This window comes from Schistocerca americana, chromosome 1 (genome assembly GCF_021461395.2).
Source record: "Schistocerca americana isolate TAMUIC-IGC-003095 chromosome 1, iqSchAmer2.1, whole genome shotgun sequence".
In the NCBI taxonomy this organism is placed as follows: domain Eukaryota; kingdom Metazoa; phylum Arthropoda; class Insecta; order Orthoptera; family Acrididae; genus Schistocerca; species Schistocerca americana.
The window spans coordinates 1,188,866,626-1,188,938,714 of NC_060119.1; positions in this window are offsets into that span (position 1 = coordinate 1,188,866,626).

Here is a 72,089-nt window from a genome sequence, read left to right on the forward strand (position 1 = left end):
AAATTTACGGTAAAATCCTGTGAGGCCTAGAAAACTTTTTAACTGTTTCCTAGACTTGGGTGGAGGACAATTCCTTATTGCCTCTAGTTTCTCTGGGTCGTTCGTAATACCAGCAGTGGTAATTACATGCCCTAAAAATTTCAGTTCCTGCTTCACAAATTCGCATTTCTTTAGCTTTAGAGTCATTCCGCCACGGCGCAATGCTCTAAAAACTTCATCTAACGGGTCACAATGGTCATGCCAAGTGGCATTGGCCAACAATAGGTCGTCAACATATACAGTTAATCTTGAACTCAAAGCCGGTCTTAGCACTTTATCTAGGGCCCTGATGAATACGGACACAGATATATTAAGTCCAAACGGCAGTACTCTATACTGATAACACCTGCCCGCAAACAAGAAGGCGGTGTATGGCCTAGATTCTTCTTCGAGTTCTATTTGCCAGTAACTAGCTGTCAGATTGAGGCTAGTCATGAACTTAACGTCATGAAAACGTTGCAAAATCTCCTCCATACTCTCTGGTCTGTCTGTTTCACGTTGAACGACCCTATTCAACGTGCGTGCGTCAATCACAATACGCACACTACCATCCCGTTTTGCTACAATGACCAAACCGTTATTGTATGAACTTGTACTTCTTTCAATCACTCCCCATTCGATCATCTTATCTATCTCCCGTTGCACTGCTTCCTTTTTGGACAGCGGTATAGCATACGGTCTCACGAAGAATGGTTCGTGCGGAATTACATGCAACTTGCATTTATATCCTTCCACAAGACCCGGTTTGTCTGAAAACACACTCTTATTCCTCATTATTACTTCATACAGGCCTCGTCTTTGTTCGTGTGTTACGTTTGACACACCGTCTACAATACTTTCCAATTCACTTTCTACACTATTGTCAATGCCGAGATTCCTCACATTACAGTAGTTCAAATTCATACCTACGTCAATACCATTCGGCCAGTTAACAATGTGTATAGGCTGGTATTGCCTATGCACACCGTCTCCTGCCTCGTCAAAACTAACTACTATTGTTTTATCTTGGGACGTACATGTCAAAGTTTTGCTTTCGCAGTTAATCACTGCACGGTACTTTAATAGCCAATCTAACCCGATAATTACTTCCGTAGTTAAGTCTGGCACGACGACAAACTCTTGTTCAAATCGTGCCCCACATATCTCGAAGTTGACAAAAATCTGTTTTGTGACCGGTTTACTGGCCTTCCCAGTAGCACCGATAATTTTCACTCCTGTTACTGGCATAACTACGATGCCAGGTCTGTCTTTCAGTAACTCAAATATTTTCCCAGATACAGCACTCAATTCTGCACCGCTGTCAATCAACACGTTTAGTTGTAGGTCGTGCATATTAACAGACACTACTATCTGTCTACACTTGTCCTCGACTGTTTCTTTATTTTCCCACAGTAAATCCTCGTCTATATCCAGGTCATTCCAGAAAAAACCATCCGGCTTTGATCCTAAATCCGGTTTATCTGGCGGCTTTTTCAGCCTCTGTTCACATACAGTTTTAATTTCAACACGTTTGTCCTGAGGCTTAGTCTGTAGCGTCGCCTCCAATACCGAAACCTTTTCGTGTAACTCGTCAACTAGTGAGTGTTGCTTTGCTATCAATTCACTAATTGTCACCTTCGTTGATTCCTCTTTAATCAGATTGATCTCATCTGCCAACCTGCCTGGAGACATGTGCCCAGTAGTATCTGCAATTACTTCCTCTAGATCTGCGCAACCCACACTGTTATCTTCTGACCGTATAATGTCAGCTCTAACCTCATACACGCTGTAATCTACGTGCTTTTCTACCAATCGTGTTCGGCTATCACTAAAATTTTCGTAATCTTTCTCCTTAATACTCTCGCAATGTTTAAACTGGATGTTCGCGTCGGATGGGTCGGCTACTTCAACCATTACAACTTTCGGTAAAGTCTGCCGGTTAGGGCCAGAACTTTCCGTTACTACTTCAACATTCAACTCCTGCGGGACGAAACACGATGCATCTTGCTCGTGCTCCCCATTAACATCAACTATTTCTAGTAAAGTCTGCCGGTTAGGGCCAGAACTTTCTATCACTTCACAATCACTATCTTCCTGCGGGACGAGACGCGGCAAATCCTGCCCGCGCTCCCCATAAACACTTCTCCCGTACAGGCCCCTATAATCTCTTAGTTCGTCGTATAAGCGACCGAACTGCCTTAACCAGACCTCATCCCTCTCTGCATCTCCTCGCTCGATGACGGACGTTTTATCCGACATCTGATCTTCTTTCAACACTTGCGAATCATTCTTAAACTCAATCTCCAGTTCCGCTGTGGGTATTACAGCTGCCACTTTATAATCGATTTCCGGAACACTACTTAAATTGTTCTCACTGACAGTGAATGTACTTCCTACTGCCGTGTCTACAGCTGATCTACTACTTGTGGGCGCACTCCTTTCTCCTAACACTGGCACACTCTCCCGCCGTTGATTATTCCATACGGAGTTTTCATAACGACGACACCTGGGTTTTCTCCTGTTATTGGGCCGCCAAAATTTCTCCACGCCCGGTCGGCCCCTCACCGGCGCGGCTAATGGTTTCCCTGTCTCGTCCCAGCAGATACGCTCCCCGGATGCTGCTGAGGCGGCTGATCACACCCTCTGGCGTTATTACTATTCTGTGAAGCCTGTATCACGTTAGTGTGATACTGGTTTCCGTCATTCCTGTTATTATTTGCATTGTACCGATTGTTATTACGGTCCGAACCATTATTGTTATTGCCGCCATGGTTGCGGTATGCATTATTCCCATGGTTATCGTTGTTGTGGTTGCTGTGGTACCCGTTGTTGTTACCACGGCCTCTACCACTGTCGCGATTATTGCGCCAATTGTCCTCGTTCTCCACTCTTTCCAGGAAATCATTTATTGTCCTGTAATTGCTTCCTACGTAGCGTTTTGTATCATCTGGAAGCTTTTTGTAGAGTTCCCAGACTATTTCGGATTCCGTGCGGCGATCACGCAAATATTCCAACTTGCGGATCCAGCCCTCACAAAACTCCTTCATCGAGCCGCGCGAATTCGCATCGAAAGGCCTCGATACGACAAATTCGCGCCAGACACTTTGCTGTTTTTGCTCTGACCAGTATTCAGCCAGAAACAAATTTTTAAACTCGTCAAAAGTCAGGTTCGTAATGTTGAGGTTTAGGCCCCAACGCTTGGCATCACCAGCCAACACATCAATAACCGCATTAATTTTTCTCTCATTAGTCCATGATCTGGGTAAAACTCTTTCACAATTTTTAATGAAATCCGTCGGGTGTATACCGCCTTTTTTCAAGGGGTCGAACCGCTCCTCTTTCGTCAACAACTCCGAACTATGTGCACAGATTGGCACATAGCTCTGTTTTTCGTCAAGTTTCCTTTCTAATTCCGACACCCTCGTAATCACTTGGCAAGTGGTTGTCGCAAGCGTTTCCACTTCCCTCTTTTTCTCTTCGCAGGTGTTAGCCTGCTTCGTCACTTTGGTATCTACTTCGGATACTAAAGCCTTTAAAGTTTCCACCTTCTGTTGATCCTCTTTTCTCACTAATTGAATTTGTTCCGTCACCTTATTCTCGATGATCGGAGCAACTGCGTCTCCTACACTTTTCTCGAGTCTGCTAATTTCGGAATCAAAACGAGTATTTATGCTCGCAATTTCCGCCTGAACGCCTATCATTTCCTGTTTAAGGTTACCGATTTCGATATTAATCACGACAATATCGTCTTTCATTTTATCAACTTTTGTGTTAACAACTTCAACATTGTTGTTAACAACATTAATAGCTATGTTCTGATTGGCTAGCATTCGTTCAATTTTTTCAGACTGAGCTACTTGCTTGGCAGCCTGAGCTGCTTGCTCGGCAGCCTGAGCTTCTTGCTTGGCAGCCTGATCTTTTAATTTCTGCCGATTGACTCTTGATTTCGTTAATCAAAACATTCAATAAATCAGTTAAATTCCCGGAAACCACCGGTTTTACTTCCGTAGCGGCTTCCTCTTTCATTGTCCCCCCGTATTCGTCATCAAGGGATTCAGATTTGATTTTCACTTCCGATTCCGAAACATTTTCTAAAGTCTGGGATTCCATTTCTGCTCTTTGTTGCGTTTCGGCGGTCGCATCTTTCATGCTAGCCGCCTGCCCCGGAACAATGGGTACCGCTGTGCGCGTTTCCCACTGTTCGACCGATTGTTCCGTATCCAAGTCTACCAGATTTTGGTAATTGTTGCCTTCACTCATTTTAATAATTTTCAATATAAATGCAAAATCTCAACTCTAATTAGGATTCCTCACACGAATATTCTCGCTGACGTATCGACCATTTCGTAACCAGTACTTTGTTACGAGATTTGCACAATGCAAAATTCGTGTCCAGAACAACCTCAAATTTGAAGATTGTCCTGTCACCAGGTCGCCACGTGTAACCTCCCCCCTCACTTATCGACCTTAATGACAGTGAAAAATTAAACCGCGTGTACCTAATGGAAATTTGGGAAAAGCAATCGTCACCGAAGTTAATCTATCGGTAAAGAGGGAGGAAAAGGTTACATCTAAATGAAAGGAAAAATGCAAATGAAACTGGTGGAAATTAATTTTGAAAAGGGGTAAAGTTAATAAAGAAAGTAAATGTGCGGCCGTTACGTTAACAATTAACTAGCGGTAATTAGATATTTGAGATTTGGGGGAAATCACGGTCGCCAGTCCTAAGGACAATTACTATAGTAACTGAAAAAGAAAGGTTATTACACATATAATTAACACTAGAAGCGTGGCAACTGAAGGTTGACACGTGTAGTGTGAAAACTGAAAGTTTGTCAGAAGTAATAAATTTCGCTACACTCTGACTTAATTTAGCAAAAGAATTAATAAAACCGGAAAATCGAAAGTTAATTTAGTGACTGAAGTTAATAGTGAGCTTTCTTTCTGAAGCACATCGAAATCCAGTAAAATACGGTTAGTCTTGGACTACCTCAACAATCATTTCAAAAGCAACTTGACTCTACGCAATTTAGAAACAAGAGATTTAACTTTGAACTTGAATTAAATGATTCTGAACTATTAACAATAGTAAAATTTAGTACGCACCAAGCTGAGCTGCAGTCACAGGTAAGCTAAAATATGCTAACAAAACTCGCACTCTAAATTTGTACTCGTGTAACCTAAATATTGTAGCCAGCTACTGAACTTTGAAATTAAAGCAGTGAAATCTAATTATATTATTTTAATGCTGGCGTTTGAATTTCAACGACACTCGGGTTCATTTCGGAAAAGGAAGGGACCCTGCTTGGCAATGCAATTGGGACAATGAGCAACAAAGGTTCATGCTAAGTTGCTGTAATTTTGCGAGGCAAATGGAACAATTTGAAAAGCTGAGGTCTGCCATACAGTTCTGAAACTTTACATGCTTTTAGTCTTCCTTGTTGGTTGATTGAAGGTTTGAAGCCGTCGATCGAGGAGGTGGCGACAGTCACTCATTGTCGGCCGTCGCTGTTGCAGAAGCTAGATGTTGGCGCGCCTTCTTCTCGACACGGTCACCAGGCGAAACGGGCTCTTGATGTGCGCCAGCTAATGCTTCCCGTCCGCGACACCATGTCAGAAACTATCATCGCGAGTCGAGCGCAATTACATGCTGCCAGACCCCGAAAGCGCGGCAACTCGCGGGAGCGTCACACAACACCTGCTCCACTCGCTACTCCCGCCAGACTCTCCCTGCCCGCGCCCCACGCGGCAGAGTTAACACTCCCAAAGATCCTACACACTTTGATTCTTCACACGACCCATCGATGTAATCGTTCGATAGCAGTTTTCCCTAGGCAAGACCCAGCGTAAAAATACAAATAATATTTACGAAACAAACCAATTATACATCGACATAAGTGCATAAATATATATATACAAACAGTAAAACAATTACAATATATAAAGAAACAGAAATGTCATATCTTGAGGTAACAAAACAAGGAAAAAACTAATAGTACAATAGATGAAAATAGGAGGATATGCATTTCCGGCGTTACATGTTGACGCTTCTTTCCTTGAAATCACAAAACATGTACAATCTTCAAACAGGACTAAATCTGTCTCTTAATTCGAAGAAAATGTAAAATCGTTAACATAAAACAGGAATGGAGATAATTCACATAATTAAATGCGTTCCATAAGCCACAAAAGACCCTAACTGGTGATACTTAACGAGGATGAATCATAAATCCTATTACCGAAATAAAGTATATAGAGGTAATTACAAATTTAGTACATGCTATCGTTCGTACTTTACATTATTTTTCCACACAGTACCCACAGCGGCTCAGATTTCTGTCTTATCGCAGCACTAAACTTGGGTGCCACTGTGGTAGAATCCTTCCCGCTGACTGAAGATCCACCATCAGATTGCCGTCTTGGCTTTATCGTTGCACCTTGGATTGCATTTTCCTGTGCATTTCCATACGCGTTCGTCTCTTACTCCATAGAAAACGAATCACACTTCGTTGCTCGTTCGCAGTAGACTTGTGAAGCCATCTTCACCAACGGACAGCAGCGCAGTGCCTCGGAGCTACCGGCACATAAGGCTGGGAAGACCCAAGAAGGGTCACTGCTGGGAGTGGATATGTTGACTTCGCTTTTGCGGCCATAATTTAGCTAAAACAATAGGGGTAAAGACTTATAATTCTCCATCGTGTTATTTAAGGACTTTATTACGCGCTCTGTAAATGTGTAAATAATTGCCACCATAGTGTGATAAGCTAAGTACCCCATCACTACAGAGGTGTTTGGTAACTCTGGGGTACCTTCTCAAAAATTTTAGAAAATGATTTAAGGGTTTGCAGTTGACAATACGGTATTTTACGGACTATGAGACGCACTTTTTTCTTCGAAAAATTGCCTCCAAAATTCAGGTGCGTCTTATACTCGAAATTAATATAAAAATTTAGTGTTTGATTTAAAACTCCGCCAGTCTTGCAAATGGCCATACATGCGATGCCACGGGAAACCTACCCCAGGGACTGATGACCTCGCAGTTTGGTCCCTTCTCCCGCCTTTAAACCAACCAAACAATCAAACCTACCTCTATCCGGCCACAATGGACTCAACTGGCAGCAGTAGTACACCGAACATGAGTTACGAGAATTCACAAGCTTTCTAACACGGTCTCCCTCCCGTCCTGCGATCAAAAACCAAGAACATTATCTAGCCTACGATGCGTCATTTCAGTCTACGGTGCCAGTGAACTAGAACTGAAACTGACTTGTGTTAGGTATCGCTAATAATAAAATATTTTTGTTAGTGGCTAGTTTCGTAATGGAAAAAATAAAAAAATACTAATATGACGTGGGCTATAAAATGAAAGTAGTCGCATATGCAGAACATGGAAACAGAGTTGTTGAGCCGCATTTCGTCCCTCAACCAACAGAAAAAACCATTCGTGATAGGCGTGCTAGTAAAGAAGAACTGAAAAACTGAGGAAGACTGTATGTGCAGAAAGGGGACTGAATGCAAAATGGCCGAAACTAGAAGATGACATATTGAGATGACTTCAAGGACACTAACAAGATAGCTGTGGAATGAAGACAAAAGTTATTTATATGTACGCTACAGGGGAGCAGACCTCAAGGCTGGAGTGGGTTTGTGCTGAACGTTTACGAAGCGTAATGGACCTAGCATGCGACTCAAAATCAAATTATCTCAGTAAATTCCGCAAGAGTGTGAAGAGAAAGTATTATCTATCCATCGCTTTATCATTCAACATCGAAAGAAAACCAGTGCAGAACTAAGGCAAGTAGCGAATATGGACGAAACTCCTCTGACATTTGACATGCCAAGTAACATAACTGTTACCATGAAAGGTGCTAAAACTGTAACTGTAAATTCAAGTGGACATGAAAAAACGCACTGCACTATTGTCCTCCATGATCTGCTGACGGTACTAAATTTAATAATGCCATAAGCTTCTAAAATACGCTATGTGTCGTTGTTCATGTACATGACAAGGGTTGGATGGAGGAGCCTTGTACGAAATTATGGATTAATCGATGTTGGGAGGGAAGGAAAGGTGCTTTATTGAAGAAGAGTTCTCTCCTTGTGCTATATCAGTTTAGCACTCTTTTGAGAAATTCTGTGAAAGAGAAATTGAGACAGGGGAAATATAGAGCTTGCTGTTATTCCAGGAGGACTTAACTTCACAGTTTCAAACCTCTTGATGTCTCGATAAACAAACGATTTAAAGTGTATATGACAGAGGAATGGGACAAATGGATGATGGGTGAAGCCCAAAATGAATTCACGCCGAAGGGAGCTTTAAAACGAGCTACAATCAAACAAATGTGTCAGTTGATAATACAGTCGTGGTCTAGATCGAAAGAAGACGTTATTGTTAAATCTTTCAAGGAGGACAGCACAGGCAATGCTCTCGATGACAGTGAAGACCATCTTATATACGAAGAGGACAACGATGATGACGAAGAGGAGGAAGAAGAAGAAGAAAAAGAAGAAGAAAGTTGAGATGACGATTTTCAGGGATTGTAAAGGTCATTTCGGTTTTATGAACTAAGAATTTTTTTATTCTGGCTTTGGAATGTTATTTTTAAAAAAATTGCTTAAAATTGGAAGCGCATCCTATAATCCGCAACGTCTTATAGTCGGTAAAATTCGGTAGTTATTGATATCTGTGGAATCACCCTTACTATAGAGTGGCCTAACACTGAAATATTTTAATCTGTTTGAGAAAACATCGTGGACTAATTATGCATTTCATAAGAGACTTGGGGCAGTACATACTGCAGTGCCACATTTTTGTGTTCTATTGGAGATTTTATCCACCCCACTGAGTTACGACGATACTCTTTATTGCAGACGGGGATGTGAAATTATATGATATTGTGATGGTATACGAAGACTAAGGCGGCGAATGAAAATTTCTACGAAGGCCAGGATCCGAACCTTGGTCTCCTGCTGATTAGGCAGGTGTGCTAAGCACTGCGCCACCCTGGCACAGTGACTGGACCGAGCGAGGTGGCGCAGTGGTTAGCACACTGGAGTCGCATTCGGAAGGACGACGGTTCAAACAAACGTCCCGCCATCCTGATTTAGGTTTCCTGTCCAATGTGCTAACAACTGCACCACCTGTCTCGGTCAGGCACAGTGGCTGGCACAACCTCACGCACTACCCACACATGCCTCTTTCCACATTCCAAATTCCCGTTAACACCTCAGCCCACTTGGTATTCCCTGACACTCTAACAGCATTGCAAAAGCTCTCCAATTGTTTTGGAATAGTACCTCAGCATCGAACAAAAAGGGGGAATCTCGCCGTAAACGCAGGCATAGGCACTGTAATCAAATTAAACTTCATGATTCCAGAGACATTTTCAAGCCTTATACATCTGTGATGTATACATGACGACTGAAGCGACGAATGAAAATCTGAACGAAGGGTAGGGTTCAAATTCATATATCCTGCTCACTACGTAGATGTGCCAACATAGGAAACTCCCCATCGCACCCCCTCGGATTTAGTGGTTCAGATGGCTCTGAGCACTATGGGACTTAACATCTATGGTCATTAGTCCCCTAGAACTTAGAACTACTTAAACCTAACTAACCTAAGGACATCACACAACACCCAGCCATCACGAGGCAGAGAAAATCCCTAACCCCGCCGGGATTCGAACCCGGGAACCCGGGCGTGGGAAGCGAGAACGCTACCGCACGACCACGAGCTGCGGGCAATCGGATTTAGTGGTGAGATGGGCCATTGAATAGCACATCAAAAACTAAATATAGATCAAGCACGAAAACGGGAAGATGGTGTACTGAATTGTGCAAAAAAAAGCAAAATAGAATCAGTGAACGGTCCAAGTACAAAAATTACAATAAAGAGCAGCATGTAACAGCAACGGCGTCGCCGATAAGTAGTCATGGTGTTGGACAGCCTACTGGGCGAACCGTATTCAAAGCTACCTAGTCAATTTCCTTTTCACAGCATTATGAACTTTCCGTCTGGTCCCTGAAATGTTTGTTCTGTAGTCTTGGCAGTTGTCATATTATACGTTGGTTATAGAATATGAGTCATGTGGTAAGAATACTCTACCGTCGCAGGCAATTGTGTTGAATAGTGAGAGCAGCCGAGATACCACATAGAAGTCTCACAGAAATGAAAACAGCAGCCGGTCGTGGTGGTCTAGCGGTTCTAGGCGCTCAGTCCGGAACCGCGGGACTGCTACGGTCGCAGGTTCGAATCCTGCCTTGGGCATGGATGTGTTTGATGTCCTTAGGTTGGTTACGTTTAAGTGGTTCTAAGTTCTAGGGGACTGATGACCACAGATGTTAAGTCCCATAGTGCTCAGAGCCATTTTTTGAAAACAGCAAAGGAATTCAAGAGTCAAGACTTCCAAAACGGAACGCAACTTCAGAACATTAAAAATATAGGTTTTGACAGAGCACAGAGACATTGTGTGATTGTGAAACTGTTGCGTTCATTTATTGCAGCTTGCGTGACAAACTATTATGTTTTCATCATTTCCTCGGGAATGATCACATTCACATTCATACGAACACCTATTTTGGGGGCCGGCCGCGGTGGTCTAGCGGTTCTGGCGCTGCAGTCCGGAACCGCGGGACTGCTACGGTCGCAGGTTCGAATCCTGCCTCGGGCATGGGTGTGTGTGATGTCCTTAGGTTAGTTAGGTTTAAGTAGTTCTAAGTTCTAGGGGGCTTATGACCTAAGATGTTGAGTCCCATAGTGCTCAGAGCCATTTTGAACCTATATTGGGCAAGGAAGCGTATCTCACGCACCTACTAGTAGTATAAATTACGTTCATCGATTAGAGATTCCTATTATATGACACATGTACTGTCCCTAATGCCGTGTGACACACCAGACGTGTTTTACGGTAGAGCATACGGTTGACTTGTCGTCTTGTCATCAAACGTTTGAAGTTCCCATTCGAAAGCTACTTCCTTTCGGCTGCTACTAGTGTAGTTGTGCAGAGTCAACTGTCATTATTGGTCCCTCCTTTACATCTCGCTGCTGCAAACGGACGTTACACCACGACACAGACTGAAATTTTAATAAAGCGAACAGCGGAAAAGAAAAGAAAATTAATAGAGAAAGATTTGATCACGGCTCGTCCGCGTGGCATTCCAGCACCGCATCCGCTTAACCAAGACGCCATTTCTATACTGAAGAGCCAAAGAAATTGGTACGCCTGTCTAATATTGTGTAGGGCCCCCGAAAGTGCGCAGAGCTGTCACAACAAAACTTGGCATGGACTCGACTAATGTCTGAAGTACTGCTGGAGGGAACTGACACCATGAATCCTGCAGGACTGTCCATAGATCCGTAAGAGTACGACGGGGCGAAAATGTTTAAACACAGAAGACTGTTCCTGAAGCCACTCTGTAGCAATTCTGAGACATTTTAGGTGTCACATTGTCCTGCTGGAATTGCCCATATTCGTCGGAATGCACAATGGATATGAATGGATGCAGGTAATCAGACAGGATGCTTTCGACGCGTCACCTGTCAGAGTCGTATCTAGACGTATCAGGGATCCCATATCACTCCAACTGCACACGCCTCAAACCATTACAGAGCCTTCTCCAGATTGAACAGTCACCTGCTGACATGCAGGGTACATGGATTCATGAGATTGTCTCCACTCCATATCCGTACACGTCCATCGGCTCGATACTGCTTGAAAGGAGAATCATCCCACGAGGCAACATTCTTCCAGTGATCAACAGTCCAATTTCGGTGTTGACGGACCCAGGGCGAAGCGCAAAGCATTGTGTCGGTCAGACATCAAGGGCACACGAGTGGGCCTTCGGCTCCGAAAGTCTATATCGATGATGTTTCGTTAAATGGCTTGCACGTTGACATTTGTTGATGGCACAGCACGGAAATCTGCAGCGGTTTGTGGGAGGGTTGCACTTTTGTCACGTTGAATGATTCTCTTTAAATGCCTTAGGTCCCGTTCTCGGAGGATCTTTTTCCGGCCGCAGCGATGTCGGAGGTGTGATGTTTTACCGGATTGCTGATATTCACGGTATACTCGTGAAATGGCGGTACGGCAAAATCCCCACTTCATCGCTAAGTAGGAGACGCTGTGTCCCATCGCTCGTGCGCCGACTAAAACACAACGTTCAAACTCACTTAAATCTAGATAACCTGCCAAATGGTTCAAATGGCTCTGAGCACTATGGGACTTAACATCTATGGTCATCAGTCTCCTAGAACTTAGAACTACTTAAACCTAACTAACCTAAGGACAGCACACGACACCCAGTCATCACGAGGCAGAGAAAATCCCTGACTCCGCTGGGAATCGAAACCGGGAACCCGGGCGCGGGAAGCGAGAACGCTACCGCACGACCACGAGCTGCGGACGATAACCTGCCATTGTAGCAGTAGTAACCGATCTAACAAATGCGCCAGGCATTTGTTGTCTTGTATAGTCGTTGCCTACGGCAGCGACGTATTCTGCCGGTTTACATGTCTGTATTTGAATACGCATGCCTATACCAGTTTCTTTGCCTCTTCATTGTATTTCCGGCTGCTCTTCATTGCACTTCTTGTTCTTGGACCATTCACTGTTTCTATTTTGCTTTTTTCTCACAGTCCACTACTTCTTCTCCCGTTTTCAAGCTTGATTTGTAATTAGTTTTTGATGGTCCCCCTTACCACTAAGTCTGAGGGGGATGCGATGGGGAGTTTCCCTTGTAAGCACTACAAGAACCTGGCACAGTACCTTGCACAACTGCACGCACTACCCTAGCATGGCTCCTTCTTCAATTGAAATTCCCAGTTATCCATCAGCTCACTTGGTATTCCCACTAAACTCGAACGTCGAGTGAAGTTGGCTGAGACGTGACTGGGAATTTGTACGTAGGCGTGCTAGGGTGGTCCGTGCAGGTTTGCAAGCAACTTTGCCAAGGTTGAGTAGTGGTTAGCACATCTGCCTAACGAGCAGGATATCCGAGTTCTAATTCTGTCTTTGGTACGAATTTTCATTCTTCTCTAAGTGGTGCATGAACATCGTAGATGTACAGGACCTGAAAAGTGTTCCAGCATCATAGACATTCATTTTATTAATGTTCATTTCACTAGAAGCCCTCTGTATCGCTTCTTCTATTTAGTGGTGTTCTCAGTTTTCATCTAGCCTTTCATTAGTAGGAGAGTCTGGTATTCTTACCAGAAACACCAATTTTTCCCTCCGCTTTTGAACTCTTTTGGATTATTCGGTCAGGTGACCTTACGGTCCAGGGTACTGGCCCTATTCGACCTCTCCGTCTTGGCCCTTATTCTTTCGGTGCGTGACGCCTTACACTAGCAGCGAAATGTGTCTGTGACTCATAATGCGTACCCCACATCTGGGGACATTCTCAACTAGTCGTAGAAGACCCGCCGTAGAAAGTTTTTCTTTCAAAAAGAGTGGTGCAATCAGTGAGAAACGGTGCTGATGTGGTGAATGGTGAAGTAAATGTGGGTCAGTGTGAAATTTAAGCCCATTTAGGTGGATACTTGCATTTCAAATACAATTGTACTAACTAGAAAAACGTTTCAGACAGAAGTCATTAGCAGCTCGTAACTAAATAACTAAATGTCCACAATCTCGCAGACTATACGTTTGCAGACTCATGTTTACTAGAACATCTTCGCTTCTACCATCGAATACTTTCATCAGTGTCAGTTTTTGCTACACCATGTATACGCTTTCTAAAAAAAAAGCTTCACCGAATAAAAATTAACACAATATGATCTCAGTAAGTGTAAGTTATTTCAGAGGTCCATATTTCAAGCGCTAACTCAAAGCCTGTAATATTATTCTGTGAAGGCGTTATTACTAAGGTCCCAGAATAAGATCCAATTTTCTGCTAGCTGTAGGTAAGTTATTATGTTCGGTACTTCCGAATTAACTTTGTGAAGACGACCAAGTTTCTTTTTTTTATGAATAAAGCTTTCATTAAAGTTACTGTTCGATACTTCATTGATTTTCGACGAGCTTCGGCGACCTACTTCTTGGGAAACATCGTTCGGTCGGGAAAGCGCAGGCTGTGAGGCGAGCGAAGAAGAAGTGCAGACAGAGCAATAGATCACTCAAGCAGTGCGCGCGGCCTGACGTTCGCGCTGGAAACGGGTTTCAGGTGATAGAGATTAATGGTCCTCCAATTGATTTACTGGAGGAAGCAGAACTTCTTAAAGTCCAATGTTTCACGTATGTTTCCCAGCTAATTTCCGAGAGCACGGAGGAGTTCAGCCGGTCATCATTTATATTGGACAGACACTGGCTGGAATATTTTGAAGGAAATCGACCTGAAGACGCCGACAAGTCATGAATATCTGAAAGGTATCTACCAAAAGTATGCTCTTTTCCCTAAAAACAAAAAAAAAATTATTTCCAGGAGCAGTAAAATGCAGACGATTATGTCTGATAACTTGCAAGGAAACGTAACCAACTTGACCTCACATTTTAAGAAGAAGAAAGAACTCTTGCGATATATCAGCCACAGCAGTCGATTCCACGCAAAAATTTGGCCATAATTCGCATAGCATGCAGTTATGACCTGCTGAAAGCACAGCTTTCTAACTTCCGCGCGCACCGTTCGTTTGTCAGTCGCTTTGGTTCACAACAGCCACCTAATGCCGGAGCACGAGGTACTGGTACATAAGTAAAAGGTTCGTGAAATACCATTTTGACACTGATAACATACATTGCCCATTGTATTCAAGTGCTTGGTTTCTAACCTGTAGGTGGTACAGGAGAGCCGGCCGAAGTGGCCGTGCGGTTAAAGGCGCTGCAGTCTGGAACCGCAATACCGCTACGGTCGCAGGTTCGAATCCTGCCTCGGGCATGGATGTTTGTGATGTCCTTAGGTTAGTTAGGTTTAACTAGTTCTAAGTTTTAGGGGACTAATGACCTCAGCAATTGAGTCCCATAGTGCTCAGAGCCATTTGAACCATTTTTGGTACAGGAGATTTATTTTCTTTGAACATTTTTACGTTCCGATTCACAAACGCAGCGTAAATGAATGAAATGAATGTGTGGCATTGAAGAAGTAGTGTGGCCCTATTTAATCGTTATCATTGTTGTTGCGCTCAGCTTACTTCAGATTTTGAAGCCGGGACTGTCTCAGTGAAGTACGAGGTTTGGAACTTAAATAGTGGCAACTATCTATTCACAACCGATACAAAAGGGTTACATGTTTGCACCTGTTACTGTCCTTCAGAGTAGTCACCAGCGTTGTGTAGAACCCGTTGCCAGCGATGTGGAAGGCGTAGTATACCGTTAGCAGAGCCAGTTCTGTTGATGGTGCGAATGCATATATATAAATCCGGGGAGTATGGTGGATGGTACAGTACGTCCCAGTCCCATCGACCGAACAGAGCAGCCACAGCTTGCGCTGTATGCGCCCGCGCATTGTCGTGCAAAATGATGGGTGGGTTGCGCAGAAAGTGTCGCCGCTTCTTTCGCAAAGCTAGTCGCAGAATACTGTGCAATGACGGTCTGCCGTGGAGGAACGTAATGCGTTAGGACAACACCATTACAGTCGTACACGAGAATCACCAATTCACCATACTGGTGCTCTTAACGCACTTTCGACTTTCGCGGCGACCCATAATGACACCATTCGTTGGAATGGCGTTTCAGTTTGGCTTCGTGGCATTCGCTTCAGAACTGTTCCAGATATTCGACGGGCAGTAGACCGCTCTATTCAGTGCCTCTGCTTACCCGACTGTCGACTTAACTGATGCGTTTATAACTGTATTCTGGCCACTAAAGGGGCTTCTCTTCAGGTGCTGCCAAGAAAAAAGCATTCGGGATGGAATCAAGAATATAATTTCATGCATATGTGTTGAAAAGCTGCAATAGTATAGTTATCGTCAAAATGCATCACGCTTCTGTCGAAAGCGTTACATTCATTGAATACTTTCTTACTTGAGAGCTATCATGCAAAACAAGATGATTGTATCCCCTATTTTTTAGACGAGTCACAGATCTTGGCTTTGCTTCCCGCTCGCTATTGACCTTCAACATGACCATTCTTGGCTTATTGTTTTTTAACTTAGTCCATGAGTGACGCTTTTCCTATAATAGCCCACATTATATTCTGTGTATCTTCTTCATGTAATCAATAAAGTAGTGCAGATATTCCTTTTTTCTGGTAGTCAGTATCCCAGTGGCCAGCACGAATTCCTCTCCTGAGCCAAACTATTGATTTCAGACTGACACTTACACACAACGTCGTCAATTATTTATCGACTGTATTCCTGTCTCTCTCATACTTCAAAGTATGCCCTCTTGAGCTGTTTCTAATATCGTAGACTGTATTCTCTGATGCCCTAAAACATTTCCTAGCAAGTATTCAGAATTAGATGCACCAGTTGTCCAAACATGTGATTTATTTGATTTACAAACATAAAATATTTAGTGAAGGCATAATCACATCATCAAGTACTTGAAAGTATTCGTATTACACCATTAGGACAGACAAAATAAGCAAGCAGAAAACATTCATTGCGAGACTTAGAAGAGACATTATACATTTCGTAGTATGAGGTTCGCAATTACTGGTGGCCTTTAAGACTGTCACAGAGCTCTGTGACATAGTGACACTGTTGTACTATCGCTTCACAACAGATAACGTGCCTTAGCATCCTGTCCCTTCACATAATTAATGCTTTTCATATGTTTCATTCCATATACAGGGTGTTACAAAAAGGTACGGCCAAACTTTCAGGAAACATTCCTTACACACAAAGAAAGAAAATATGGTATGTGGACATGTGTCCGGAAACGCTTACTTTCCATGTTAGAGCTCATTTTATCACTTCTCTTCAAATCACATTAATCATGGAATGGAAACACACAGCAACAGAACGTACCAGCATGACTTGAAACACTTTGTTACAGGAAATGTTCAAAATGTCCTCCGTTAGCGAGGGTACAAGCATCCACCCTCCGTCGCATGGAATCCCTGATGCGCTGATGCAGCCCTGGAGAATGGCGTATTGTATCACAGCCGTCCACAATACGAGTACGAAGAGTCTCTACATTTGGTATCGGGGTTGCGTAGACAAGAGCTTTCAAATGCCCCCATAAATGAAAGTCAAGATGGTTGAGGTCAGGAGAGCGTGGAGGCCATGGAATTCGTCCGCCTCTACCAATCCATCGGTCACCGAATCTGTTGTTGACAAGCGTACGAACACTTCGACTGAAATGTGCAGGAGCTCCATTGTGCATGAACCACATGTTGTGTCGTACTTGTAAAGGCACATGTTCTAGCAGCACAGGTAGAGTATCCCGTACGAAATCATGATGACGTGCTCCATTGAGCGTAGGTGGAAGAACATGGGGCCCAATCAAGACACACCAACAATGCCTGCCAAAACGTTCACAGAAAATCTGTGTTGATGACGTAATTGCACAATTGCGTGCGGATTCTCGTCAGCCCACACATGTTGATTGTGAAAATTTACAATTTGATCACGTTGGAATGAAGCCTCATCCGTAAAGAGAACATTTGCGCTGAAATGAGGATTGACACATTGTTGGATGAACCATTCGCAGAAGTGTACTCGTGGAGGCCAATCGGCTGCTGATAGTGCCGGCACACGCTGTACATGGTACCGAAACAACTGGTTCTCCCGTAGCAATCTCCATACAGTGACGTGGTCAACGTTACCTTGTACAGCAGCAACTTCTCTGACGCTGACATTAGGGTTATCGTCAACTGCACGAAGAATTGCCTCGTCCATTGCAGGTGTCCTCGTCGTTCTAGGTCTTCCCCAGTCGCGAGTCATAGGCTGGAATGTTCCGTACTCCCTAAGACGCCGATCAATTGCTTCGAACGTCTTCCTGTCGGGACACCTTCGTTCTGGAAATCTGTCTCGATACAAATGTACCGCGCCACGGCTATTGCCCCGTGCTAATCCATACATCAAATGGGCATCTGCCAACACCGCATTTGTAAACATTGCACTGACTGCGAAACCACGCTCGTGATGAACACTAACCTGTTGATGCTACGTACTGATGTGCTAGATGCTAGTACTGTAGAGCAATGAGTCGCATGTCAACACAAGCACCGAAGTCAACATTACCTTCCTTCAATTGGGCCAATTGGCGGTGAATCGAGGAAGTACAGTACATACTGACGAAACTAAAATGAGCTCTAACATGGAAATTAAGCGTTTCCGGACACATGCCCACATAACATCTTTTCTTTATTTGTGTGTGAGGAATGTTTCCTGAAAGTTTGGCAGTACCTTTTTGTAACACCCTGTAGATTCTGTGGTGAACGTCCTCATTCCTTTTATTTACCATATTCTGAAGAATTTTTGCATGAAATTCAGTGTCAAATAGAGAAAGCATATGTGAAAGAGAGCACAAATCAGTTACAATTTACAGTCTGACATCTCTATCTTTTGACAACGGTAACATACTTTTGTGGCAATATGCCTTCTTTTCCTGTTGCTATGAATCAAAAGTGAGAGACCACATTAAAAAATTCGTGTTTTTCACTTGAATAGTTCTGAATGTGAGACGCAAAATCAGCCTTCAAAGGACGTTTAAACCAACAGTCTTGAGTGCCCAAGTGGAAATCCCGCGGGCTATTTGCGTGTGCAGGTCACGCAAGTCATCGCCGCAATCCATCTCTGCATCCTGCTGGGACAATTAAGTCGTTGGGCGCCTCTGCTTCGCAGCTGCAGCTCCAACGAATGAATGGCTGGCTGACGAGGTGTGCGGCGAGGGATCGGTGGAGGAAAAGCGTGGCGAGTTGCCATCGATCTCTGCAGAACGTCGCAGACAAAAGGCCAATTATTAACGGCGGCGTTGGCCAGAGGGAAGCGGCCCACGTCAGCAGCCGTACAATAGGCGGGGCACACCTGCTGCAGTGCGGCCGTGATGGATGACGGCGCCGCGGCGGCGATCCCCCACTGGCCGTGGAGAACCCAGGCTTTCTTGAGGCCGTTGTTTATCCCTAGTCTGACGGTAGCTCGACTTCAAACTGTATACTCACTTCACAGAATGAATTAAAACCCATGTGGAAGATGATAAATGGATATCCTGAGGTCTTCGTTCTGTAAACCAACCTAATGGATATACTCAGACACTCGTCGTGCATTTATAACTGCTTCATTATTGGTGGCTGTATGGGAACACGCTCTCTGGTTAGTTGTAAAACTACCGTAGGCTATCATAAGTACGCGTACAGTACAGTGGTTTTCTCAGTAGATTTGGTCAGTTACGATCGTAACCTGCATGTTAGGTGTGTTGTATACCTATCAGGCGCTAACTAATTTCCATCGCTTTGTTTGCATACGCCATCAGTTTCTTACCATATTCCCCTAAAAACTGGATGCTATTGACCGTCTAGAACAGGGCCGCACAAGGTGCATGCACCGGTGCATCGCACAGTGCAGAGTGCAGAAGACGACTGCGCTGTGTTGACGACGGTGCAGACCCCCCACTCCTCGGCTTTGCGCAAGAGCACTGCCTCTCACTTCCTTAGCTTGTGCCGCTCGCGCCGCCTGTCTCGACCTGTTTCAAAGCTTTTACCCTGTTGCCTTCGTCATTGCCAAATACTAATGTACACTAGGTGGAGAGCTTAGTTTGGTGTACCGGTACAAAAGAAATTTATATAATAACTGTAATGGTATCAATTTTAAATTTGGTTTCAACACAAATGTACCTTCCTATGTGCTCTTTAATTTATTTGCAATTATGCTACTAAGATCTGGAGCAAGAGATTGGCTGAAAGCAATTCTGAGAGAATTTTTTAAATTACAATTAGAAATACTCGCACGCAGTCTAGTTTTTGTACAAGACAAAACAGAAAAAAACCTTTCACATACACAAGTGGAACCAAACATAGAAATAATCTTCGCTGCTTCTCTGTGTAACTTGGGAAATTCTTCCTTCGGCAAATTCTGGTAGAACAGGAGCAAACCTTTTGTACTGTAAAACACATCGTTTCGGTGAACGTCGCTTTGCAAATCAATTAGTTCGAAATGTAAATCTGAAGTCGCACTTTCAATATCCATCGAAAAAGGTTTCACAAAAACATCGAGAATTGGCTGCAGGTAGGTAATTTCCCGAAACAATAACAAAGCAAATGTTAATAAATGAAAGTAATGTAAGCCGTTGTTTCGAAAGTACTAAAATGCGATAGATTTTAATAAACATGTAATGTGTACTATTGGTTTTAATGTAATGTTACACTTGCATATGTAACGCAATGTCCTTTATTTAGCTGTATGTCATATACCGGCACATTACCTGGAGTCGGTCGTTAAACGCATTTTCAAGGGATTGCAGCACCTCGACGTATTTTTCAAAGCGCGCTCCTTCCTGCACATATGCTGTCAAACAAAAACGTTGTACCGTTTTGATTAGAGCGGTTATAAAAATCAGGCTGTTTTAATAAAGGTACAATTTATATCCTGCTTACGTAGTTCAGGAAAGTGTTGTGTGTTTTTCTCTGAAAGGTTGTTTTTGAGGAGCTTCAGTTTATACTGGAAAGCGTTTATTTTGCGGATCATATCGTCGATGAGATTGTTTTCTTTTTGGAGTTTGAGACTTAAACCATTTAGATGAGCCGTAATGTCTGCTAAAAATCCTAAATCAGCTACCCATTCAGGGTCATGAAAAAGTGGCTCCGGACGTCCTTTGCTCTCCAAAAACTGAGCCACAGTGTGGCGTAGTCGAAAAATTCGGGAAATCACTTTCCCTTTGCTCAGCCAGCGCACCTCAGAGTGGTAGGGAATATCTAATACTCCTCTTCAAAGGAAATCAAAAATTCTTTGAATTGACGATGAGTGAGTCCATGAGAACGAATGTAGTTCACGATACGCACCACTACCTTCATCACATCTTGAAGACCGATAACTTTCGCACAAAGAGCCTCTTGGTGCGCAAAACAATGAACGGAAGGTAAATTCGGCATGTTACGTTTTTTCCGCAGTAGGCCAATTAACCCTTTTGCTTTACCGCATATTGCTGGTGCCCCGTCTGTGGTTACGGAAAACAGCTTTTCCCAAGGAAGTCCTATTCCTTCAGCTGCCATTTCAACAGTTGCTAAAATATCCGCCCCTGTAACAGTGTCCCTCAACGAAATCATATCCAGGAGCTCTTCCGTTACATGTAGGTCGTCGTCCACGCCACGCAAAAATATTGCTAACTGAGCCGTGTCGTTAATATCCATCAAGTGCGATGGAGTACGCTAGGAAGTTTTCAATTTTGGCTGCCAGTTGTTCATGCAAATTCTCAGCAATGTCGTTGATTCTCTGATGTATTGTCATACTGGAAAGTGGTATTCTGCTGTACGCGGGAGCTAATGTGGGATTCATTGTCTATAGTACGTCCAACATAATGTTTTTTATTAATGGCCCGTCCATAAATGGCCTCCCAGCTCTTGCTAAATGTAGAGAAACTTTGTAACAACACCCCTCATCTTCTTCACCCTAAAGTAGAGAAAAAACGACATGTTAGAAATAATTTATGCGAAAACGAAAACTAAGAAATGTAAACAAATGTTATTTCGCTACGCATGACCTTTAACCAAAATATACATGCTAAAGTGCTTGCAACAAACCTCGTTTGTAGATACAGAATTCTCTTCTGCAATAGTTTGCAACTTCCGTAATTCTTCCTCTCTGGTATCCCCTGTTACATCACTATACTTTTCTGAATGCAATTTGCTGTAGTGCCTTTCAATAGACGATTTTCTGACACACGTAATTAGTGTACCGCAGATTAGACATTTGGCTTTGTCGTCATAACCCACAAAAAAGTAGGAGAGTTCCCAGTCCGGTTTAAATTGACTTTCGGAATTTTCCCTTTTTTTGGAGCAGATGGTTCCATGATTCAGGTAATTATCTTGCGCTTATGTATTCCAATGTTGACTAAGCCGTCTGGCAGCGCATTCGGCAGCGCACATCGTCCGCCTCACCCAGAAAGCCGAGTTGAGGCGAAGTATGCCGAGTTGAACCGATGCACTGTGCAGGCACTCGCTGCACCTCGCTTTGCACGCGTGCGGTTTTCTGTGTTTGTGCGGCCCTGGTCTAGAAGCTGACTGAGGATATATAAAGGGGTGCATGGCCTATGGAAAATTTTTGTTCTACATTGTTATCCTCCAGTCTGTTGCTTAAAAAACTGTTTTTAATTATACATATGAAGACAGTAAATGTTCTAGAAAGAACAGATACTATAGATGACCGTGCAGCTTTCTCTAGAATAAATGACAATTAATTGAAACCCTCAACTGGCGACAGGTGTTGTTGATTACCTCGATGGGGACAGCTGGAAATGTGTGTCCCGACCGGGACTCGAACCCGGGGTCTCCCGCTTACATGGCAGACGCTCTATCCATCTGTGCCACCGAGGACTCACATTAATAGTGCGACTGCAGGGACTTATCCATTGCACGCTTCCCGTGACACCCACGTTCTCAACTGTCCACAATTGTACATATGTAATGTACCCAAAAGGTATTTGCCCATCCACTCATTACTCGCGCATACTTTGGCGATTCCCGCAAGAGTTCGGGCAACCTGTCGGCAGCTGAGGGTTTCAGTTAATTATCATTTACTCTAGAGAAAGCTTCAAGGTCATCAATAGTAGAACAATTACTGTCTTCATATATATATATAGTTAAAGGCTACCCAGCCATTGACCTTCGTCTGTGCGAATGCGCACAGGTTGCCCGAACTTTACGGGAACCGCCAAAGTGTGCGCGAGTAATGACTGGATGGGCAAATATCTATTAGGTACATTACATATGTATTATTGTGGACAGTTGGGAATGTGGGTCTCAGGGGATGCGTGCAACGGGTAAGTCCCTGCAGTCGCGCTATTCATCTGTGTTCTCGGTGGCTCAGATGAACGCCGGCACGGTAACTCAGCGTGTTCGGTCAAGGGGGTTCACTGCCCTCTGTAATACAAAAACTGAGTTAATGGATCAACGACGAAGTGAAACGGGTGTCTTGCGACGTCCGCCCCGAGAAGGTACAACGAAAAAAAACGAACAAAATGAGATAAAAAAAAGATGGATAGAGCGTCTGCCATGTAAGCAGGAGATTCCGCGTTCGAGTCCCGGTCGGGGCACACATTGTCAGCTGTCCCCATCGAGGTATATCAACAACAGTCGGAAGCTGAGGGTTTCAAATAATTATCTTTTATTTCTTTTTTAATTTATACTGTCAATGTTTAATTCTAGTTTTTATTCGGAAACCGTTGATTTTTAATATGAATACAGATTTATCATATAGCGCTAGAAAATGCAGTTCTCTCAGGAAAAGATCAACTTAAAAAAAAGCAATACAGAACATACCATACAACGCTTCATATTTAGTTGTAATCATGTGAAACATATTTGTTTTATTGCTAAACATCTTTCGCACTTATCAGTAGTAAGAGAAAACTATTGCCTTTAATCATGACCAAGAACGTCCTATCGAGTAAAAAATGACAATAATTATGCAGTTTTTTTAATGTTTATACATGTATACTGTACTTAAATGAGAAGTAGCTTTAGTTACGTGGCCAACTAATTTTTATTACTTATAAGATACAATTTATGTTTTGTAGGGATATAAAATACACAATGGACTAGTTATGTGAAAAACTAACAAACAAAAAACTAAGATAAGTTTTAGACTCCCAGTTTCTCTCTCACACATTCGTTTATGTTCCTTTCCTGCTACTGATACCAATGCTTCCGGCAATCCTAATATTTACTACGTCATTATGTACTGTACAAAAACTACGGTATCGTAGTTTTGGTAGAGCGCAACTCTAGCTATGATAGTTAAGAAATGAACATGAGCAGTCACAACAGCAAGAAGCTTCTTTTTTATCAAGTTATCTGTTTTCAGTCTGTTTTAGATTATCTTCAGACCTACCACCGTGATGATAGTCGGTGGCGGAGAAACGAGCAGGCGCTTTGTCTCCAGTTGGCGTTCCTTCTGTTCTGTTCTGTTCATGTTTATTCGTAAGTATAAAAAAAAAGAGATACGTTCTCAAAAATTTATTGTAATTGCTGTTTACTAGTGCCTACAATGTCAACAAAGTTCATCTGCTGCGACACCCTCTGCCACGAGCTCCTGTTCCAACAACAGCATGCATTTTACCTAATTAATGTCTTCAGGGTTTGCGGTTGGGTGAATTTTGTCTCTTAGCTACTTGTCGTCTTTCACATTAGCAGCTCTGTTATTATGTACCGCCACACTGTCTCACATCTTAGTCAGTTATTGATGAAGTACAACGCCGCTGAAAGTCAGCAGTATTTCTGTAATGTAATATAAGCAAAACTATGCTTTCAGAGAGAACAGGGCCTGTACAGATAATCTCTATATATTACAATAGCTAATGAAGAAATCTATAGCATTAGGGAAGGAACAAGACATTGTCTTTGTAGGATTAGCAAAAGCTTCCTAGATCAGAACAATAGAGAGCTTTGAAAAACGTATAGTCATGAAATTCTTTTGCAGATTAGGACAAAATATCAGATCTTATTAATGTCACAAAAGGGCTGATATAAGGTACTGTTTCCTGACACTCTAACCTAGTCTTGCAGGAAGCCCCCATGAACCCAGTGTTTACAAAACTGAGGTGCATGAGAAAACACTACTAAAACCCTACTTGACGAAAAGTGTATGATTAATTAGATTAGATTAGATTAATTTTTCGTTCCATAGATCCGTGCTGAGGAGATCCTCGTGGATGTGGTACACGTCAACTTTTTTTTTCCTTTTCTTTTAGCTGAAATAACAAGACTAATAGTATGAATATATACAATACATCATTTGTTTCTATTAAAAAATTCGTCAATGGAGTAGAAGGAGTTGGCCACTAGTAAGTCTTTCACGCTCCTTTTAAACTGATCTTTATTTGTAACTAAATTTTTTGTTTGCTGGCAAATTATTTAAGATGAGTGCTCCTGAGTAGTGGACCCCTTTTTGAACTAAAGTAAGTGCTTTTAAGTCCTTGTGCAGATCATTTTTGTTCCTGGTATTGTATGTATGAACTGAGCTGTTTGTTGGAAAAAGAGATATATTATTTAGGACAAATTTCATTAGGGAGTAAATATACTGAGAGGCAGTAGTTAGTATACCCAGTTCTTTGAAGAGGTTTCTACAGGACGTCCGTGAATTTACTCCACAAGTAATACGTATTACACGCTCTTGGACTCTGAAAACTTTTGTTTGACTTGAAGAGTTACCCCAAAATATTATACCATATGACATTATGGAATGAAAGTAGGCGAAGTATACAAGCTTTTCATTTTTATGTCGCCTATGTCAGCAAACACTCGAATTGCAAATACAGATTTTTTAAGGCGTTTCTGCAGTTCTGTGGTGAGCTCCTCCCAACTGAATTTATTATCAAGTTGTAATCCCAGGAATTTAAGACTGTCAACCTCTTCTGTCTGCTCTTCTTCATATTTTATGCACATGCTGGGTGGAAACCTCTTACAGGTTCTGAGTTACATATAGTGCATATTAATATCCATGAAAATATCATTAGCAGATCTTTCTAGAACTACACTCGACATGCTATGCAATACTTGTGTCATCTGCAAACAAAACGAACTCTGCTTCTGGTAGTGTAACTGAGGAGAGACCATTAATGTACACAAGAAAAAGCAATGGCTGTAAGATGGATCCATGTAATTTCTTCCCATTCTGATGATGACTGATGACTTAATTCAGTAGTCCCTTGCACTGACACCCTTTGTTTCCTGTTAGCGAGGTATGACTTGTGACTTGAACCATTTTGCAGCACTGCCCATGACACCATAGAATCCTAATTTATTTAGAAAGATGTTGTGGTTCACACAATCAAATGCCTTTGACAAATCACAGAAAATACCTGCTGCTTGTAACTTATTAATGTCACAAAAGGGCTGATATAAGGTTGCAATATGTCACCAACCTTTTTCAGTTTATATGTAGAGGTTGCGAGTACCCCCTAGTCTTGTCCCCATGAACCCAGTGTTTGCAAAACTGAGATGCATGAGAAAACACTACTAAATCCCTACTTGACAAAAAGTGTATAATTAATTAATGAGATGCCCACAACAACTAATTTACGGTGGTGTGTTTGCTAGTACAATTAAGGTGGTTACACTGTCTAGTAAACGAAAATCAATGATCCAGCAATATTATTTTCCTCTCTAAGACATAAGAAAACAACGCTCCACGAGGGAATATTCCTGCTGTAACAAAAGTGCGGCAGGACCGAACGGGAGTGGCCCGCGAACAAACAAAACGGACAACGGGAAAGGACGGACACGAACAACGACTGACAACCGAGCAAGACCCTACGAGCAACAACATGCAAGAAGCAACATGGTCACAAGCGAAAAACCTCACGAATCATCAATGTCCACTTGTACACGGAAACAAGCAAAGTAAACCGCTGTTTGTAGGCGAGATGTCGATAGACTCACGCGAATATCAGACTGCGTCGCTGATTTTTTTTTTCCTTTATTGATTTTCAATTCCCCCCAAAGGGGGGCGGGCTGGCAGCAGCTTAGTATGCTGGTCTACAGCCTACAGACTTTTATTCTAAAGAATGGAAGAAGAAAAGAAACAAGAAAAACAGGCGATAAAACGGTGACATCAAGTGAAAAATGGCGGAAAAATGCAGAAAGTTAAAACAGAAAGCAAAAGGGGTTGGCAACGTTAATAAAAGACACAGGAATCAGACAAGTAACATAGTACACACACAGTTAAAAAAACACGGCGACAGTCTGGTTTCTGTTCGCAAGAGATAAAAGGCACACCCAGCGACAGTATGATGGCCGTTCGCAACACTTCCCAAAAAACACAACACGGAACACTCACTGTAAAACACGCACTGTAGAACACTCACTGTAGAACACTGCACGAAAGTGGTGGCACGGAGATGACACTCCTGAGCCAAAGGCAGATGGGGGAGGAAGACCTGGAGAAGGGGGAAGAACAAGGAGGGAGGAAGGAAAAAAACGATAAAAAAGGGGGGAACCAAGGAGGGAGAGGACTAATAAAGGGGGAGAAGGGCAGACGCGAGAGGGAATGAGAGGAGGCAGAGGAGGGAAATGTAAAAGGACTCGTGGGAGAGAAGGGGGCAAAGAGAGGGGAGTTGGGGAAGAAAGAGGATGGAAGGGGGGGAGAGGGAGCCCGGGAAAAGGACAGAGGAAAGGAGGAGGAGTGAGGATCAGAGTTGATAGGAGGGATAAATGGAGGGAGAGAGGGCATCATTCGGGAGGGGGAGTTGATGGAAGCCACCTTGGGAAAGGAGATGTAGGGTGTAGAGATGGAGGGTAGGGGGGACACAACAGTGAAGACGTGGCAGGGGGCGGGGATGGGAGAGGAGAGGAGCAACCAGGGGGTGAGGGGGTTGCGTCGCTGAGCGAGGCAGGCGCTTAAATATATGGTACGGACGTCGCTATTGGCCGCTGGTACCACGTGCTCCACCGTGGTGCCCTCACATTATACGCGGGCCCAGAGCGCGCGCAGCCAAGGCTTACGGAGAGTCGGCTGCAGAGACCTCTAGTGGTGATCGAGGTCCATGCTGTCTGGCACGGATTCGAAACCCGCAGCGCTCGATACCAGAATTCCCAAAGGGACCTAAATCGGGATACGTGACGTTCATGTACAGACTAACAAGTGATTACAAATTAGGAAAATAAATGTACGATTTATTCAAGAAAAAGAGCTTCACAAATTGAGGAAGTCAATAACGTGTTGGTCCACCGCTGGCCATCAAGCAAGTAGTTATTCAGCTCGGCATTGATTGACAGTTTTTGGATGTCCTCCTGAGGGATATCGTGCCAAATTATGTCCAAGTGTTACGTTAGATCGTCAAGATTCCGAGCTGGTTGTAAGGTCCTGCCCAGAATGATCCAAACGTTCTCACTTGGTGAGAGATTTGGCCACCTTACTGCCCAAGGTAGGATTTGGCCATCAGGAAGACAAGCTGTAGAAACTCTAGCCATGTGCGGGAGGCCATTATCTCGCTGAAATGTAAGCTCAGGATGGCTTGCCGTTTTACAATAAAACAAGGCCTAGGATATCGTCGGCGTACTTCTGTTCTTTAAGGATACAGTGGATGACAACCAAATGGGTGCTGCTATGAAAAGGAATGGCACCCGGGGCCATCATTCCTGGTTTTCGGGTCATACGGTGGGTGACAGTCTGGCTGGAATTTCATTGCTGCTGGAGGCGTCTCCAGACAACCTCGCTCGTCATCGGGGCTCAGTTGGAAGCCGTACTCATCAGGGAAGACAGTTGTCTTCCAGTCAATGAGATTCCAGGTCGAAGACGTCTGGGGTGCCAGTTCTTTTCACAGCAACACGCATTTAAGGGTCATCTACGGCACCATTACAGCACAGAGGTACGTCAACGATATTCTACGTTCCGGTTTGTTGTCCTTCATGGCAAGCTATCCTGGGCTTGCATTTCAGCAAGATAAAACCCGCCAGCGCACTGCAAGAGCTTCTACTGTTTGTCTTCGTGCGTGCCAAAACCTGCCTTGGCCAGCAAGGTTGCCGGATCTTTCTCCGATTGAGAAAGTTTGGAGCATTATAGGCAACACCGTTCATCCAGCTCGGGCTTCTGATGATCCAACTTGCCCACTGGATATGATGTCGTACGATGTCCAAGATGGAGGCATGAATCAGTGCCAAGCTGAATAACTTCTTGCATAAGGTCCAGAAGTGGATCAATACGTTATTGACTTCCCCAATTTGTGAAGCTCTTTCTGTTGAATTAATCATCTATTTTCTCTGAAATTGTAATAACTTGAAACTGCCTAGCAGATTAAAACTGTGTGCCGGACCGAGACTCCAACTCGGGACCTTTGCCTTTCGCGGGCAAATGCTCTACCAAGTGCACTCCGTTGTAGAGTGAAAATTTCATTCTTGTAATAACTTGTTTGTCTGTACATGCACGTCACTTCTACCAGTTTGTGTACCATTCGGGTACTTTTTTTTTGTCTTGGAGTGTAGCGGTAAAAACGCAAGAAAACAGGATGGTCACACTTAAGAAACACTTGAAAATAATCAAAAAGCGAAATAGCACGTCTTTGAAAATAAATAGCATGTAACCTACATTTATCAGAGATCATCAAGGAAACAAATGTAATTTACTTTCTCATGATTCACTGAGACATATTCCCTCGAGTTTAAGTCTTACAATCAGTGATTAATCGACTCAAACAATACAAGCAGAAATGGTCAAAAACATCAACTACACACCGGAGATCTGTGCTCCAAGCCAACACATGTTACTTTTAATCTAATCCTCATGTTGTTAAACATAAAATCGAACCGTCCCATCCCTCCTTGCTGACTACACACGGTTCTCACCAGCCATCTCGATGATTACGGTTGGAGAAAGTCGATATGACTGCAAGTCATCTCCTAGCTTCGTTTTCAAGTAACGTACCCATATAGGCTGCTGTCGTAGTATGCCTCTTCAAGCCATCGACACTGATGATTGAAGCCGCTGCACCGCCTAATGCATGATGGGAGACTGCTCTCTCGAATGAAGGCAAGATACTGCTCACCGCACACTTCCTAACTCGGAATACTAGCAACTGCTCTCTACAAACCAGACTGTAATGAGAATGAGTCACTGCGAATGCGCTCACCACCTGAGTTCTTAGTATTTCTTCCTTTCCCACCCACCCCCCTCCCCATGGCCCATCGCCAGGCAGATGCGATCCACAGCTCCCAATGAAAAAAACTGAGTGTAACATTTAACTTCCAACAGTGTAGTCAGCGCAGAAGACGCAGTCGAATGATATCCTATCTGAAGTTGTTGCTTTTTCAAGTTCACCCATCCAGCTTCGCACGCAAGTGTAGAGTTCCTGGCTCACAAGAGTGCAAGTCAAAAATCAAGCATGTAACTTCTAATGCCGTATGCTTTTACGAGACTTCGGTAAAGATATTGTCTGTCCTGAAACATTCTGCCGCAGAATTCCTAAGATCATGTGTTTTTTGGAAACAAAGTTCTCTGGCGTCTCTACAGTCAGCAGAACATGCCTGAAGGCTTAGTCTTACTACGCTGAGGGCCTCTCTGCATTGTTCGCTCCCCGTTTCTAAAGAGAAAGCGTCCTCTTGTAAATCTACAGACCCTGGGCGACACCCTCTGCCCTTTTCACATATAGTTGAGCGTTATAGTGCCCCAGCAAGACGTCACCTGCTTCCCCCACACGCTCTCAGCCTGGCAGGTTTCCAGTCATGGAGCCCAACATAAATACGTCTCTTTTAACTAGCACAGGATAGCAGAATTTTGATGGAGTTTAGTCTGCTGACTACTCTACCAAATGCACTACATTCAAGATAACGTTAAAGACATGAAATCAACTGAAGACCACACTACATATGAAAGTAGTAATCACTCATTATCTGTTGGTAAATGAACCCGATATGAAACAAGAACAAACTTACAGAATCTCAATTTGAATTTAGCGAAATATTGAATTAAAAATGAGAGGACGAGGTCCAGGCAAGGCTTATGTTTCTCGTCACCTCCACCATCTGGAAAGATTTGGATTCCGGGGTAATTAACCACGAAAACCCAGCCAATTTCTCCCTAAGCCAACTGTTTTAAAAAATAAAAGGTAGGGTGGGTATATATATCCACAGAAAGGTACAGTTGTCTTGCACCCACTCCAACACTCTTCCCTCATTCAGTTTGAGCCATACTCAGGGTTGAAGAACTACTAACACGTTTAACAATAAATTTAACACAGAGTCCAGCTATTCATACTTGTACCTTTAACAATGTGGGTATTCCCCAAAAACTCAGACATACTTCTTTGTTATCAGTGTCAAAAAAAAAGTGTTCAAATGTGTGTGAAATCTTATGGGACTTAACTGCTAAGGTCATCAGTCCCTAAGCTTACACACTAATTAACCTAAATTATCCTAAGGACAAACACACACACCCATGTCCGAGGGAGGACTCGAACCTCCACCGGGATCAGCCGCACAGACTTATTATCAGTGTCATCAGGACCTGTAATATGTGTACGTATATGTACTACAGTGCTGGATAAGAAAAAATGTTGTCATTCCTCGAACTGTGGGAAAATTCACAATCATACAGGGCTTACAAAAAGAAATATGTTTACCCAGGACTGATGGTCCAGGCGGAACTGTCAGGAAGTAACAGAGAATCGAAATCATAACGCACTGGATGTACTAACAAAATGAGTCATTAGCAACAAAATAATCTACATAGCAGTACCATACACAGTGGATTCATGTACTCTTTATGGTTTCACAGTCATAGAAGTCAAACTGCTTCACTGAATAGAGGAACATTAGGAAGGTAAAATGTATAACATTATCAATCAAATACACCCAGTTCTTTGGCAATCGGGAGAGGAGGAACACAATCAGGTGTATGTGTTGGTTTACTTGATGCCCCAGGCCTCATAATAAATCACATTACTAGCATGAAGGAAAAGAACTTGTACACAGTCTTTGAAGGTAACAAAATTTTACCGCAAAGTTTTGTCCTACGACAACATTTAAACTGATCACCTGAAAATTGCATACATCATATACAAAAGCAAAAATATTTAAAAAAAATGTCCAAACATAATACAGGTCCCATAAGCGCACAACACATCTTCACTCACTGTTTCCTCACCCTTACACACTCTTGACAATTCCGACTGAATGTTCTCTGACATACGACAAGGAGGAAGGAATCTCTACAGCCTTTCTCAGAGCTAGCTTTGGCTGTCCTTTGGGCCCCAATGCTATCAGGTGGAATCTCTTCGTCTCACCCAATCCATCCAGTCAAGACTTTATGTTGTAACGACTAAAATACACTCGTCAGTGCAACTGTTGATTTTTTACTTTCTCATCGAAGAGAGGGAGTCTAAACTAGAACATACAAAATATTGTTTCACTTTATTACAAGATTTACTTATCTTCGTATAATACATTTCCTCAGAAATGTTCTCAATATTTACAATTGTCTCTGAATATTAAAGAACCACCATTTTACAAAAAAATAGGTTCAAAAGGTTCAAATGGCTCTGAGCACTGTGCGACTTAACTTCTGAGGTCATCAGTCGCCTAGAACATAGAACTAATTAACCCTTTCCACACTGGTCCACACGATTGTGCAGGGTTGGTTCTTACTTTGCCGCGGCTCAGCTACATAAGTTTTCTGCGTCAGTCTGGACTGCAACGATTGCGAAAGTTCCCAGGTTCTATTTAGCAGTTGTTTTGTTTCATTTTATGACCACCACAGGATAACATATCACTTCAAACTTGAACGAGAGGAGAGAGGCATGGGTCCCGAGGTAAATATAATATATTTTCCTACATTTCGTTAATTTGAGGCAATTCCTACTTAATTTTAAACTGGGAATATTTCTTTTAACGTACATAAGGTGTCTAAACAAATCCATGTAGTGCCAGTTGGACATTATACATGTTTGTATAGGGCTTTTTGAACAAACTATCAGCATGAAAATTTTTTCAGTATTTTTCCCTGATTCTACAGGTGATAATGTATGGAAATAGGTACATTTCACATAAAGCTTAAGACAATTTTCTCTCAGGGTGGAAAGGGTTAAACCTAACTAACCTAAGGACATCACACACATCCATTCCGGAGGCAGGATTCGAACCTGCGACCGTAGCGGTCACTCGGTTCCAGACCGTAGCGCCTAGAACCGCACAGCCACTGCGGCCGGCACACCATTTTACAAGACCCTGCACTTGAAGGACATAGACGTGACGTTCACAAAGTTCAGCATAGGGCATAATATACACTCGTACAATATCCAAGACGATGTTGTCTTAACCTTTGGTCACGAGCTGTGCTGAGCCCTCCTCTACTCGGCTTTGTATATTGGTTCCGTGTGGTGCGCTGTAGCCGCGGGAGAGAGGTCGGGGTGCAGTGGCTTCACCAGTGCCTCCTATTTGTCGCTGCAGTACGCAGCGAGACATCACTGTCTTTTGTGGTATCGATGCGAGTTGCCGAATTTGTTACGCCACTGCGATCTTTGGACCACGCCACACCCACAAAACTCATTATCGCGGTGCGGCCTGTCTCTGACAAGCAGACTGCAGTAGCACTGGACGGCACGTGGTGGCTCGGTCTCGCTCTTCAGTGGCACCATCACACGCGTCAGCTGCGTCAGGTGCAGTTTCTACAGCGTTTCGGTAGTTTGCTGAATTCAATGTTCCGGCTGTCTAAATAAGCAAAGATAATTTCGCGCTTACACGATTCCGTGCCCTGGTGGACGTTCCTAATATCTCGCAGCCCACAGGGATCATTGTGCAGCGAATGAAAGCTCTGGCAGGAGCCCAGATCGCTGAATAAGCCGGCATCCGCATAGAGGGACGCGGAAGGCAGGAAGCCGCCTCCGCCAACACTGCCGCCTAATTCGCGCACCGCATATTGCAGAGGAAAGGGTCCTGGTAAGGGGGGGGGGGAGGGGGGGGAGTGCCCAGCTCCGCTAATTCACGGCTTCAAAGCGGAACGCCGGCCGGCGCCCCCTGCAAGCAGGTAGATAACATCGGCGCGGCTTTCAGCGCCAGGATTTATGCCCCATTACACGATATGTAGTCCGCGCTGCAGGAAAAAAAAAAAAAACAGCTCCCTCTGTCAATTCGTCACGGGATGAAAATAGCGGCGTGCCCGAACGGAAAGGGCGGGGGGGGGGGGGGGGGGGGGTGTCCGGCACGTGACCGCCGCAGCCGGACGTATGGGCGGGCGAGGCGACTAATGGCTGCGCAATCAGGCTTCTGCGAAGCCAGAATGTGTGTGGGTTTTCTTCCTTGGTGGCGATCCAGAATTCGGGGTACAGCGAAGTCTAAAGTTTCACTATGTTGTATAGAGCAGTGGCCCTTTGCCATGTAAACTCCATCCAGGTGGGCAAGGTATATGACGTAATATCCAGGTACTCTGTAGGGTTTCAACAGGAATGTCAGTGTGGTCCTGGCCACATTATCTTTAATTGTCACGTCTATCACGGAATTAGAGAACTACACTACTGGCCACTAAAATTGCTACACCAAGAAGAAATGCAAATGATAAACAGGACAAATATATTATACTAGAACTGACATGTGATTACATTTTCACGCAATTTGGGGGCATCGATCCTGAGAAATCAGTACCCGGAACAACCACCTCTGGCCGTAATAACGGCCTTGATACGCCTGGGCATTGAGTCAAACACAGCTTGGATGGCGTGTACAGGTACAGCTGCCCATGCAGCTTCAACACGATACCACAGTTCATCAAGAGTAGTGACTGGCGTATTGTGACGAGCCAGTTGCGCGGCCACCATTGACCAGGCGTTTTCAGTTGGTGAGAGATCTGGAGAATGTGCTGGCCAGGGCAGCAGTCGAACATTTCCTGTATCCAGAGAGGCCCGTACAGGACCTGCAACATGCGGTCGTGCATTATCCTGCTGAAATGTAGGGTTTCGCAGGGATCGAATGAAGGGTAGAGCCACGGGTCGTAACACATCTGAAATGTAACGTCCACTGTTCAAAGTGCCGTCAATGCGAACAAAAGGTGGCCGAGGCGTTTAACCAGTGGCACCCCATAACACCACGCTGGGTGATACGCCAGTATGACGATGACTAATACACGCTTCCAATGTGCGTTCACCGCGATGTCGCCAAACACGGATGCGACCATCATGATGCTGTAAGCAGAATCAGGATTCATCCGAAAAAATTACGTTTTGCCATTAGTGCACCCAGGTTCGTCGTTGAGTACATCATCGCAGGCCCTCCTGTCTGTGATGCAGCGTCAAGGGTAACCGTAGCCATGGTCTCCGAGCTGATAGTCCATGCTGCTGTAAACGTCGTCGAACTGTGCGTGCTGTGATCGCTGTACGATCGAAGTCGGAAACGTTATGGTACGCATCTCTACTCCTTACACGAGGCATCACATCAACGTTTCACGAGGCAACGCCAGTCAACTGCTGTTAGTGTATGAGAAATCGGTTGGAAACTTTCCTCATGTCAGCACGTTGTAGGTGTCGCCACCGGCGCCAAACTTGTGTGAATGCTTTGAAAAGCTAATCATTTGCATATCACTCCATCTTCTTCCTGTCGGTTACATTTCGCGTCTGTAGCACGTCATCTTCTTGGTGTAGCAATTTTAATGGCCAGTAGTGTAGTAGAGACTAACCAACTACATCCATGCTCATAAATTAAGGATAATGCTGATACATGGTTAAATAACGCTCTATTGGGCGGTTTGCCGGTTTAAATCACCTCGGGGTATGGCGATGCGGTGCATTTGACATGCGGTCGTCGCATGGTGACGCTGGCAGCAGTCCACATACGCAGAGGTGTGTTGGTGCATGTCAGAGTCTGGTGCAACGAGTAAGTGTGCCCTCCGTGTGCCACGAAGTGTGATCCCAAGATTATGGCACCGATTCCAGCAGACAGGAAACGTGTCCAGCCGCTACAGTACGGGACGTCCACAGTGTACAACACCACAAGAAGACCGATATCTCACAATCAGTGCCCACAGACGGCCACGGAGTACTGCAGGTAGTCTTGATCGGGACCTTACCGAAGCCACTGGAACAGTTGTCTCCAGACACACAGTCTACAGACAACTGATTAGATATGGTTTATTCGCCCAGAGACCTGCAAGGTGCATTCCACTGACCCCTGGTCGAAGGAGAGCCCGTAAAGCCTAGTCAAGAACACAGTACATGGTCATTGGATCAATGGTTCCAGGTTATCTTCAAGGACGAGTCCATGTATGGTCTGAACAGTGATTCTCGCCGAGTTTTCGTCTGGCTTGAACCAGAAACCAGATACCAACCCCTTAATGTCCTTGAAAGGGACCTGTATGGAGGTCCTGGTTTGATGATGTGGGGTGGGATTATGATTGGTGCACGTATACCCCTGCATGTCTGTGACAGAGGAACTGTAACAGGTCAGGTGTATGGGACGTCATTTTGCACCAGTATGTTCGCCTTTTCGGAGGTGCAGTGAGTCCCACCTTCCTTTTCATGGATGATAACGCACGGTCCAACTGAGCTGCCATCCTGGAGGGGTACCTTGAAACAGAAGATATCAGGCGAATGGAGTGGCCTGTCTGTTCTCCAGACCTATACCCCATCGAGCACGTCTTTGATGCTCTAGGTCGATTTATCGCTGCATATCTTCAAAGCGCTTGCGGTCGACGTATCGCTGCACGTCTTCAAACTCCTACGACACTTCAGGAGCTGTGAGGGGCACTGCTGCAAGAATGGGAGGCTATATCCCAGCAGCTGCTCGACCACCTAATCCAGAGTATGTCAATCCGTTGTGCAGTCTGTGAGGCCGGCCTGGGTGGACGAGAGGTTCTAGGCGCTACAGTCTGGAACCGCGCGACCGCTACGATCACAGGTTCGAATCCTGCCTCGGGTATGGATGTGTGTGATGTACTTAGAACTACTTAAACCTAACTAAGTTCTAGGGGACTGGTGACCTTAGAAGTTAAGTCTCATAGTGCTCAGAGCAATTTTGAACCAGCCTGTGTACGTGTGCTTGGTGATCATATCCCATATTGATGTTGGGGTACATGAGCAGGAAACAGTGGCGTTTTGTAGCACATGTGTTTCGGGACGGTTTTCTCAACTTATCACCAATACCGCGGACTTCTAGATCTGTGTCGTGTGTGTTCCTTATGTGCCTATGCTATTAGCGCCAGTTTTGTGTAGTGCCACGTTGTGTGGCATCACACGCTGCAATTATCCTTAATTTATGAACATCGGTGTATTATACGAACATTTAGGAAATTGCAGATGGTCTACAATAGCGGACAATGTCGCTAACAGCATTTCCCGGACGCTAAATTTTTCTTTCAAAAATCCGAGTTGGCTCTAAAAACTGTGAATACTATCGTGATTAACCGGGACATAATGCAAATTACTGTGTGTGGAGTGGTATAGGGTGGCACTTTCTTACTCATACGACGGCAGGGTAACTCGTTGCTGGTGAATATTTTTTTGTGGTAAACCCGTTTTAAAAAAAATAGCGTCCTATCACGGTGAAACACTTTTTCTTGTTTTAGATGTAGGTAAATATTAAAGCAGGGCTCTGTAACTATATGATTAACCCACCAGCAACTGTTACAAAAGTAATGGATCACGTCTTTGCTACCCTTCGTTCGCCAATATAAAGCAGACAGTATTCATGGAATTATATACCTTGACTGAGAGCGACTTATGACCTATTAACATTATGAGTAGATATTACCTACATTTGGAAGGAGAGACAGCATTGGTCGTATATATTTGTTTATTATCGCAAAATCGATTTTCGGTCGCTTAGTGACCATCTTCAGTGCTGTAATATATAACTGGTGTAATAAGCTTACGACGATCACATAGACTCACATAGAGTCTATGTGATCGCCGTAAGCTTATTGACACCAGTGCTTACTAATTTAAGTTATATATTACAGCACTGAAGATGTCACTAAGTGACCGAAAATCGATTTTGCGATAATAAACAAAAAAATATACGACCAATGCTGTCTCTCCTTCCAAGTATACCCATTATCTGGTCGTAGTGCACAGGACACTATGGAGTCGCCAATCAATATAATTACCTACATTAATTTTAATATCCACTAAGTTGAGGCACTCTTTACCGTGTAGGTTGCACCTGACGGTGCGGCATTACGCCGCGAGACCGGTTTTGTAACAATAAAACAAGTAGTTTATCAGCTGTGAGTGGAATTCTTCTCAACATCATGACTTTCAACAGCTGTGGATGGCCAAAATACAAAAAAATTCACTGGGGACACTTACAAAATCCCTCCCATCCCACAAAGCGTCGCCATAGAAGAGTGAATGTGAATAACGAAGTGCTAGCGAATTCATCTAGAGTTGTGAAAGATCTTAATGAGAGAGTTGCGTTAGATAATGTGTGCGTGCAGCCAAGATCACAGCGCCAGACGAGGAAGAATCCGCACAACTGTAAGGTGTCAGGCAAATCCAACACCTTCCATGAAAACCCTGACACGATAAGCAAATCCAGTAGTATGTCACATAGCTCCGAATAAATCGTGACATTAAATTAACCAAAGTAATACGAGTAACGAGTGAGCAAATGGAATACCACAGACTAACACAAGAATGCCTAAATGCATGTCATACCTTCCCACCGTGAGACAGACGCAGTTCCGAGGGGAGAAACGAGAACAGAAGCCGAGAGCAGAACCGTGTTAAGCGAGAAGGCCCTACGATAAGGGACGGACACCCACGCCGCCAGCTAACCGCTAGGACCACGCCACCCGCACGTTTTTAGCGTGAGACTTTTTCGTGTCTCTGTTATGTCATGACCACCCCCCCCCCCCCAGCCAATGTTAAAAGCTAGAGCCCTCCAGAGTAACAGTATAGATCTTACGATAACACAAAAAGGGCTACACCACCCGCAAGTTTCAGCGTGAGACTTTCTCGCGTCTCTGTTACGTCAGGACCACCCCCCAGCCCATGTTAAAAGCTAGAGCCCTCCAGAAGAACAGTATAGATCTTACGATAACACAAAAAGGGCCACACCACCTGCAAGTTTTAGCGTGAGACTTTTTCGCGTCTCTGTTATGTTGCAAACTTTAAAAACATTGCCCCACCACGAAAAGCATAACGTTTCTCATTGGATAGACAGAATTTTTGTAGGCGGAGCTTAAGGTTAACATTGAGACCCTGATTGGTCAGATGAAAACACAGCCAGATAGGTTTTTTTTTTAAACCAACTTCGGTAAATTGTAGTAAGGAGAATTTAGGAGAGAGTTGCTTCCGAGAGGGCGAGGTGAGCGGAGCTGTGCTGCCCGCCGCCCCCTGACGAACACTGACAAGGTAATGAACGCACGCGTTGCCGCATAACAGCGCACAAAGCTTCACTCAGAACTGCAGAAATCTCATCTGTTACACCCCCTTGTTGCGTAATACTAGTGTCGATCGTCAATTAAAGCTCACGGTGTTCACATTTGCCACTTGAAGTAAAAATCTGAAACGCAATGATTTTTCTGTTATATAGTTATTGAGAAGCCACGACAGCCACTGTAATTTACGACAAGTTAGATAAGTAATTAAGGATAATTGAGGGTCACTGTAGACCATTTTGATAGTTTTCTCTTTTGTGAAACTTAATTTAAACCTAGATTATAGATGTGATATGGCATAGGTCATCCTTCGATCCATTGTAGAACTTGGAAACCCATTCATGGAATATTCGTTCACATTTTTGTTGAACGCAGTTGGTTTTTACCATCCTGTATTAAAACATTTCCTTTTATCAATAGTGCAATTTATAAACAATGTCTTGTGAGTAGAATAAAATTTCCAATGGTAAACTTAACTGCTATTTCGATGTTATTTTACCAGCTAACTAAAAATAGGAAAGCCTTGAACCCCTTCCACAAAATTTAGTTAGTATTAAGACTCTTTTACATTAAGTATTTGGTTATATCATCGTTAGTCTCACTGAACTCTTCTGAATTCTACATGTCATGTGTGGTCTGGCGTCTCCCTACCAGCAACAGGTCCCAGGTTCAGAACTAGTCAATTCCCTAAAAAACACGCTCAGAGCGTCGTTGCGCGAAAGTGGTAGGGAGACACGATATAGAACACCACGCAGAATGTTAGACAACCACAACAGCGCCAAGTTGGCAGAGCATCCAGCTCCACCTTGGCGACGGTAAAGAGGAGGAGCGTTATTGAAGTGTAAATGTAAAAAGCGGGAATAATTTTCCGAGCTTGTATTGGCCACAATGGATGCTATCGTGCATACGGCTCCGAATACAAAAATGGTTCAAATGGCTCTGAGCACTATGGGACTTAACATCTGCGGTCATCAGTCCCCTAGAACTTAGAACTACTTAAACCTAATTAACCTAAGGACATCACACACATCCATGCCCAAGGCAGGATTCGAACCTGCGACCGTAGCAGTCGCGCGGTTCCGGACTGAGCGCCTAGAAGCGCGAGACCACCGCGGCCGGCTGCTCCGAATACAGTAAGAGGCCCCAGCGCCTACCATGTCAACAGAGTGGCCCCTCAGTTCGCACCTGCTGCAGGCTTATATCAACACGAAGTCACCAACCGCAGATTCCTCAGCCGCTAACAGCGATAATCCGAGAGAATTAGTGCGGCACTCGCGCCTCCTACCGGAACACCAGTCAATAGGAGGAAACAAAGATATCACAAAGCCTTGTGCTCGGCACATAAGAAGATGGGGAACGCAAGAAGAAGACGGAGCGGAAGGAGCAGTGTTTCCGCCACGTTGCCAAGTACTGCCGGAACCCAGTGGCGTGCCTTCGGTGCGCGCAAGCACACGACTCTCACCACTGTACGAAGAAGGACGCCACACGCTGCTGCGACAACTGTGGCGGCGCTCAGGCAGCGAATTACCGAGCCTGCAGTTATATCGAGAGCTGGAGTCGCGGTCAGAAGACGAGACGGAGACGCAAGACCACCAATAACACAACCGCGGCCGCTGCATCGTCGCCATCCCACGCCTCAAGCGGATCCGGGGTGGTCGATGACACGCCTGTTCCTCCGGACGCAGTCAGCGAGGCGTGTGCAAGGGTCCGCGCCGCCTACGACGAAGAAATTGCTGCCCTCAAAGCCGCAATGGCGGAAGAGAGGACAACACTACAAGCCGAACTAGCCGAGGCTCGGCTGCTGGTGCACGGTCTCCGTGATGCACTGGCCAGCCAGCCCTGCCCAGCACAGAAGAAGGACGCCAACACGCAGACTGCCGCCTCCCTGGAGCCTGTAGTAATACAGGAAGCCACGGGGATGGTAACACAAGACGCAGCCGTACTGACAATCGTCGCGGAGAAGACCAACGCAACCCAGGTCATCCTGGAGGAAGCTCCTTGCCCCTTCTCCAAGACGCAGCTGGAGAAGATAGTGTCCTACAACGCCCGCCCTCCTCTCACTCCTGCCGAGTGAGAAGTTCTTGTTGCCTCGATAGAACAAGCCGAGAACACAAGCAAAGAACAAGGGGCGAGGATCGCAGAAGACGCCGAAGCCGCCAGCTGGGAGGCTGCGACAGATCCCGAAGTGTCACACACAGACACATACAAGAAGAAGAAGTAGAAGTACAAGAAGAAGCACCCAGCCACCAGAAGGACTCCTCCTCACCGCGCCGGACACCAATCATCATCATCATCATCATCATCATCATCATCATCAAGCACTCGCTCTGTCAGTCGCTGACTGGCAATCCCAGGAGTCAACAGGGCCAGTCAAGTAAAGGCCCCTAGCCGACGCATCGCTGTTATTCATCTAACCTACAGCCTGTCCCCGACCGGCAATCATCAGTACCTACTACGCACAGCTACCCCAGTTATTCCCAAACGTCTCAATCCATCCTAAGTGGAGTAAATGTCTAACGACAACAGAATCCTCTTTACCTTCCTCAAGAAGAGGAATTCAAGTGTGAAGAGAGTAGCGCAACGGCGCCAAGGTTCACAGGCGACAGATGGGACTGAATGGGGAGTACGCACCATCTCGAAAAACCATGTGAAAGAAAAATGACTGTTGTAATACCAGTGAACGTTTTAAGAGTGGAGAATAGGTGAATCATGTTCATGGAACTGGTGCGGCCGCGGGACTTCCGGAGCACTCTACAACGCAGAGTGCACTGACACATTAAGCACGGGAAGGTGGGCCCCGGGTGTGTTCCCAAATCCATGAACGCAGCACAAACACAAGAGTGCGGGGACACTGATTTACTTCAACCCGACACCCAAGAAAGTTTCATGTCCATGTCGACGAGACTTGGCTCCATTACCGTGAGCCAGAGACCAAAGAGAGAAAGCAAATAAACACCTACGCCGTAGAAATTCAGTACAGCTCCATCAGTGAGTAAACATATCACCACAATCTTTGGAGAAAGTTAAAATCCTCCTCACTGACTGCCTGGAAACAGAGTTCACAGTGTGGCGTATGTGAAGACCCTTTGGAGGTTGCGCCGTGCAGTTCCAAAAACAGAGAGAAAGTGGGCAAAAGAAGTGTTATTGAAACACAAGTACACTCGTTCGTATATCGTCAAATATGGAACGCCCGTAGTGTGGTACGTAACCTTGTATCTCCTGTGTACTGTCAGTTTAAGTTAGGGTCACCAAACTTACAGCTATCCAAGAGCTCCTGTATCCAGTTGTAACCTCCCCCTCACTTATCGACCTTAATGACAGTGAAAAATTAAACCGCGTGTACCTAATGGAAATTTGGGAAAAGCAATCGTCACCCAAGTTAATCTGTCGGTAAAGAGGGAGGAAAGGGTTACATCTAAATGAAAGGAAAAATGCAAATGAAACTGGCGGAAATTAATTTTGAAATAGGGGTAAAGTTAATAAAGAAAGTAAATGTGCGACCGTTACGTTAACAACCAACTAGCGGTAATTAGATATTTGAGATTTGGGGGAAATTACGGTCGCCAGTTCTAAGGATAATTACTATAGTAACTGAAAAAGAAAGATTATTATACATATAATTAGCACTAGAAGCGTGGCAACTGAAGGTTGACAAGTGTAGTGTGAAAACTGAAAGTTTGTCAGAAGTAATAAATTTCGCTACACTTAATTTAGCAAAAGAATTAATAAAACCGGAAAATCGAAAGTTAATTTAGTGACTGAAGTTAATAGTGAGCTTTCTTTCTGAAGCACATCGAAATTCAGTAAAATACGGTTAGTCTTGGACTACCTCAACAATCATTTCAAAAGCTACTTGAATCTACGCAATTTAGAAAGAAGAGATTCAACTTTGAACTTGAATTAAATGATTCTGAACAATTAACAATAGTAAAATTTAGTACGTACCAAGCTGAGCTGCAGTCACAGGTAAGCTAAAATATGGTAACAAAACTAGCACTCTTAATTTGTGCTTGTGTAATCTAAGTATTGTAGCCAGCTATGAATACTTTAACTGAACTTTGAAATTAAATCAGTGAAATGGAATTATGCTGGCGTTTGAATTTCAACGACACTCGGGTTGATTTCGGAAAAGGAAGGGACCCTGCTTGGTAATGCAATTGGGACAATGAGCAACAAAGGTTCATGCTAAGTTGATGTAATTTTGCCCGGCAAATAGAACAATTTGAAAAGCTGAGGTCTGCCATACAGTTTGTAACGCCGGAAATGCATATACTTAATACTTTACGTACTTCCAGTCTTCCTTGTTGGTTGATTGAAGGTTTGAAGCCGTCGATCGAGGAGGTGGCGACAGTCACTCATTGTCGGCCGTCGCTGTTGCAGAAGCTGGATGTTGGCGCGCCTTCTTCTCAACACGGTCACCAGACGAAACGGGCTCTTGATGTGCGCCAGCTAATGCTTCCCGTCCGCGACACCATGTCAGAAACTATTATCGCAAGTCGAGCGCAATTACATGCTGCCAAACCCCGAAAGCGCGGCAACTCGCGGGAGCGTCACACAACACCTGCTCCACTCGCTACTCCAGCCAGACTCTCACATGCTCTGCCCGCGCTCCACGCGGCAGAGTTAACACTACCAAAGATCCTACACACTTTGATTCTTCACACGACCTATCGATGTAATCGTTCGATAGCAGTTTTCCCTAGGCAAGACCCAGCGTAAAAATACAAATAATATTTACGAAACAAACCAATTATACATCGACATAAATGCATAAATATATATATATATATATATATACAAATAGTAAAATAATTACAATACGTAAAGACACAGAAATGTCATATATTCAGGTAACAAAAATAGGAAAAAAAATAATAGTACAATAGATGGAAATAGGAGGATATGCATTTCCGGCGTTACACACTCACTGCACCTTCTAAAACCAGTTTCTAGCATTTTATCCATAAATGAAACCGGGTGGTCGTCTAAGACAAATGGAGGATGGAAGGAGGACACACACATGACACTTGAAGTTTCAATTGGAAAAAATGGAATCTTGCATAAGACCTCGCCAAGTCGTTGTTATCAAACTGTAACTGCAGCTAACTCATCTCCACGTTGTCAGTACTCTGTCCATCCAGAAAGTGCTCGCTCACTAGGTCACGTAGTTGCCCACAAAATCCTGGAAACCATTGAGCCCTGTGCACCCGTGCACAGATATGCCCATGCCACCTCTTTTAATTTTCCCTAGCCGAAGAAAAACTTTAGTCATCATTAAGGATTACTCCATCCTGACATCATAAAAATAGCACGTGCAGTGCTTCAGTCCCAACCAGCAGTGTCCACGACTCTTGTCCCACAGTCGAGAAGAGTACTGGCATACTTCCGATCTCGCGTGCTCCAGGACAGCTCGACCAAATTATTTAAACATTCAGACCTTCCTGAGTTCAAAGCAGAATGCAGCCACTTCAATCGGCCATTTCCTGTTTGATGTAAGGTGCTGCTACGTGCCGCCGGCCAGAGTGGCCGAGCGGTTCTAGGCGCTACAGTCTGGAACCGCGCGACCGCTACGGTCGCAGGTTCGAATCCTGCCTCGGGCATGGATGTGTGTGATGTCCTTAGGTTAGTTAGGTTTAAGTAGTTCTAAGTTCTAGGGGACTGATGACCACAGCAGTTAAGTCCCACAGTGCTCAGAGCCATTTGAACCATTTTTTTGCTACGTGCCACGATTCTGAAAAGTTTGTTTCCCAAACTGTGTCAGGGAACATCGGTCATCCTGCGTAAATAATTCGCTGTTGAGAACAGCATTGTCGGCCCAGATCACCTCCCATTTAGCTGGATTTTAGGAAGGTTCGCCCGTTATCTTCAGGCTGCCAGTGATCATATCTCATAGTGAAAGGGGGGGGGGGGGGGTTCAAATGATTCAAATGGCTCTGAGCACTATGGGACTTAACATCTGTGGTCATCAGTCCCCTATAACTGAGAACTACTTAAACCTACCTAACCTAAGGACATCACACACATCCATGCCCGAGGCAGGATTCGAACCTGCGACTTTAGCAGTCGCGCGGTTCCCGACTGAGCGCCTAGAACCGCTAGACCACCGCGGCCGGCAAAGGGGGGGGGGCGGGGTTTATGGTTTATTAACTTGCTATCGACTGATGATCTGTACCTTAATGTTCAAAGCCGGACAGATCCGTAACAAGAAAGTGAGAATTCTAGCTATGTTGGTAAACTGAGCAAGGTTTCATTTGCCGTACCCCGTGCGCGGTAAGTCGTTCACTGCATGTGCAAGGGTCGTAAAGGAGCCCCTTTTATCAAAACAAGACATCTAGGCCCGCATTTACGAATTTATTTAAAGGAACTTAGACGACAAGACAAACACAAAGGATACGCTAAGCTCTGGCACGACCATGCAGCTGTGCATTACAGAGGTAGAGGTGTAAATGTGGAAGCGTGTGGGTAATGTGGAAACGTCTAGTATCTGACCTGCAGAGTGATTCACTGTAGCGGGGCAGCCAGAAATTGTTGCAATAGTTACTATTTGTCACGCTAGAGGGTTAGCAGTCAGTTGAGCAACAGACGCCGTGACAGTGATACAATTTCCGTTCGCGCATTTTCTAAACCTTTTTCGAGGTAAGTTTTGGTATTACATTTATCTACATACTTTGTAGGTATCTTTTCTTTTCGTTTGATAACTTATAAAAAGAGGTACATAGAAGGTTTTAGCAGTCGTTTGTCAATCTAAAATGGATAGTTCCTGAATGTAATCTACCGAAATTTACAATCGCCATTGTGTAGGTAATGTGGAAGCATACATACGATGGCATTGTGGAAACGTTTCCACAATCCCAGCATCAAATACTTCACTTATAACACATTTTCCGTCTGTTTCTAGATGCCACGAAAGCTAACTGATCGGGGACCAAGAGCTATTGTAAAGAAGTGGGATGCTGAAAACATGATTAAGGAAAAAAGCAGATGGGGTTAAGAAGATCAGTAAAACCTTTCAGTGTACCTCAGACGACACTTCAAAGGCTTTGTGCATAGTGATATGTCACCTGAAGAATGTGTTTCTTTGAGACTTGGACGTAAGCCTGTACTACCTGATGCTATTGAGAAACAGTTGGTACAGTAACTCATTGAAATGGATAATCGCTTCTACGGTCTTACCAGATTAGATGTCAAGGCAAAGGCATATCAGCTAGAGGAAAGAAATAATATTCATCATCCTTTTATTTCAAATGCTGCAGGTAGAGCTTGGTTCGACCTTTTTCTTATATGACACAGAAATAAACTCACAATCCACAAACCTATGGGGACCTCATTCTTGAGAGAAAACGGGTTCAACAAAGAAATTGTAGACAAGTTTTTTGGTATTTTGGAAGCTGAGTACAGTAAACACTCCTTAAGTTACCTGAGGATTCAGATGAAGAGCCCAATGCACCAATTGTCTCTTCAGGCGAGTCAGATTTGGATCTCCCAGTTAGGGAAGAAAAACCTACTGAAGAAGATGCCATTTGTATTTTTTGTGGAGGCGGATTTTCCAAAGACGTTCGGGGAGAATTTTAGATTAAGTGTCTAGTGTGTGAGGAGTGGAGTCACTCTTTGTGTGCCAGAAATGGAGATATTTACACATGCGATTTTTGCAAGTGAACTTCGCTTATGCAGCATTTTTCTATTACAGTTCCGTTTAAAAATATTTTTGTGTAATTTAAATTTAATATAAAATGAAATAGTTTTAAAATTTAAAATAGTTTTCGTTTGAAGTAGTCAGTTTCCCACAAATTTCAGGCGTTTCCACATTACCCGCACTTCTTGAAAAATGAATGAGTTGTTGTGTTCATAATATTACATTCATTGCTAAAACCTTATGAATTAGCTTTGGCTAATTTTTGAAGATGAAAGAGAAGTAAACATTTCTTTTATACAGCAAAAACAAACTGGGTTTCCACATTTACACCCCAACCTCTACTTAATTGCTTCTGGAATTACTAATAAACTCTGGAAAGGAAACAAACCAGTCTTAAATGACAAGGTGGCTCTGTTCAAAAAGCTGTTCTTTAGTTCAAAGCTTGGTAACAGGTTAGACATAGGGAAAAAAGACATGCACAACGTTACTATACTTTAATCGAAGATGGGGTGGGGGGATGCATCAGGTAATGTAGCATGGGAATTCTGCACGAATAGCCCCTTCATACCTCTGGAGAATGATGTCCTGTAGAATGAACCTACGACCATGCGCTCATATGGGGATTCCAGAGAGACAGAAATCAACAAGAAAGTACAGCCCATCGCCCCAAACGACTGTAAACTCCAGAGAGCCGTGGATTTTTCGTTTGGTACCATGACCAGTGGGGTTCGATAGACTAGTACACGTATGACCCTTTCGGCTATGGAGAGTGCAGTCAAAGTGGGAATCGCTGGTAGCCTTGGGGCGTCCGATACCGTGGCAGGAGGTAAATCACAGAACTGGCTCAGCATTCAACTTAGACCAAAGAGGGGCGGTACGACGGCCACCTAGCTCAGCATTCAACTGAGAGAAAGCGAGACTGGCACTACATCCACCTAGCTGCACCTGAGGATCGCTAAAGAGCAGTGCAAAGTCAACAAAGCTAACCTCACGTTTCTTAACGACAACGCGCCTTATTACAAGGCCACGCAACAACTCGAATTCATGATCCTATGTTCCACAGAAAAGAATTAAACTTGGGAGTCATTCCAATGGTGGGCATGAGAAGGCCGCCTGATTGCCTGAACCTGTATTAGAGACTTGCTCATTGACACGTACAACCCTAGCAGAAGTCACATATAATGTAGCGCAAGTATTTGTAAAAGCGAATTGTAATTGTGGCTCTTGTGTAACATTCGTTCAGCTGGGAAATTTTCGCTGAAATTAATGTAAATTAAACTTAAACTAACATTCTACAAAATATGTGATCACGGAAGGTGCATGATCCGTGAATAAGATTTTGCTGTTATATTTATTCCTAAAAACAACAGATATGTCGTTAACAGACACAATCATGAATGGAGAGCTAACTAACAAACAAACATCAGTTACCGACAGATAAATCTGGGTCTGGTAGGCTGGCGAGTTTGACCATAAACGTATCAGGAAACTGCGATCTACTACAGTCCAGTGCGATGTGATAGGAAATAAAAATGAGTAATGATTCGGCAGTGCTTGAGCGCAGGCGTGAGGTACGAGCTACCATGCAACAGTAAAGGCTAGTGTGTCAGTACTACAGGAAATCCAGCACCAGAGTGGCGTCAAAACAACATATCAATCTCCTACTTGCCGAAGCTGCGTGCATCGCTGACTCGTGTCGTCGTAAACTGCGCCGCTCCAAAAACGTACAGATTTTGACTAGTGAATTTGCCGAAGATCCGGGCAGAGAATGCCTCTTCAGCGCTCTCCGTAGTCCCCAGGAAAAGCACGCTCCGTTCAGTCTCCCAGAAAGTAGCACTTGCCGAAATTGGTGCGGCGGGGCGGGTTAAGAGTTTTTGCGCGTAAATGTTTGTTCACTGTTTCTCGTCTTACTGTGCACTACACAAGTTCCACCTACCTCAGTACGGCGTATGATCACCAGCCCGTTTCTCTGCATATGTAGATACTGTTCAGACGGCGTTAAAACCAGCGTTGAAGAAAAACACCGACAATACTTACATTTGCAAAGTCCGCGTAAACTCCGGTAGCAAACTATCCTGTAATATCTTATAACAATTTTCTGGTGGAGGGCGACTGCTTCATCTCATTAGAAAAATGTCAAAATTCTGCAACAAGTTCTCTTATTTCTTTAGGTTCAAAACAAAACTTGCCATCAGCCCGTGTTTAACTAAAGAATAATATCACTGTCCTCAGCTTACAGTTCAGACGACCCAGTACACACACAAGGCAGCCAGGAATGTACTTCAAGTCCAACCCGAATTATCACGCGATTTACAGTCATTACTCTCCTACAACATACAAGTTTCACATTCGGTCCTTTTTCAGTGGATATCTAATAAATAAATTGCTCGTCAAATATTCCATAGATGAATATGAAACATGCCACGCGGAATTTTACAAAGACCGAAAGTTCACACGCGATTCTCTTTCCAACAAAAGAATCCAAAAATTTCCAAACTTCACAAAACTGTCCGTAACTGTAACTGCTATTACGGCCACACAATCTGGGCGCGACACATGAGAATTAAAACAAAACAGAATTAATAATGTCTAACATCTTTACAAAGTAAATAACATATTATTAATGCAAATTATATTTGAGGATAACAGTATTCCTCATCATAGTTCATGTAGCTGAGTATTAGAAAAACAACATAAATCGTATCAGATAAACACATAAAGACAGGATGAACACAAATACACAAGGGTACACAAACATATAGCGGAATAATACAAAAGGAAAGGACAGGGTTTGTTTTACTGCAGTATTTTGCAAACAAAACTTTCTTTACTTCTCGGAAATCTCCCTTCGTTTTTCATTATTTCCAAAAAGTCCTATCTATACCTGCTTTCTGTACTTTTATCGTATAGCCTCTCAGTGCATTTCTTCAAATTCATCGCAACTCATTCTCTTATAGGCTACCCCCTCTTAAGCTAACTTAAATCTACTGAGCTCAGATGCTAAACTAAGGGACGAGGCAATGCAGCAGCACAAAACAATTAACACAAACAGCAATGACAAAAAAAAATGGAAAATTGCAGAGCAAGCTACAGTAAATCTAAATTACAACTAATATGAGCCAATGTGCAGCAACAAGAAAAATAAATCAGTGGTAAAACTAGCTTAACAGAGTAATACAAAGTGAAATTTAGTAGCACTATGCCTGGCAAACAGCAGCAGCAAATGCAATAACTTATATCTGAACATGACATAGCTCAAGCAGAAAAAATATTACAGTAAAAAATGGCCATGTTTAATACCTATGTCACATCTTAACACTATAGTGATGCATCACTGTAACTTGCTCTAGCACACAAGTTACCAAGTCACTGACAAAAATTATGTATGCAATTCCTGTGAAGTGGAAATGTCTTTTTGTGCTCCCTCATTTTTTTGGAATAGATTATAAAGTTATTATTGATTGGATCTGTAGGCATAAAATAACTATATTAGTACATCTATTAAATTTTATTTTAACCAATGCTGCAGTGCTAGAAACTAGATATTAAACAAAATGAGTAAATAAAAACATAAAGCAAGCCATATGGCATTTCTCTCAACTAGCAAGACAACAGCCGTGAAATGTTTCTCGTCATTTCATTAGACATTTTAGTAAATATCATAAATTAAGAGCTCCACAGTATAATCATATATTTTCAAGTTTGAGCATGTCGTATTTGCGATGCTTTTTGCAAAGGAATGTCAATAGCGAGGATAATGGCCTCCTTTTTTTTTTTCTCCACCTGTGCCTCTGAAAGGCACACACTAATGGCTTTTCTTCCAGGCAACTGTCGCGCAGCTGCCCACGACGCATTACATGCAGGTGGTCACTTAACTTTCTTATGGAAGTATTTATGACAGCAGTTTCCACTACAGTGACAGTCTCATATACAAAAAAATTTCACAGGTCAAGAATTTGCATTACAAATCTGTAGAAACAAAATTCTATTGATATAACAGAGTGCAAAAAATTTTCGGCGGCATTGCAATACATTCACGAGTTTACATACATCTCATAACTCTTAAAGTACGATTCTTGGTTTCCAACAACCTTTTCCACAAACCAGAGTCCCTAACCACTACTCATTATTCCTTACCTTATTCTTCGACACTTCTTCAATATTTCATCATAACAGATACGTAGCATAATCAAATAACTCATATAGCATCAGCTTATTGATCATAAACATATCACAACAGCATAATACACATAGTCATCGTAATAATAACATCTTAACACCTCAGTCAGCTCTCAAAATCGTTGTAGCTTCCTCCAATAATTTCAAAACCTAAAAAAAATTCTCTGCTCATGTCAAAAGTGTCATCTGCCTCAAACGTACTTTAAAAATCGTGATACCATACCAAACATATCATTCAAAGCTCTCATAATATCACAATGGGTCCAAAAACATATGAACAGTTCACAAAGTACAGACAAAATACAATTTCGTAAGTGTGAAGTTACCCAACTGTGTAATTGCATAAACATGTGTCACTGATGTTGAAAAAAAATGTTTGTTTCTCTGTTAAATAATCAGGTAGCTGTGTAATTCTGTGTTGGAGACATATGGTACCGATGTGTAAAGTTGTATAAGCAAATACCATATTAGCTAGGGCTCCTTGTGCTTCCCACACACATGGTACGCAAAGTAAGCGTGTACCCCCCTGAGGATTAATATAATTATACCCTCAGGTGTTACAGATTACAGCAATGGAATGAAATGTATCATGGAAAACTTTCTTTGTAATTCAAAAATCTTTAAAAATAAATGTTTTAAGTATAAAATTAATCACTCAAATATGTGTACTGTAGCGCTAAACTGTGCATCTTGTTGTAAGATAATCTCTGTGGAAGTCTCGTAGTTATCGTCCTCCGAAAGCTAAGTTCTGCAGAAGTCAATGTACTTACCTCATGATAAGCGAAAGTGAAATGCTTTGCGTATAGATGTCTTAGTTATTATGCTTATTGGCGTGATGAAGAAAGTGCTGTACAGTAACATATTGTTGTGCCACGAAAAAGGCTGTCTCATTGTTGCTATACCACAAAAGTAACTACTAAAACATGTTTTACTTTCCAGAATAATGCAGAAAAACTGTGCAGATATAAAATAGAAACTCCGCAAAAGCAACATTGAAAATTGTCACTCATTAGTAGCGTCGTGATAAAACCGTGTAGTTGTCACTTAAACTAACCACTGTGTCGTCTGGTATCTCACAGAAAGTACTTTAAATCCAGAATGTATTTTCAAGTAAACCAAAATATTGCATTAAAATCTCATTAGCAGTACCAGTATATGTTCTAAGTATGTAAGCCTTATAGTCGTTACATAATCGTGCAACTAACAAGCAAGAATGTACACACACAATAACACTGAGACGTCTGTTCACTATAACAATGAATTCGTAATTTCTGTTTCAATAAGTTCTCTTGGTTCCTGACAGGATATTTAACTTGAAACATTGTTGCATGTTAACAGATTCGAATTCTGACAAGGCATACTAGTAATGTAAAGTGAAAAATTTTGTAGCAAAAATTAAGTTAAAAAAACAGATTATCTCTCAATAAACAGTTTTACATGTGAAAAGTGGTGTAATTCTTTACCCTTCCTAGTACGCAGAGTTTCAACTTGAACGCAATTATCATGCGGTATACGTCGGTAAGGAATGCTAAAATTTTTCTCAAGGTTAGCGTCTACGTTATTTTTTTCTGAGCCAGCCGGCGCACGCAGCTGCCTGCGGTGCGAGTCATTGTCTGCAATCTCTTTGTTGGTGCGCGTCGTTATTAGGATTAGGAGACCTAACTTCTACAAATTCACCTTGTCGAGAGTGCCCTGCTCTGTTTGAATCTCGCCAGTTCTGATGCAATTCAAGTCTGTCGTTACGATTATATCGTCTGTCGTCATGTCGATAGTTCCTGTAGTTTCTTTCTTGCCAGTTAAGCGGTGGAGAATTTCTCCCTGAATTATCACTGCTCGGTGGACCGTTGCGTCTGAAGTTATTCTGTCTCCCGTGATAGTAATAGTTCTGGTTGCCATATTGTCTGTTTTTATGATTGTCCCTGTTATATTCATTACTACGGAAATGCGATCTTTCTCTGTAGCTCTTACTACTGTGCCGATGGTTGTCATACAGGTGGAGTCTGTTTTGACACGATTTGTGTTGTGAGAATAGCCTTGTCGTGTCCAGTTATTATTTCTTTCATCGCGGAATTGCGACGAATGTGACCTGTAATTGTTGTGTTCCTGTTTTCGCGTTCCGCGATTATCAGTGTCAATTTCCAGTTCTTGTAACAGTCCCTGAAAAGCTTCAATGTCGTCTTTGCCACGTCCTGCTAAAATAATATGTTGTAAATGTTCAGACAATTTGCTTAAGCAAATGCGGATGAGTTCTGAGGGGCTGTATGGGTTTGAAAGATACTGGTTCTTATGCAACATGTCTTCAAAATATTTCATAAGACTGGAAAATTCAGATTGTTCGAAACGTTTCATCATTATGATGCTGTGTTTTACTCGGTCTTGTGTAGCTTGATACCAATACGCTGAGAGGAAGTCATGATAAAATTCTCCTTCACTGTGGCAATCGTGAAAGACCGATCGCATTCTTACAGCTGGTTCATTCTCTAAATAGCCACACATAAATTCTAACCTGTGCTCCAATGACCAGTTGGGAGGAAAACAATGAGAGAATTGATGGAGCCATGCTTGTGGATGAATGTCGTTGCCAGAATTCTTAAATGTTTTGAATTTACGTGTAGTAATGAACAGCTTATAGTCAAAATCATCATATTGGCGAATCACATGTCGGTCATTGTTACGTCGTTTCGGCGGTTCCATCTCAAAATTCGGTGTGCCTTGTCAATTTCTTTCATAATTTCCGAAGTGTCCTGTGTTATTATTTTGTGGTTGTTCCGTATTTCTAAGTCCCTCTTCCCGTGTTGGAGCGCGAGTGGCCTCTGAAATATGTAATTTTTGTATTACTTGTGCCAACTGATCTTGTACTTCCCAGATTTCTCTTTTGTGTTGCGTATTAATTTGATTCTGAATTTGTTTGAATTTCTTAATTTGTTCATACTCTACTGCGTCAGGGGTGGCTACAGGTCTTGTGTCATTCAGATCATCTTCCACCTTTGTAGATAAGTTAGTGAACTGATCCGAAAGTTCGGCTACTTTCTCCGATAGTGTACTTATTTCCTCAGTGTGTTTTTCTGAACCAAGTTTCAGAGTATCTACTGTGTCCTTTAAGTTTTCCTGAGTTTTTGCAAGTTGCGTTACCGAATCGGTAGATGCAACTGAGTCAATTTTAGCTTGCAAGGTGTCGTGATTTTCATGAACAATGGTTTGCAGTTCTTTTATGGCTGCTTCGTGATTCTGTAATGCATTTACATGCCGCGAAAAAATAGGTTGAAAATGCTCACAAATTTGTGTTTTTACTTCATTACAGACTTTCTGACATTTCGATTCAATGTTATGTAACTCAGTAGTTAAATCTTCACGTGTTTGTTCAAGTGTGGTGTCTAACTTTTGAAGCTTTTGCTGTGTTTGTCTCTGATTTTGTTCCATTGGGTCTAACTGTTGCTGTGTTTGTCTCTGGTGTTGTTCCATTGTGTCTAACTTTTGAAGATTTTGTTCCATTGTGTCTAACTGTTGCTGTGTTTGTCTCTGGTGTTGTTCCATTGTGTCTAACTTTTGAAGATTTTGCTGTGTTTGTCTCTGATTTTGTTCCATTTGTTGCATTAGCTGTAATAACAATGCATTAGTGTCTGGAATTTGTTCCTCTACGCTTTTCGGCAGTGCATTTGCACCGGCAACATTCACATTTTGACAAGCAGAAAATGTGTCTTGACTTATTTGAGAAAACGGTGAGGACGCAAAACCTGAATCTACAGTATTTGCAAAATTGTGTCCTGTCATTTCGGATTCCTGACGCGAGCTGTTGCCGAGCGATCGTTCGATAATGCTTCCCTGTTCACTAATTGTTTCACTGCCTACGCCATTGTTTGCCGCCCGCTCCATTTCCCTATGCACAATTACCAAATTACTATGTTGAACATTACTTAATTCATTACACGGTGGCGCTAACACACTGCTCTCGTCTTCACTGTCATTTCTCAGTTTACTTTGGAGCCTAGTATTACGTTTTTCACACGCCATAATTGTCACAATATTTCACACGATAACACAAAAAAGCACAATTTGAAGAGCAAAATAAGATAACATAGCAATGGAAATAATGTCTACTTAATTGCAAGCGCAGCTGCGAAATACTTGGTGCAAATCTACATGCATGTCGCAACTGTTTTACTGTACAACAATGAAAAACTACAATTACAAAGGAAATTCTCTCTATGATTACGCACTAGCAATAAACAAAGGCTACACTAATCACACAAACTACAGGAAAAAAATCAGAAGATTCCAGTGAGGTATCCTCGGCTAAGGGTCGACATATGAAACGTCCCCTTAGAAAAATTATACACATGACTGGGCTTAAACTGACACACAATATTTTTAGGGCAACGCAATCTGACTTTCAAAAATCCCTACAAAAGAATGGCCCTGACTAACATTAAGCTATACCTTTCACAAATCACTTACCTCACAAAAATCTTCGTTACTCGAACTACTGCAATACAGCGAGCGCCACTACTGCCAGCTAAATAAAAGATTCGAACTACTGAAGGCACTAACTACTGATAGGCATAGTTAGCAAATGAAAGATTTTAATAGAGAACAAACACTGTATTTACCTTAATAGTCATAATATATATAGCAGTTCATACATCCAGTCTTACAAATTTCAAAACTCCGCCATCTCTCTCCCCACATCCACCACTGCTGGCGGCTCACTTCCAACTGCCGAACGCTATGCGCCGTCAACATCCAGCTGCCCAACACTACAATGGCAGACAACAATGCAAACTAGCCACAGACTGCACACAGCACAGCCAGTGATTTTCATACAGAGCGCTACGTGGCGTTACCAATAAGAAAACCTAAATAGCCTACTTACACCTTCTACAGTCTATAACTATCTGACAGTGGGCGGGAACTGCTAAACTCTGGTTGGTTGATCAAAGTAACCAGCGAATCAGCTCAATCGTTCGAGATCAGTCTCGCACCAAAACTGTCCTACGCCAATCACTATTCCCAGTTGTATTTACGTCACTTCATCATGCAAACATTAATAAAATGTTTAACAAAACCAAACGAAAAGAAAACTAATCTTGAAATAACTTTACAAAATTGTGACTCTGAAAATGGCTATTCTGGCTGCCTTCTTACAAAAGCAAGTTCCCTTGGACAAACGTCATTAGCAAGGTGGGGAAATTACATTTTTCATTGCACCTTGTTTGCTTTACACTTTTCCATGATACAGCTACGTAATGTTTAACATGAGACAATCTTGAATTTTTTTGTATGTCCCACACACACACTCTCACTCATTCTCATTTACTCACACAACAACACATTAAATAAATACTGATTTTTTCTGAATTTTATATTACGAAAATGAAAAATAGTTAACGTTTTTTAATTATAAAAATCTAAATAAATACTTCTGCCATTTTGTGAACTTCAGTAATGATTGCAAATTACACTAAAAGACAAACTGTTATGAATCCTAACTGACTTTAATCTTACAACTGTCGGTTTGTGGTGTTTTAGGTAAGTTTCTCTAACTCTGAAAGTATGCCAGCTAGAAAGCTGAGATTTTTACACAATCTTTTTTTTAATAACAAAGGGCCAAAGGGCAGTATATTGACTTTTAACTAAATTGAATAATATTTAATATATTTTATTTAGATTCTTAGGGGCTTGAATATTCTGTCATTTGAATTGACACAGGTACTGCTTCCCACGGTTAGGCTACGGACAGGTTCAAATGGTTCAAATGGCTCTGAGCACTATGGGACTTAAGATCTGTGGTCATCAGTCCCCTAGAACTTAGAACTACTTAAACCTAACTAACCTAAGGACATCACACACATCCATGCCCGAGGCAGGATTCGAACCTGCGACCGTAGCGGTCACGCGGTTCCAGACTGAAGCGCCTAGAACAGCACTGCCACACCGGCCGGTTGGGAATGAGTCACGCTAAGATACAAGCGGCTGTTTCTATCACCGCCAACGGCTCCAAAACTACGAGCCGTACTGCAAAGTACCTTACTGCAATAAAATCCTGTTGCGTATTGACTCTCGACGTTACAGTGCCTGTGCGGCAACTCTGCGTCTTTCACATTTCAGAAGCTCGCGCAACGTGCTCCCACCAAGAGAGCAGACTAACATCCAACCAATGAATTTCCTTCATACCGAGACAATGGTTTTATGGTGAGCGCTGTGACGTCACAACGAGGACCACCAATCACCGGTCTTGCTAATTACAACTGCGGGAAGCTGTCGGCTTGGCTTCAAGCCGACAATTTACGCACAGACGCGGCCTGTGTGAGGCGCTGCTGGTGCCAGTACGAAATGTCCAAAACTATACGAAAACTCGCTACCTGAGCTGAGTCTGCTTACAGTGGCAGGATCGGCGGTTTTCGGCGACAATCACAAGCCCCGCGGCCATTGACCCCGCTCTCTTAATGCTTGCGACCGCGTCGGCTGTCGTCGTTGTTACGTTTACTAGGTACAAGTGGCCTGCCGAATAAGACACCCCTATTGACAAGACGGGGCAGTCCCCCGTGGCCGCACCGCTAAGGGCCGAAAGCGAAAGAAAACAAGACAGGGCGCTAGGAAGGAATTTCTGGCATCCCACATAACAAGAACATGCAAGTATGACGAGTACATAACAAGATTGTCCCACATCAGCTAGTGAAATCTGATACTGATGGTAGTGAGAGCCGGCCGCTCTGGTCGAGAGGTTCTAGGAGCATCAGTCCGGAATCATGCGGCTGCTACGGTCGCAGGTTCGAATCCTGCCTTGGGCATGGATGTGTGTGCTGTTAAAAAATGGTTCAAATGGCTCTGAGCACTATGGGACTTAACTTCTGAGGTCATGAGCCCCGTAGAACTTAGAACTACTTAAACCTAACTAACCTAAGGACATCACACACATCCATGCCCGAGACAGGATTCGAACTTGTGCCCGTGTGTGCTGTCCTTAGGTTAATTATGTTTAAGTAGTTCTAAGTCTAGGGGACTGATGACCTCAGATGTTAAGTCACATAGTGCTTAGAGCCATTTCAACCATTTTGAGAAGAGAGAGACAGAGGACCTTGGAAGGCCTTTCGCCTGGGAGATGGACAGACTGAAAGGGTCTGCCGTCTCTCAAACTTCACATGCAAAAGTAAAAACAAGGAAAATGTATAACTCGCTACAACTGAGGTTGCTGACACCATCAGGTTTGAACGCGCCCTAACCTGTAAAATCCCAATTAATGTATAGTAACAAGTTCCGACAGAAACGTGCGTAGTCGCCAACTGTCCACATTTTATCATACAGTGTAGGCTTTCACTGCCAGTATTGTCTTCATTTAAAACTTCCGGGCTGACAGGCCGTGGTCGATGTATAAAACTCATCGACCATGGCCTATCAGTCCGGAAGCTTTAAGTGCCCATATCTGAATGTCTCTTGCGGAATAATTTCACTAAACATCCAGTCGTTGTGTCCAGAGTCAGTTCTTCATTGAGACGCGGCAACTGACAAATCCCTAGCTCCTGTTATAGATCGTAGGCCACTAAGTCAACCAAGTGACCTGAGAAAACGAGGGTGGTTGTTGCTCCTTGGCCGTTTCAGAGTAGAGAAAAGTTCCGGGAATTTCTAGAAGAATCTGCGTGGGATTCTGCAGGGCCAATCAAAGAACTCGATTTCAAAAACTGCGGGAAGGCTGGTTTCCACCACTGAGACCTTCTCCAGCGAGACATATATAAAGAAAGCCAACGAACTTTCCCCCAAGCTCCCAGACAAAAAGAAGGAAAACGAGATCCTCTGACTTGAAGTTATTTTGTCATGTTCTCAGTTTATGCAGCTGACAATACTGCGACCTCTTGTATAAACATGACTGAGGCTGCTTATTCTCATAATAAACTTGGAAAAAAAGTCAAATCAAATCAAAGAACCTGCTCCAAACATTAGAATATCATAGGCAAACGTGTATCCAACAGAAATATTGAACATAAGAAATCAGACAGGAAAAGATAAAATTTTGAAAGGGCATGCAAAAATAATGGATCTTTTTTAACAGGCATTTCCATAAGGCAGTTTGTCTGAACCGTGTAACTTAAAGACGCGAATGACACGGGATGGTAACCGATCTCCATGTTTTTCAATCCGTACACTAAGCAAGCAGTAAAGGACACCCAAAAAAACTTGGAGAGGTAGTTAAAGGTGAGAGGAAACAAACTGAAACTTCGTGGTTTGCCGATGACGTTCTGATTCTGTCACAAATCGCAAAGGACTTGTAAAAGCAGTCAAACTGAGTGAATATTGTGTTCCGAACAGGTTATAAGATAAACATTAACAAAAGTAAAACAAGACCAATAGAATTAAATTAAGCTATGCAGAGGGAATTAGATTATGGAATGAAGTACTGAAAGTAGTTGATGAGTTTTTCAATATGAGCAGAAAAATAACTAATGATGGCCGAAGAAGAGATGATATATGAGTCAGACAAGCTGCAGCACAAAAAAAAAAAAAAAAAAAAAAAAAAAAAAAAAAAAAAAAAAAAAAAAAAAAAAAAAAAAAAAAAAAACCACAGTTTTAAAAGAGAGAAATTCCTTACTATCGGATACCTTTTCTGAAGGCATTTATTTGGATTCTGACCCGTAAAAATGTGAAACGTGAACGAAAAGTAGTTCAGACAAGAAATGAATTGAGGCTGTGGAAAAATGGAAATGAGGGTACGGCATTGTGGGCCGGGAGTCGCCCATTGGGATTAAGTTCGGCCACCGAGGGCAAGTACGAGTACTTATTGCAGTCGACACCACATTGGGCGACTTGCGCGTCGGAGATGAAATGATGATGAGGACAACTCAACACCCAGTCCCTGAGCGGAGAGAATCTCCTGCCCAGCCGGGAATCGAACTCGGGCCCCTTGGCGTTGCGTTCTGCCGCGCTGACCACCCAGCTAACGAGGGCGGCGGGGGCGGGGGGGGGGGGGGGGGTAGAGGCTATGTAATTAGATAAGTGATCTATGTGTGTAACTCAGGAAAAAAAATTATGGAACATTTGGCTGGAAGAAGCGGTCGGTTCATACGACACATGCTGAGGGATCAAAAAATTTGTTTAAGATTAGAAGAGTGATTAAATGGGGCTACCAGATCTCACTGAGGAAAAGCAGAATTTACGGCACAGTTTAACTGGAAGAAGCAGTCGATTGAAAACGATGCATCTGAGCGATCAAAGAGTCGTCAGTTTGGTAATAGAGGGAAGTTTGTAAAATATGTAGAGGAAGTCCAAAGGTCAGAGAGATGAATAGGCCGAGATGATAAAAGTAATGGGGTAGCGATATGCACGTACACAGATAGCGACAGTATCACGTACACGAGGTATAAAAGGGCAGTTCATTGGCGGAGCTGTCATTTGTCCTCAGACGAGTCACGTGAAAAGGTTTCCGAGGTGATTGCGGCCGAAGGGCGGAAATTAACGGACTCTGAACGCGGAATGGTTGTTGGAGCTGGACGCATGGGTCATTCTACTTCGGAAATCGTTAGAGAATTAAACATTCAGAGAGCCCAGTGTCAAGAGTGTGCCGAGAACGCCAGCTTTCATGTATCACCTCTCACCAGGGACAACGCAGTGGGCGACGGCCTTCGCTTAACGACCGTGAGCAGCGGCGTTTGTGCTGAGTTGTCAGTGCTAACAGACAAGCAACACTGCGAGAAACAACCGCAGAAACTAATGTGGAACGTACGACGAACGTTTCCGTAGGACAGTGCAGTGAAATTGTGTACCAATGCCCTGTGGCAGCAGACGACAGATGCGGATACCCTTGCTAACAGCGCGACATCACCTGCAACGCCTCTTGACCCTATCGATTGGAACCTAGACGACTGGAAAACCGTTGTCATGTAAAATGAATCCTGATTTCAGTTGGTGATAGCTGATGGTAGGGTTCGACTATGGTGTAGACCCCATGAAGTCATGGATTTAAGTTGTCAACAAGGCACTGTGCAAGCTGAGACGGCTCTGTAATGATGTCGTCCTATCATTCGCTGTAAATATTTATATTGGGCTACTTGGAGACTATATGCAGCCATTCGTGGACGTCATGATCCGAAAAACTGATGTCATTTCACCGCGCCACAATTGTTCGCAGTCGGTTGTGTGATCAAACGGATTTCGGCTGCAATTGTTATGCAGGCTGTTCCACGTAGTCCCTTCTCTGTCGCCTCTTATCATTTCTCGACGCCACAGAAGCGAGTTGTGCTGGCAGCGCTATTCCTGGGTGACAGCTGAGAGTCCTCCACTTGGCGTCTACCCCTCTCGGCCCCTCTCCCCCTCACTCAGACCCCAGTCTGTGTGACTGCCGTGGCGCCTGGCCCGGGGACTAATTGACGCCACGGAGAACGCTTTGGCGCGCCGGCGGAACATCCGAGTGCTTTGCGCTGTTTCGCGCTGCCGCGGCCACCGACAGCCGCCTCTGCCTCCTCCTTCTGCGCCGATACTGGAGGACCAGCTGTTCACTCCACTTCTCCACCCTCCCCTCTACACTCCAAACCCCCTCCCTCCCTCCTCGGCCACACCGCCCACGCAGTTCGATCTGGCGTCGGCTCCGTGCCCTACGAGATTCTCTCTGTCCAGTTCTCCGACCGCAGCAAAACCCCGTGCGGCGGCATCTAACCTCTGCCTCGTAGATTCCTCACTTTGGCTTTGCACCGACACGCCGACATAGCTACTGGCGCTCATGCCGTCTGCAACACTGATGAAACGAGGAATTGCTGAGTTAGTGTGCCCATCTTGGATGCAGTAGTTTTGGTTAATTGGCCTTTGCTGAGACATGCCCAATAAGAAAAATTATCCTGGTTTATTGGGTGATATTCATTCCAGATACGTCACGCTGACAATACTGACGAAAAGAGGAATGTGCGCCGGCCGGTGTGGCCGAGCGGTTCTAGACGCTTCAGTCTGGAGGTTCACTATCTTTTGGTTCAAACATTCGATTTTTTAAAAAATTGCATTTTTGGATCCATAAAAGTGTTTAGAATCCACCCCTGAAACGGTTTTTCCGAATATGGAACGGAAATGTTTGTTATTCGCGGTTGAACAAAAAATGCACCTGCCTGAAATCGGCCTTTTTTTCTTTCGGAGGACGAGTTATTGCACCGATGCTTGGGAGGAAACACACAAAATTCAAATGAAAGTTTGAAACCGTGTGTTTGGAAGTTAGCCGCCAAGCATTTGCATTCTGGTGCGAAGACTGTAAAGATTGCGACTTTCCTGGCAGTGAGCACCTTCAATGAAGGGTATTCAGCAATTCTGAAGACCATGACAACGATGGACGTCACCCTGGGACTCTATTCGACGCAGTTCGCCAAGCATTCGGACGACCACGGGATTTAAGTGGCCCAAAAACCGCTAGACCGGCCGTACGAGCGGCTCTGGAACAGCGCAAGCTGGCCCAGATCGAGCAGAACGACCTCTATGAGCAAGAGGAAGGACTAGTTTATGGACCCGAAATAGCAGATTGAACGTACATTTCATAATATTGCATTTATATGTAGTCAAAACTTCAAACGCGTTTTTTTTCGAAATGACGTTTATTTTATCGGACGGTATGGTAACTTCCAATCTACTGAACCGATTGACATGATTCTTTGTTTCCGACGAAGCTAACTAAATTGTCTAGGAGTTGTACCACTTTTATTCCGATCCATCAACTATAAATATTTTTGCTTGACCGACGAAGTCGAAAAATGGATGAAAAAAGCTTTATTTTTTCAAATGGCCGCCATTTTGTTTCCTATGGTCCAAATAACTTAAGCGAGGTACAACTCCTAAAGACTCTTATATACTTCCCTAATGTCAACTCAATTTTGGTTTCAGAAGAGCCGGCTGACCTGTGACACAACGCTCGTGGAGGTTTGCATCGAAATTTTGTTTTGTTCCGACGGCACTTCCGCATTTGCTCTTCGACAGACCCGGTCGAAAAATTCAGTTTGTAGAGGAAATGTCAATAAATATTTTGACCGAATTTGACATTGATATCTATAACACATCCCGAGAAAAAAAGTCTCAAAGAGCATGCTTTTTTCGGGCCAAAGATGGTAAACCTCCCCTTAAGATAAAGAAACATTCTCTCTTTTTAACTATTGGAGCTACAGCAGGGAAATGTTTAGTCATAAGCCGTAACTTTTTCGCGATCACGTCTGAAGATGTTGACTGAAACAGAGTTAGCATAGAGACGAAAGGTAATCCACTAAATTTATGAAGTAGGCCTGTTGTAGCTTTCTGGCAACAACGGACCTAGCCATTTTGAACAACTGGGACACGCGAACTGCGAAAAACAATCACTCCCTCATTTGTAGTTATTATTCTGTTTTCCCGTCTTACTTTTATCGGAAAAGAAAAGACGTTTCTCACCAGAATCGTTTCACTTATATTCTTTTGTGTTCACTGATGTCTCTTCCTCTTGTTTGTATGTTTTGAAGTCCACTGCTTCTTCCGAGCTGTTAGCGGAGGTTGAAGTCGAGAAAAATATGTTTGTATGTTTTACCTTTCGCGATTGCTCGTCTTTTAGAAACTCGCTATTGCTTTTGAGGGATTTGCAAACTTCCGCACTGTAATTCACTATTGTAAGCTTCACAAAAGTTGTTTTCATATAAATCGAGGTGTAGTATCACCTGTTCCATACTCGGAACTTGTGTAAACATGTTTTTCCCCGACTCCAATGTCCCTAACTACGAAGGGAAAAAACAGTGGACTCTAAAACAGGTAAACGGGGAGAAGGAGCAGTAATGACCACAGGCGACAGTGTATAAGTACATGCGAAACGCTTCTGGTGAAAAACTTCTTTTAAATTGCAGTAAACTTACGATGGAAAAAAACAAGAAATGTAAATTTGCACATAAAAGCGAAACGCGTATGCTGAAAGCATTCTCTTACCTGGCAGTAGGCTTAAGACGGGAAAAAACAATGATAACTGACTCGTAACACCTGCTGCCGAAGATGACTATGCAAAGAAACATAATGCATCATTTTGTTTCGAAACCATTAAAAAATATAACAATTATGTCTTTTCAAAGAGGAAATATTGCCGTTCTATAAAGCATTAGAGTGTTCAAATCTGTTTCTTCACGAACTTTTAACTGCTGGATCCCTTTACTGAACAGACCGCGCTCCGACCGGTCGATCGTTTCGGACTACCGCTGATGACATCACAGACCAGTAGTGCATGGTGACCGTGGCCCGGTAGTGGGATAGGCAGCGGGTGACGTCAGCCGGCGTAGCGGAAGATCACGGTGCCCCCCAGAATCTGACACGAACTGTTGGCTGGACTCTGGCAATGGCGAGTGATTCCGAAAAGGCGGCAGCTGAGGTGGTGTTGTCTGCCTGGAGTGAGCAGACAGGCAGAGGTCCCTCCTTCGCGCCCCAGTGGTGGCAGAATTACGGTCACGATGCGGACTGACACAGACAGGGAGCTACTTACTGCCATACTGTCGGAATGATGACAGGCTGGTACAATAACAGCTGGTATACTGACAGCTGAAAAAGGCGCCACGTTTTGGTGTCGCTCGGAAATATCTGGAACAGAGCAATGGCCGTTGTCTGGCGTAATCGGCAGAGCACGTCGACGAGGCGGAAGTCATTCAAGGCACAGTGGCTTCTCGAAGCCTCCTCCTGGGTTATTTCTACCCGGAACGATGTCAGTGAAGTCTTTGCTGCTGAGAGGTGGTGATCCATCATGAGCGATAGCGGCCAGAGTCCGTGGCTTGTGGCCATATTTCGGCGCTCGTGGTCTGACGACACGGGAGGTGATCATGTAGTTCAGTGACCAGCATTTAGGTCTCGATGTGGACTAGTTGCAGTTCCCGGCTACGACTTCTGCTTCAAGCTCTCCTATAGTTTTATCCGTTACACACTGTTCACCACGACATTGCTGTTTCATTCTTGCATACAGAACACGTAGTTTAGTGTTACCTAGTCAAACATCTCGGGTCTAAGGCGCTGCAGTCACGGACTGCGCGGCTGGTCCCGGCGGAGGTTCGAGTCCTCACTCGGGCATGGGTGTGTGTGTTTGTCCTTAGGATAATTTAGGTTAAGTAGTGTGTAAGCTTAGGGACTGATGACCTTAGCAGTTAAGTCCCATAAGATTTCACACATTTGAACATTTTTTTTAACATCGTGTTTTGTTAAAAACCCCGAGCAGAGTCTTGCGTTATATCCAGGTCCACTACATAATAGTCTCTACAAGGAATTGCTGCAATATCCTAGGTAGCTCATCCATTAAGGCAAATGTTTTGACGTCACGCCATTGCACTTCATATGGTATTGCCACAGGGTATACCTTCAAAATTGTTTCCAGTGCCTCGTTTCCTATTTTTTCCTAAATGCTCTTCCTATTGCATTATTATTTCCGTGTCTGAAAAACGCAGTTTCGCCTTGATGTCTCATAAGCTTTGGTGAATTTGACACATAGACAATTGTTAAATGGAGCACACATCTCCTTCTTTAACATTACTCATATCCCATTTCTAATTATTCTTCGCAGTTCACTAGTACACAGCTGCCCACTTCTGGCGGCAACATGATACAAGTACAGCCAACATATTTATGATATGAGAAATAAGACACGTGCAAGTTTGAACATGCCAACAAGTCTCGACTTAGCTTGCACAAGGCAAAAACCGTATGCTCTGCGGGGTTCCCCAAAGGCAGGTACAAACAGATAGTGCAGCAAACTACCTACGCAGTGCATGCGGACACATATGCAATACTTCGGTAGAAAAAACCGTGGAGAGCAACGCATTTGCGTGCGTATGAGACAAGTTGGCATGGACGCGTCTAGACTCGATTACTACCTCATGTCAACACCTGAAGGTAGTAATACCAGTCACCATACGACTGACTGAGTTTCATTGTGAAAATACAGGGTATGTCATGAAGAATGCAAGAGCTGTTTCCAACATTGTATGGGATCGAATCCACGAAAAGAGAAGCTCCAGTCAACACACGACACTCCAGTCCGTTGCTCCGAGAGTGAGGCAACAGCTGCTGAGAAACCAGAGTGAAGTGCTAAATGGCGCAAAAAGTATTCCCCGACGTCTGTTTGCAAGTCAGCTAGTAACATGCAGTTTGCTCTCTGTTAAAACCGATACGCTACATACCACACTGTCCCAGCAGAAGGATCAAGTATCATGTGGTGATGGCAGACTGCCCATTTTGGGTACTGATTCCCTTGCATCTCGGGACAAAATTCAGATGAAACTTCCTGGCAGATTAAAACTGTGTGCCCGACCGAGACTCGAACTCGGGACCTTCGCCTTTCGCGGGCAAGTGCTCTACCATCTACAGTTTTAATCTGCCAGGAAGTTTCATATCAGCGCACACTCCGCTGCAGAGTGAAAATCTCATTCTGGAAACATCCCCCAGGCTGTGGCTAAGCCATGTCTCCGCAATATCCTTTCTTTCAGGAGTGCTAGTTCTGCAAGTTTCGCAGGAGAGCTTCTGTAAAGTTTGGAAGGTAGGAGACGAGGTACTGGCAGAAGTAAAGCTGTGAGTACCGAGCGTGAGTCGTGCTTCGGTAGCTCAGATGGTAGAGCACTTGCCCGCGAAAGGCGAAGGTCCCGAGTTCGAGTCTCGGTCGGGCACACAGTTTTAATCTGCCAGGAAGTTTCATATCAGCGCACACTCCGCTGCAGAGTGAAAATCTCATTCTGGAAAATTCAGATGGTTCAAATGGCTCTGAGCACTATGGGACCTAACATCTGAGGTCATCAGTACTGCTAAAACCTAACTACTAAAACCTCACACACACCCATGCCCGAGGCAGGATTCGAACCTGCCTTCGTAGCCGTCGCGCGGTTCCAGACTGAATCGCCGGCCGGCCATCTCGGGACACAGTGAAGCAGCTTCGCAGTAGTTTCGTATTTTCGTTACTGAGTCACTCTAAGACTTTTTAAGTAACAGAACACAGTACTTTGTCCTGGGTATCGAGAGTTCATAGCAGGCAGTGGTGTTGTCATGTGTGCCCCAGGCAAGTGTGACAGGACTACTCTTGCTCTCCGTATAAGTATACAGTCTGACAGATAGCATGAGCAGCATTATGAGACTATTTGTCGAAGACGCTGTAGTATAAGGGACAGAGTCGTCTTTAAGTGACTGCTGGAGGACGCAGGATGACATTGACAGAATTGCTACAGCGTGTGATGAATGGCAACGTGCTTTAAATATCGAAAAATTTCCATCAGTGTAGATGAGTAGGATAACTAATATCTTCGGATACAGTATATGGCAGGTAGACAAGGAAACGAGACACTAAACGCAGGAGATGAGTTTTGCTATCTGTGCAGCAACGTAAGTGATGAAGGCCAAAGCTGATAGTTGAAAAACGCGAAAGGTGGTACTTGATTCTAAATAACGAAAAGTGTGAAATTATTCACACGAGTACTAAAAGCAATCCGCTGAATTTCCCCTACACGAGAAGTCACACAACTGTAAATGCTGTAAATTCTACTAAATACGTTGGCATTACAGTTACGAACAACTTGAACTGGAACGATCACACAGATGAAGTTGTGGAGAGGGCAAAACAAAAATTACGATTTATTGGCAGAAGACTTATTTTCTGAGAGATAAAGAGCTGATTTTGTTAGTATGCTGGACGTCAATGGTAACTTTCATGAGAGGTATTTCACTCTGAAGGACTCTCCTTGAACGTGGCACACAACTGATATATATCTGGTAACTGACTGTCCCACTCCTGGCCAATTTAAGGTACGGTGAGGCCTTTAGCACTATGCACAACATGGCCCCTTTTTATTACGATGCGCTCATATTTTTTAAACATATTTCCCTGTAATTTATGAAGATAAATTTTATTCATAAACTACATGTAATGTTGCATATTGTAATGTTGTTGCTTTAATTTCTTCTGAAAGCGGTGCTGATAGTCGAGACCATAAAAGTGGGTTAAAAGCTGTGAGGTATCTGGGGAAGTTAACCTTGCATTACTGAGCAACTGTTTCACCAGGTATCCAGTCTAGCTTACCAAATTCCCAACCAGACTAACATTAATTATAATCTTTTAATAGTCATACGACAAGCGGTGATATATTTATATAAAAAAAGAGAATTTAAATAAAAAGAAATAAATCAGTTTATGTTTGGAAATTTATTTTAACATTGATCATTGAAATTTCAGCATATTAAACTTGATTCATAACTAAACTGGTGCTTTATTTAGGATTGTGAAAATGTGAGTTTGTAATCTTACGGAACACATCAAATATGGAGCCAAGATTGGGAGACTGCATACAACACTGCATTCATAAAATAACACACGAAGAACGTTGAAACATATGCAACAGGAAATTAACCGCAACCAACCGATTCAATTTTCACCCAAAGAAGTTACGTCCGTAGCGCAATCCTGTCCGTCACGAAATTACCACACACTGGTATACTAAATTCATACTAACTCTCTGTGAAATCTTCCCGAAAAGAATAGCTGATGGCGACTTTGATGCTTACACCACATGCTTCACGTGGTCAACTTGGGTTACACAAAGAGTGTAACTCCACAATAGTTTTGATAATTAAAATAAATTACATCGAAACGCAATTTACTAAAGAAAAATCTCGAACTGGCTACTATCGTCTTACTATTAGCCTGATGGGTCAAACAATTGTATAAGCGCATGGTACTGGTCTCACAAAGTACACCCCACGTGGGTTGAACATAAAGAAAAGTTGCTATATTGAAAAATATTGTCAAAACGGGACGTTATAATCTCACGCACATTCGCATTTAAGATTGATGATCTTAGTTAGAGTTGCTGATCAACACGTGGTTCCACTTTACTCACAAAGTAGTGACAAAGCAACTACCGGAATATATTCTGAACTTCACACTCGAATTACACTACATTGCAATTTAAGATAACATTAGATATTTTAGATCTAAACCTGAAATAAAGGTGATTAAATTTTCAGTTAGGCTGAACTTAAGAAATCCATTGCCCTATGGACTTAGCAGAGACGCGCTTAGCCGGAGATCTTACCACTTCAGACGCTCGCCACGGACCGACTGACCTGGGCTCCTACCAAGGGTGCTTCCGTATACAAAACGGAAGCGACCAGAGAGGCAGCTTCCTATACCAACATGACAAGGGACGGACAGGACCATACTAAAAATAGAAACCTCTTTGCTCTTAGAAAGCGTAGCTACCTGTTCCGACGTTGGTCTTACTGTTCTCTAGCAGACAGGCTTGTCTGCTACCCTCAAGCATGCAACTAGAAATACATTTGCTCATTCATCCTCTCACACAGAAGGGAAGGGGGATGACAGTTTCTTATCATATACAGTATATAAAAGAAAGCGGATGTAGGTTCCGTATGAGACTGTGTGACATGAATTACATATAAACTGTGTTTTAAAGTGTAGTAGTGTGACAGATCGTTCTTGTTTGTGTGTAAAAGTAACACGTTTCACTGCTCAGTCTCCTCCCAGATAGTCAGGAACACCACAGTAAATTTAGAAGAGGAATTTATGCCGTAAATGACAACAGATTTAAGAAATTAACATGAAAGAAATCCAACAGAGACCTTTCAATATGAAATAGTACGACAGGAGGAGGAGCCTGTGTCTATGGAAACAGAGCCACAGTTTATCCTAAACACATCACATATATGTTGTATTAATTGATATGAATCCACTGTGTGATGGAGGTTTAAATGTTTAAATGTCTGAAACGAGTTCTGTAAATGAAATAAGTATTTTTTAATCATATGGTAGGTCTAATAGTGAGGAACTCGGGCACGAGCATCTATAAACCTGTGTGCAAAGTGAACTAGAAATCTACCTACGAAATTTGGGACGTTATTCAATGATATTTTCTATTTCGGTACAAGGGACGCGTGGTCTCTGGTGCGTCGTCATGGATAAAGTGCATTCCTCTCGATTTCTTACCTCTATCTGTTTTGCCTGAACGTGCAACAGTACAAATGTCGACGGTATTCGCTAAATGTCTTCTTTGGAAAGTAAGTTATGCCGTTCGGTTACCGTACTTGCTATTTAACAACAATAATGCCTGCTTTACCCTTCACTCTAAAGATTGCAACTGGTACTGCAACTGGTACTGTCACGGATTTGTTTTTCCAGCAGCATTAGTTGAACGTTAACACCAATCCAAAATAATAACTACAGGATTAGTTTTAGTGAGATGGCCGATATGCACCTCGTGTGTGGGTTCACTGAATGCAATCACGCTGAGCAGAGAGGTTCCCGCAGCGGCAGTAACCAGATCACAGTACTTACGCATCAGGGCATGGAGCATTACTTTATATTTTGTGTTTACTTTCTGGTGGTTCAGTATTACCGGCTTTTTTGCTGTTGCAAAGCTATTTTTACAAAAAAGCAGTAACTGCCGCAACAAACTCAATAAATCGTAATAACATTGTTGCTCTGTAACAAAACAACCGGAGACAATGGCGCTAAAATACTCAGAAAATAAAATTATTTTATCCACGTTGGATCTAGTGAAATCCATGGCCGTTAATGATTGTTGTTGTATAACTCAGCCAACCGCAAATACAGCTTTATTCAACAAATACCACTTTAATTCAAAGTTATAACCGGTTTCAGGCTACCACGCCCATCTTCAAATGGTAAAAATTTCAAATTACATCGATGTTCCAGTAAGCAGCATGTCGTCTGCTCCTGCACTCTACAAGAATATCTGAATACTTACAGCCACTGTATATGTCGTTTCATTAATAGAAGCATGTTTAGTTCCTACGTTTATTTAGATACAACGTGAAAGAGCGGAATTTTCCACTTCCCGTTGTTGGGAGAAAAACTTGTCCAGTTGTCATGTCATTGTAAGTGCACATCCAACACACCTTCTTTGCTTTGTTTAGATCTTTGCTCAGTAGGATATGATAGCTATCTTAGAATCTTTTCTTAATGGAAAATCTTTGGATTGAAAGCATAAACATCGAGTGTGAAGCTCAAAACAACATTCAGAATATTGTGAATATGCCACAATGATTCACTTGCAATGAACATGATATCTGCAGTGCAATAGGTCAAAAATTAACTTCTCATGGTCGGGGTTCACAGTCATGTAGAATTTTTTTTAGGACATCACGTTCGGGGTTGACTGAAGAAATTAAATTCCATAATTGCAATTTCGGCCTCTGGGCCATTGTCAAGTGGTACTGCAAAATATTTTGCTTCGGGATTTTAAAGTCTGACGTGTGCTGAAGCAAAATCTTTGCAGCACCACTTGAAATAGCTCAAAGGACAAAACTGCGAAAATGGTTCAAATGGCTCTGAGCACTATGGGACTTAACAGCTGTGGTCATCAGTCCCCTAGAACTTAGAACTACTTAAACCTAACTAACCTAAGGACATCACACACATCCATGCCCGAGGCAGGATTCGAACCTGCGACCGTAGCAGTCGCGCGGTTCCGGACTGCGCGCCTAGAACCGCGAGACCACCGCGGCCGGCCGAAACATGTAATTTCCACAGAAAAAAAGCTTTTACATCGTCCTGGAAAGCTATAAGGACCATAATGAAACGAGTCGCCATCCACTGAAATACATCTAAGAGTATGCAGCTGTTTCACCTGATATGTAAATAAACACAGGCATTAGCATGTTTTTATTAATGGAACAACATATAAAGTGATATAAATATTTAAATATTGTCGTGCAGTGCAGAAGCAGGATGCTGCTGACCGAAATGTCATTGTTGTTAGAAGTGTTAGCCATCTGCAAATGAACATGGTAGCCCCAATGAGATTAACGTATTTTGGAACGTATTTGTGGCTGGTTGAGTTATTCCCCGACGGTCAGAAAATTTCTCTGAAGGATCTCCGTAACTTGGTCGCTGGTGTTTGGGTTCACCTGCGTCATTTGTCACCGATCACAAACCTGTGGAGTCAGACGCATTACATGAAGTGACACTTGAGTTCCCTACAAACGATTATTAATGCCAAACGAAGGATCCTATTATATCATCATAAAGAGTATTTTTGTTTTTTAAATCACACGGAAAATCGTTTAGTGAACAATGAAGGAGCACAATATCTTTTTATGAATTACTTTATATGGACACATGTAATGGTTTGCTCAAACATATTTTCTTTTATAGTAAGGGAGAAACTCACGTAAAATGAGAACTTGAAATTCTGATAACTCTGTGTTGGAAGTCGTGCAAAGGAAATATCAGTGGCAAACACTTTTTCTCTCTTTTGTTTTTCTTCCTTCTCTTTTGACTTCCTTATCTATTGTCCTCCTAACCTTTATCTGTGTAATAGTATCTAAACGTGTAAATTAGTTATGATTACAATAATTTTCGTTAAATAGATACATCGCATTGTTCTTTTCATTTTTTTCTGACACCAA